Source organism: Capricornis sumatraensis, chromosome 22 (assembly GCF_032405125.1).
Source record: "Capricornis sumatraensis isolate serow.1 chromosome 22, serow.2, whole genome shotgun sequence".
Taxonomy (NCBI): domain Eukaryota; kingdom Metazoa; phylum Chordata; class Mammalia; order Artiodactyla; family Bovidae; genus Capricornis; species Capricornis sumatraensis.
The window spans coordinates 53,202,937-53,274,429 of NC_091090.1; the positions used below are offsets into that span (position 1 = coordinate 53,202,937).

Consider the following 71,493-nt stretch of genomic DNA (forward strand, 5'->3'; position numbering starts at 1 on the left):
GGAGCTAATCCCAAGGGTGTCCATGATCGTAAGCGAGGGGACAGGTCCCCCGCGCCACCAGCAGTCCTCGGGGAGGCTGCCATCAAGCTCAGCTCTGTGCCTCTTGCCTGCTCCCCACCCCAGAAGGAGGCTCTGGAAGCAGGCACAAGGCAGAGACTGGGGCGGGGGCGGGCGGGGGGAACGTGGCGTGTTGGAGGAAAAGGTGCAGAAACCCTCTTCTCCTCTGTGTCCCTCCAGTCTTCCCAGGGCCTCCAGATCCCGCAGGGCTCCCGGCAGAGCTGAGACCTGGTCCCGGCCCTCGGTGCCCCATGGGGACTGTGGCTGAGATCAGAGCTGGCACCAGCCCAGCCCCACGCCACGGGATCGAGAAAGACGGCGGCTGGCAGGCTGGGCCTCTGCGGGCGCTCTGGGCCCGAGGCCTCAGGCTCCTGGGGGGAAGCACCGTTCAGTCGTGGCTGTTGCTGCTGTTTAACCAGTCGAGGCTTCCACCCACATTAAAACTCAAAGCATGACTTCACCTGCTCTCCAGTGAGGCACAGAGGAGCAGGAGACGAAGCCACACGACAGGTGCTGGCTGGGACGGACCCTGGGGTGAGATGGAAGCTCTTCAGCAAAGGAGTAACATGGCCTGGCTTACGTCTTCAAAGTGTCTCTCTGGAGCTTAGCTGAGAAGAGACCTTTTCCTTTTTTAAAGGTTTTTTTTATTGGAGCATATTTGCTTTACAGTGTCTTGTGGTTGACCTCATCCCGGAGCCCAGTGAGGCCCTGGGCAGTGAGTAGTGTTTCTATTAGCCATAGGGCATGGAGCGAGACGCCCTTATTTATTTATTCAATGTTTTTATTTTCTACTGGGGTATAGCTGATGAACAGTGTTGTGATAGTTTCAGGTGGACAGCTAAGGGACTCAGCCATATGAATCAGCCATGGGTGTACATGTGTTCCCCATCCTGAACCCCCCTCCCACCTCCCTCCCCACCCCATCCTTCTGGGTCATCCCATTGCACCAGCCCTGAGCACCCTGTCTCATGTATAAATGTTTAATTGTAAAAAACACGTAACAAAATTTACCATTTTGACCATTTTAAGTGCATAGCTAAGGAATGTGTGTATACACATATCCATGTTGTGTACAGACAATTTTAGATAAATATTTGATTGAGGTATACCTGCTACAGAAAAGTGCACAGAATTTTCACAAAATGGACATCCCCGTGTAATCTAGTCCAGATCAGAAAACAATGCTGTCGGTGCCTGAGGAGGCTTCCAAACGTCCCTCTGAATCGTGTCTCTTTTGTCCCACATCCAGAGGGTAGCCAGCCCCTATCTGCCTTCTACCACCACAGCGTAAGTGTGCCTGTTCTTGAACTTGGCATAAACGGGATGACATGGGACGCACCCCTATGTGTCTGACTGCTTCAGTTCACAGTCATGTGTGAGAGACTCCTCCGTGCTCTGGTAATTGTTCCTTTCCGTAGTTGTACAGTATTCCATTGTATGGCTGTAGCACAAGCTTGCTATTCTGTTGTTGACGAACACTTGATCGGCTTTCAGCTTTGAACTATAATGAAGATATTCTTTACTAGCTCAATGAATGTTTCTATGAGGACTTTTGCTCTTGCCTTTTGACGCACACTTGTGAAGCGAATCCAGGAGCAGACTCACTGAATGGTGGGGTCGGCGTATGTTCCGTTCTAGTCAACTTGTTGCTGTTTAGTCGCTAAGCCATGTCTGATTCTTCGTGACCCCATGGATTGTAGCCCACCAGGCTCTTCTGTCTGTGGGATTTCCCAGGCAAGAACACTGGAGTGTGTAGCCAGTTCTTTCTCTAGGGGATCTTTCCCACCCAGGGATTGAACCCACAACTTGATACTATCCTAGGATTTTCCTAAGCGATTGGACCAGTTTACATTCTCAGTAACAGTGTAGTAGAGGTCTAATTAGTTTATGTCTTTGCCAACTGTTGGAATAGCTCGTCTTCTTAACATCAATTCTGGTGCACGTGTAATGGAATCTCACTGGAGTTTTAATTTGCATTTCCTTGGTGAACAGTAAGGCTGAACACAGTTTCAGATGCTTATTGGCCCATTTGGGTGTCTTCTTTCATGAGGCACCTATTCAAGACCTTAGAGCTTCCCTGGTGGCTCAGTGGTTAAAGCATCTGCCTGCGATGCAGGAGACGTGGGTTCGATTCCTGGGTCGGGAAGATCCCCTGGAGAAGGAAATGGCAACCCACTCCAGTATTCTTGCCTGGAGACCCCCATGGACGGAGGAGCCTGGCGGGCTAGGTCAAGACTTGGACCTTTTTATTAAAAAATTGGCTTATGTTTTCTTACTGATTTGTAGGAAATCTTTCTATTTTCTGGGCACAGGTTTTTCGTTGAATATATGTATTGCAAATATCTTCTCTCACTCAGCGGGTTGCTTTTTCACTCTCTCCCCTACTAGTGACTTTTGTTGATCAGAAATTCGTAATTGTAACACAGTCCAGATTAACGGTCTTTCCTTTAAAACCAGTGCTTTTCGTGTGTTCTGTTTGAGAAAGACTTGTCCGTCTCAAAAGCCATGGAGACATTTCCCTGTGTTATTTTCTAGAGCTTTATTGTTTTACCTGTCATATTTGCAGATCCAATTCACCCTGGAACTGATTCGGTATATGGCACGAGGTGAGTCATTCTTTCTATTAACTCAGCCTCGTTTCTTTCAAAAAGCCGTTCATAGCGATGTTTCCAGCTAAATGAGTCAGACATGCCAGAGAAACCTGGCTTCCACAGAACAACCTCCCTATTTGCCATTTTGTCCTCAATTAGAGAAAAGACTCCTTTTACCCCAATCCATAAAAAGAAGACATCAAGCTATACTAAGCCTCATTTTCTGACAACTGTGTGGGTGTTAGGAGGTTCCGGAAGTCCCTAGAAGTCTGGCCTTACAAAGAGGACGCATGTCTCTTCTGTGTGCCTCTTGGGGTCTCTTTTTCTAAAAGTGAACATAAATATTTCCCTTCTGCTCGAGGCACGGTGCCTGGATCTAGGAATTCCCGCCTTGTCACACTGAAAGTAAGAATCTGCGAGTCACCCACCTGTCATTCATCTTCTGTAACCACGGTTACCCGCCTCCGGATGATAAATAGTCTCCGGTCAGATGACAGTCGGGCTGCACAGCCTCTGACTGAGGGGTGTTTCTCCCGAGGTTAGGTCGCTGACTCGCTAGGTGGTAAAGCTGTCTCCTGAACCCCTCGCCCCACGGCGCTCTACCTCCGTGCCTGCGACGGCATGTGAAGCCCTCAGATGCAGCGCAGCTCTCGGCACGTCTCAGCCTCCCCTTCCGGCATCAGTCCTGTCCCAGGTGCATCTGGCGGCCCCCCCTTCACTCCGTCCACCTCCTCTGCAGCCTGATGGATTGTATTGTCGGTGGAAAGCCATCTCCTTTGATGCCACATTTCCTCTTTCTCTTTCCACTTTTTATGCCTGTTGCAAATAGTCTTCAATAGCTTTCTTGGGCTGCCATTTTGCTTTGAAAGAGATATTGCTCTTTTTAAAGAGCAGTTTTATCTTTTAGCAGAAATCCATCTTTTAGAGTTTTCAGGCCTCCATTAGCAGTTTGTTTGATTTCATGACACCCTCTCCCCCAGCCAGGCAAAATTGTACAAGGCAGGCTTCTACAAAGTAACTCTAATTTGATTTTGGGAAAAGGTCAAGGAATCTGCAACGTCACAGCCTAACGCAATGGAAATGTCACTCGAATGGGAGCGAGTGGAGGGGCTCCAGGCCCAGTTTTGCTGTCAGTTCCTTATATGACCTGATGTTTCTCTTCATAATCTCAGTTTCCTTGCTACTTAAATGGAGGACCTGCCTCTCTAGGCCAGTGTCAAACGTCATCATGTAGATTTCTCTGCAAACGGACACACCCGAGGTTGGAGGGTCAGGAGTATGAACCCGTCGCACGGATTTCCTTCACCTCTATTAAGGTTCTCTGTTTCAAAGCCTGTGTATGTGGAGATGCTCCTACATCTGCGTGCACGTGCTTGCACGTGCCTGGTTATGTCTGACTCTGCGACCCCACGGCCTGCAGCCCACCAGGCTCCTCTGTCCCTGGGACTCTCCAGGCAAGAAGACTGGAGAGGGTAGCCATTCCCTTCGCCAGGGGATCTTCCTGACCCGGGGATCGAGTCTGCGTCTCCTGCATTGCAGGCAGATTCTTTACCGTCTGAGCCACCAGGGAAGCCCTGTAACAGAAGTCAGTCTTACTGGGTTTCATCTCACACACACACACACACACACACACACACACACAGAGCAAAACAACGGAAACCTGAGTAATGGCTTCCTTAGACTTCAGTGTTCATGACAGTAAAAGTGAAGTACAAAAAAGACTGGATAGTTTTCAGCATTAATTTCAAATTTGATCTATTAATTTTTTTGTAAAGAATCATTTAAATGTTGATATTTCTGTTTTAAACTATTTCACTTGAGTCTTTTGAAAATACATCATGAAATCAGATGTACAGTAGCTGCTATTATTTTCCTCTTTTGATATGTAGCTTAAAAATATATTTTTTAAAAGCCCTGGTGATGGAGGTTTCTGGGGAGTGTTCACTGTATCAGCACACACTTATTGGGCATTTTCTGTGTATAAGGTCCTGTGGAGATGTCAAAGACGTAAATAAGATGTGGATGTTATCTTTAGGAAGTCTGCAACCAGCCTGGACAAATGAGACTCAAGTGAAAATGTAAATCACAGTAAAAATGTAAATAAAGATCAAAAGTCATGATTCCCAGGCTTTTTTTTTTTTTTTTTAGAATCCGATAAAGTGATTCTAAAGTTCATTGGGAAGAAAAAATAAGCAAGAACTGCCAAGAAAGAGTTGAAAAGAATTATAAGCAGTGACTGGGGAGGAGGAAGTGTTTGCACTGCCAGCTGCCCAAAAGGACTATAAAACCACTGCCATTACGAAAGTCTGCAATCATTTAGGATCAAATAAGATAACAGAAACAGACTCAAGGATGTGCACGTGTGCGCCAGCATTCAATTTATGATAAAAATGGCATTTTAAATCACAGGAAAAGATGGTATTTCGTAATTGGTAAACCCTCTGGGGGCTTCCCCGGTGGCGCCAGTGGTGAGGGTCCACTTGCCAATGCAGATGGAAGAGGCCGGGGTTCGATCCCCGGGTCAGGAAGATCCCCTGGAGGAGGGCGTGGTAGCCCACTCCAATATTCTTGCCTGGAGAATCCCATGGAGCCTGGAGGGCTGCTGTCCACGGGGTCACAAAGAGCTGGAGGTGACTGAGTGACTGCGTACTCACATCTGTGAATCAGCTGGAGGCTCTTCTCAGTCAGACCAGCTTGTCAGCCCTGCTGGGCTCCGCCATGTATCTGCAGTCAGGCTGGCCACAGATGACCAGGGATGAGTTCACCCAGCGTTCTGGCGGCTGACAGGCTGTCGGCAGGGGTGGCGGGGTGACTGGGCCACGTGTGGAGGCCTGCAGCACGCCAGCTTGGCTTCGTCCCATGGGGGCCACTGTAGGGTTCCCAAGAGCAGCCAGAGAGCCCCCCAGCGTGTGAGCACGCCGTCAGTCTCTGCTCGGACTCACCTGACTCATCAGGTCTCATGGCCAGCACAGATTTTAAGGTTGGAGACTCAGGGGCAAATGCTAGGTGGGCAGTTTTACTCTCTCACGATGCATTGGTTGATAATGAGCCTTAGAAACCATCTAAATGGGGCTAAGACTCCGTGCTCCCTGCAGGGGGCTCTGGTTCCCTCCCTGATCAGGAACAAAGAGTTCCCACGCTGCAGCTGAAGCTCTCACAGGCTGCAACTAAGACCCAGTGCAGTCAAATTCATTATATATATATATATTTTTAAAAAAGACATCTAGATGTCCCAAAACAGGGAAATGGCAAAATAAAATGCATTTCAGCCATGCAATGGACAAGGCATGATATTACAGGGGAAAAACTGATATATAAAGATGCCTTGTGAAAACACAAAACCTCTTTCATGAAAAAAGAAAAAGCTTGAAAAAAAGACACAAAAACAAAGTCTAAAATGTTTTCACACCTATCTCTGAACAGCAGGGTTATGAGAGAAATATTTCCTTCAATTATAGGTTGGACTGGTCTCCAACTCTTGAGACCATAGTTAAGCTATCAAAACTCTTCAAGCCGCAGTTTCTTCATCTATAAAATGGGAGTTAAACATTAACATCTACCTGGATAAGTTGTTATGAGGATTATATGAGATGTTTCATGTGAAGGGTTTCACACATAGCCAGGCAAATAATAATTGGTCAATACATGGTAGATAAGAATTCATTTTTTTTCAATTAGAGAACAGAATAATACTGTTTTTAAACCATAGTTTAAAAGATACAGGCTTAGAATAGCATTTGTATTTACTTAGTAGCCATTGATTGAAAAAGTACATGACAAAAAGTGTCAATACCTTTTAGCAATGTTTTCTATTAGATTAGTGTTTTATTAATACCAACGTGAAAAAATGGCAGTCCATAGAACATGTGATAAATATTTACTGAATCCACAGATGACGTGTGCTGTGCAAAGGGATTTGAAGCCTTGCCAGTGATTTTTGTCTCGTGGTTTGGGAGCCAATTATTTGAGACAACAAAGGAAAAGATGTAACAAGCAGAGGCTGATCAACTGCTGATGAAATCCTCTCGGCAGTAAATGGATAATGTGTGTGTGCTCAGTCGTGTCCGACTCTTTGCGACCCCCGTGGACTGGAGCCCGCCAGGCTCCTCTGTTCCTGGGATTCTCCAGGCAAGAATCCTGGAGTGGGCGGCCGTTTCCTCCTCCAGGGCATCTTTCTGACCCAGCAGTTAAATCCTTGTCTCTTGCGTCTCCTGCATAGGCAGGCGGATTCCTTACCGGTACTGCCACCTGGGAAGCCCCAAGTGGATATCGCTGTTTGCCCAAGATTTCTTAGACTTGTTAAGAAATTTCTTATACTCGTTGATTTCCTAAACATTAAGACTTGTTCTCTATTATAAATGGCACCAGAGACCTGTATGGCCCCAGCTATGACCAGCCACGGTCTGTCTTCCTTGCCTTCTGTTCTTGGCTCAGACTCACTGCCCTCAGGGTTCCGTGGAAGCACGGATCTCTTAAAGCTGATGCTTCCTGGGTGCTGCTTGCTACTTTTTAAAATCTCACACGTGACTTTCAGAGTTTGACTAGTTTGGAGTCCACAGCAAACCTCCCAGCTTAAAAATATATATATATATATCTCCCAGCTTATTTGGTCCCCAGAATTCTTCAAAAAAAAAAAAAATCGTTCATTTGTTTGGCTGCACTGGGTCTTAGCTGTGGCACGTGCTTCGTTGCAGCACACGGGAGGTTTCGGTTGTGGCATGCGGGATCCAGTTGCTGAGCAGGGATCGAACCTGGGTCCCCTGGATCATAGGGAAGTGCCCCCAGCATTCTTTCAAATGCTCTTAATTCCCTAAGGCTCATTAAAGCAGAAGAAAACACGGAAGATGCGTGCCCCTTTCAACAATCCACTGGAAGCCTGTCGGTCGGACAGCAGCGTTACCGCACGAGGTTCTGAGAAGGAGCGGCTGCTTTCGGCGGCTCAGCTGTGCAAAGGGCCCCTGCCCCCTGACATTCAGGGCACCCCTCTTACAGTCAGTCCCCGAGTTGTCTTCTGGATGCACTGAAACAGTACTGCCCTGCCTTTTCTTTGGAGGAATCTGATAAAATTCTACGAGTTTCCATCTCTGCCATACCATTCTGGGCAGAAGAGGCCCCGGTTTTGTTCCCTCTTACAGAAGGTTGCCCATTGTCTTAATTCAGACACTTCTGCCGGGACCTCCTGGTGAGGCCCGGACAACGTCAACATGCTCGGCGCGATGGCCATCGAGTCAGCTGGGCAGGGACTTCAGAGAGCAGCATATCCTAATGGGTGGGTTTTACTCTCCTCTTGATTTTAGCCCCAGCCAGACCTTGAGAAAGTAGCTCAGGAAAGATCCCAGAAGACCCTCAGGTCCTCTTCTTGGACAACCAGGAGCCTGGTCCCAGGCCAGGACAGTCTGGGGAGTAGGACCTGAGTGTTACCTGCCGGATCTTCACCTGAGGCTCCCGACTTCACTCCTGCTGACCCGTGACCCGGGCCTCTTGTCTCCTTGCTGGCTTCACTCCGACCCCTGGGAAGCACAGGCTGCTTTATTTTTGTGCAGGGGTCCCAGCCTTTCCTCTTACCCACCCCTCCTCCCAGAAGCTCTAGGAATACAGGACGAAGCATTTCGAGATACACTCCCTGTTTCTACAGTGAAATGAATTTCCCTGTGCAGCCAGCCTGCCTCGGGCTTTGGCAGCCTCTGGGTACAAATGAGGTCAGGTCCCTGGATCCCCACAGCCCGATTCTGCAGAGCCCAGAATGTCTTCCCCAATCCCCATGCCACCAAACCCCCTGAGCCATGTCCGAGACTCCCAGAGCACCCTGGATTCTGAGTGGCCCGAGTGCAGTGGGCGCTATTTGGGCCCCTGTAACTTGAACAACCACGGCCACCCTGATGGTCCTTGGGGCCGTGATGCCCACGGGGTCAGTGGGACTCGCCAAGCACAGCAGCTGCTAGGATGGGGCTGGAATCAGCTCTGTCTCCTCGCCGCTGCTGCTAGCGCTCACAGAGCTTGGGAAGCCCACTGGTTACCGCGTGGTACCCTCGGCCGTACTGGAGCTGGAGGGCCAGGCTCCGGCTGTCCCCAAGGGCACAGCTGCCTGTTTAGCCATCTGCTCCTACTAGAGTCAACCTTCGGGGTCAATCTTCCTTAATTGACCCTGGCTCTGGAGAGCTGTGGGAAAGAATGGTGTTGCCTGTAGAAACTGCCTGAGTCCTTGATGCTCCAGCTCTGAGGGTTCAAACAATAAAGCCATCTTCTTCCAGGTACAGAAGGGCGTCAGGAAGACTGGGTCAGGTGGACTTCAGTTTAAGTCCAAGACGCTGTGCCTTGAATCAGTTCTTTTCTCTGATTTCTATGTTTCAGAGCCGATAGGCTCTAGGAGGCCCTGGACTCTCGGGGCATCACATACAACGTGTGCAGTACACACTGAAAAAAGATTAGAAAGTAAATGGCTCCCCCTAGAGTTGTTCAGTGCACGACCCACACAACTGTTCACAGCGACCCTCAGTGCTCTCTCTCAGCCTCTGCTGCCCTCACTGTAATAGGGGTGCTTTGCAATCCTTCGCCCACAGAAGGGTCAAAGATCCACAAGCCCCTCGCCTTCCGTATTAATCAGTCTTTATAAACATTTGCAACAGCAGAGAGATGCTGGCAGAACGTCACTCATAGCCCAACCTGTCCTCCTTGAAAGACAAGCTCTCCCATCTCTTTAGCCTCTCAGATCACTGTGAGGCGTAGAGACCAGTAAATCTTGACAGCGGGTGAGTGTTCCTCCTACCAGGAATCCCTGCCAAGCCGCCTGGAACAGGAAATAGAGTCATTGCTGGGGTCAGAGCCCCTGTGTTTTCTTGACGTCAGCATCTCTGCTGCTGCTCCCTGGATAGAGACCATCTGCTGAAACGCCCGCCTCCGTCTGCGTCTCCTTTTGTCACCGCTGTGAGGGCTGCGGGGGGTCTCGGAACAGGCTCTGCGCCTCTGTCCTTCCCCACGGCTCCCGGGGCTCCGTGCCTCTGCGGACACTGCTCAGACTGCGCACCCACCGCTCGGGTGCCTGCGGCTGGGTCATTGGACCTTTATTTGTCAGAACAGAGTCCCAGCTGGCTACTTCAGACAATGAGATAATCAATAGTGTTAGTGATTCAGCGTCCACAGATTTTCTCCACACGGTTCACGGTACCCGTGGAGAAATAGGACTTGAAAGAGTTTACCAGGCGGCTCAGGCGAGCGAGCTGAAAATACCAGCGAACAATGGCATCTATATATAGGGCTGCCCCGGACCCATATACGGCCGCAAGCTGTGACACCGGGCCTCTCTCCTCACCCAGTTCTGTAAATGTCAGAGCTGCTTGTGAAGGACTAACCGGGCCCCTCATTATGGTCTTGTTTGATTTGGGGCAAGCCACGATGAGACCATCACTCAGCCCAGAGCCGGGCAGGGTCATGGGTCGGAGTCCAGGCTCAGCTCTCCCTAAGACCCACTGTGCCAGCCTGCAGGTCACTGAAGCCCTGGGGCCTCTGTTCTCTCATATGTGGTTTAAAAGGACGACATTAGCAGAGATGAGAGAAAGTGGTTTTAAAGGCAGGCAGAACTGGGTTTTAACCCCAGCTCCTACCACTTCCCAGCTGGTCGTGTTGTTGAACGCTGAGCCGGCTTCCTCTTCACTAAAATGAACAAGTGCCTACTCACCAGGCTGGCCTGGGAAAGGATGAAACAGGAAAAATGTGTGCCGGACGCATAGTAGGTCTTCGGTGAGTGCTGAGTTGTCCTTTGCTCCCTGAAGCCTTGCCCAGCTGTGTTAAAAGCTGGACTTGGCGTCAGAAAGCCTGGATCTAAGTCTCCGCGGTTTCAGTGTGCGCAGGTCACAAGGCGGTGTCTCTGAGCCTGTCCCCAATCTTGCAACGGTCTTCTCACTCCTGGGAGCGAATGGAGCAACACAGGTGAAAGTGCCTGAAGACATAAAAGATGGTGCCAGTCAGAAGGCGGGGCCCCCGGCCCGCCCCCAGCTGCCACCCTCTCTGGACCCTCCGCCACATCATTAAAAACTCCCACGGAGTGGACGCGGAGAGGGTGTGGCTTCTCGAAGGGTCCACATATGTTTCCACTGCTCAGCCTGCCTTCTCACGGAATGTTTTCGAAGCACCAGCCCAGTGACCACCCAGCCCAGGAGCCTCCGAGACCAGTGGTCAGGTGAATATACCTTCCCAGAGGTCCCTGACCTCAGGGTCTTCAGTAAGGGCAGGGAGGTAGAAGCCGACACGATCCCAAAATAACAGGTGAGCCTCCCGCTGGAGTCCCAGGCAGCTGGGCACTCAGGGGTCTGTGTGGCGGGGCTCCTGGAAGAGGGCTGACTCTCACAAGAGTGGGGGAGGGCAGGCATCACTTCCTGGGAGTCCTTCCTGGATCATGTGTGGCCGTGCTCCACGAGGGGACACACAGGCCTTATGTTCATGCCCACTCCCCAACATGGAGACCCCCATCACTTCCCTCTAGCATTTCCTACAACAGCCAACAACCCCTGAGTTCACAGCTCAGCAGCTAGGAACCTGACCCCTGGCCCCTCGGGCACCTGGACACACATTCTTAAAAACACTTCATTTCAGGGTAATAGAATCAAGCGTAACTGTCCCCTTGTGACACACCAGACAGAGAGCCAGGAAGGCATTTAATTGGATTGAGGAGACTTTAAAAATGGGTTTTCATGGCTGGGATCCGTATGGAGAATTAGGCGATCATTGCAGCAACGGCATTTTACCGTTGTAAGAACCTGATGCGAAGAGCTGGCTCATTTGAAAAGACCCTGATGCTGGGAGGGATTGGGGGCAGGAGGAGAAGGGGATGACAAAGGATGAGGTGGTTGGATGGCATCATCAATTGAATGGACATGGGTTTGGGTGGACTCTGGGAGCTGGTGATGGACAGGGAGGCCTGGCGTGCTGCGGTTCATGGGGTCGCAAAGAGCCGGACACAACTGAGCAACTGAACTGAACTTAACTGAAGAACCTTTGGTAAAAGCGCCTCTGAATTTTTGTAGAAGCCAAAAAAAAAAGCATGTATAAAAAGAAAATGTTTTCTAGATGTTTATGAAATCCTGTATGAATTATTCTATCTAGCGTTCATGGAATGGTTTCCCGTCTCCAGGGAAGAATTGCTCACTGATTTAGTCAGCGGAGCTCAGATGCTGGCCTTCCTGAGAGTCAGAGAGTGTGTCTGCACAGGGGGACTGGGCGGAGTAACCCCTCCGCAGTGACTTGTGTCAAAGCATGAGGACACTCTTCAGCGTCCCCTCCTGGGGGCCCCACCTCCCACCGGATTTTCACCTTCCTCACCCACCGCCTCCCCAGCAATGCCCTGGCGTCAGATTCCATTCTCACAGCTGGGCTTAGAGGACATCTGTGCCCCTCCACCGCCCCCAACCCTTCCCCGACCACAGCTGGGATCTCAGGCCTGGGATCTGCTTGGAGCCGAGGTGTCAGCTGAGCCTGATGTCAGCACATGGTCAGGGCGTCCAGACAGGCCCTGCGGAGCCCTGGGTCCCAGGAAGGAGCCTCAGGGCCCCTGGAAGGGGTGGGAGAGACTCAGAGGGCCTGACTTTGGGCCCCCAGTTCGCCTGCGTGTGGACCACCTCCCTGGGCCTCCCTCCCCTCCCCCCCCCCCAGCTGAGGTGGTCAGTGGGGAGAGCGGGCAGGAGCCTGGGGTGAGATGGGGGCGGTGCTGGGCTGGAGCCGCCGAGTGCCTCTCTTGTCAGTTCTGCCTCCGATGTGCCAGGGGCCTGGGGGATGGGGGCTTAGTGTGTAATGGGGACGGAGCTTCAATCCAGGGAGGTGAAAACCTAGGAGATGATGATGGTAATGGTTGTGCCCCAGTGTGAATGGACTTAGTGGACTGAACAGGTAAATATGGTTTAGACAGTAGGTTTTATATTACGTGATTTTACCAAAATTAAACAAAAAATTCATAAAAAGCAAAGAAAATCATCCAGTGTCCTCACTTAGAGCCCGAATTAGGGGATGGGGAGAGAGATCACACCAGGAAAATAGACAGATGTCACACATGTTAAGCACACTGGCCGGCACGCTCCGGCAGTGGGGCATTTGTTCTGCTGACTCCCTTCTTGTGGGTAGCTGCGGGCTGACCTTGACCAAAGGTCGTTCTTCTTCTCGGAGTAGGCTTCTCCACACACTTGTCTTCCAGGCACTGCTCTGCCTCTGGTTTCCCAGCTTGCCCCCAGCTTTGTAAGCAGCCCCCATGTTGATAACCCTCAGACGACCTTCATTCGAGTGGCCACTTGTCTCCTGCAAACCATGGTGGGCACAGTGGTAAACAGATGAGTCATAGGCACTGGCCAGGTCACACCTGGGAGTGATGTGTGCTGGTGACACGTCCTAGAACCGGAGCCCACACCTCAGGAGAGCCAGGAGAAGCCCCCAACCATGGGTGACCGCCACGCCCTCTGTCTTAAAAACAGCTTTTCCCCAAAAGTTTTGTCCACTGAGGCCTGCCTTTCCCAACAACTCCTCTAGTCCTAGGATGGGAAAAAAAATCCCTTTTCACAAAGCTGACTTTGGAAACCCCTAGGCCCCACTGCAGACCCCCCAGGGGAGAATCTACAGTGTGGGGCCCATGGCCTCGCAGTCTGGAATCTGGTTCTGGGGGCAAGTCCCAGCCCAGGGGCTCTCAGCCTTTGCCGCGTGTGGCAGTCCCCTGGGAGCTCCAGACAGTCTGATACCATGCCCGCAGGCCAGAGAGAGCAGGCTCTGATGGAGAGAAAAGCCCCTCTGATCCAGTGTCCTCAGGAGAGATGGGAAGGCACATCTCACTCTCCGGTTGCTGGGAGGACCACGAGGCTGGCAAGCAGCCATTGGCCTGAGCCTCCACCTTCACCACCCTCCCCTCATCCTGCCCCCAGCACCCCCAGCAGTGTCCTGGGCAGAAAGTGCAGAGCCGGTCACTGGAAGATCAAGACCACTGGGTTCCAAAGAGTAGTCCTTGGATCCCAGCATCACTCCAGAACCTGCCAGAAACCCAGACCCTCCGACCTCATCCTAGACCCTCTGACGCTGAGAGTGTGGGAACGGGGTCCAGCAGTTGACCTTTCAACAAAGCTCCCTGATGATTCTGACTCACGCCAAGTCCAAGGCACTCTTCTCTTTATCTGTGGTAACTTCTAGAATTGCCAGCTGTGTCTTCTCTCTGCTCAGCCTGGGTTAGACCCTTCAGCCGACTAGACTCTTCCACCCCATAGACACCCCTGCCCTTAAATTCTCACCACTCAGTTCAATACCAGCCCTGTTGCCAGCACCGCCCACCAGCTCGCCAGGGGTTGTTTGGCTGTCTGAGCACAGGCTGGTTTCTGGGGTTCACTGCCCATGGAACTAGGGAGTGGGGCCAACACAAAGATGGAGTCAGCAGCAGCTCCAGAGCCATCACCTGGGGGAAGAAGTTACTTTCCTGTTTTGCTTTCGAAATGGCGACTGGCTTTGGGCTTCCCTGGTGGCTCAGATGATAAGAAATCTGCCTCCAGTGCGGGAGACACGGGTTCAATCCATGATCGGAAAGATCCCCTGGACAAGGAAATGGCAACCCACTCCAGTATTCTTGCCTGGAGAATCCCATGAACAGAGGAGCCTGGTGGGCTATAGTCCATGAGGTTGCAAAGAGTTGGACATGACTAAGTGGCTAACACTTTCACTGTGTTTACTAATAAATGACTCTGCTAAATACTTTGGCCACCTCATGCGAAGAGTTGGCTCATTGGAAAAGAGTCTGATGCTGGGAGGGATTGAGGGCGGGAGGAGAAGGGGATGACAGAGGATGAGATGGCTGGATGGCATCACCGACTCCATGGATGTTAGTTTGAGTGAACTCCAGGAGTTGGTGATGGGCAGGGAGGCCTGGCGTGCTGCAGCTCATGGGGTTGCAAAGAGTTGGACATGACTGAGCGACTGAACTGAACTGAACTGAATTCTTCATGAGATAAGGACCCTTGTGATAAATATGTCTGCCCTGGGACATAGCAGTTTGGAAGGAGCTCTCCTTTAAGGCCCATGGGTATGTGTGTGTGTGGTTGCCTGGATGTGTGCCTGTGAGTCTGGGGTTAGGGTATGTAGGTGGTAGGATTTGAGGAGAGAGAAAGGCAAGACTGTCTCTTTGTAATGAAAAAGTTCCACTAGAGGGTCTGGTTTGGGAGTTTGGGGACAGGAAGGGCTGGAGCAGGGATGTATGCTGCAGAGTCTTCCCAGCCTGGGAGTCTGCATTTCATCCGTGTGCTCATCTCTCAGGCACGGACGGAAGGGCCTCTGCCCGCCACTGCCCAGTGCCCTGAAGACCAGTCCAACCAGGGGGAGGCCTCCTTCACTCAGTTCAGGGGGAGAAGCCCAGCATCCCAAAGCCCAGCTGGAGATCTACCCTCCTGTTGGGTTAGACACGGGTATCAGGTGAGTGTGGCTGCTGGCTGGAGAGACAGTGATTAGAGTTCCATCACGAAGCCAGTGTCCTTGCCTGGCAGGCTCGTGACCTTACAGAGAACCTCCTGCTTCCCCCTAAACTGCAGTCATTGTGATTTCTTTGGAGTGGGGGGTCCCACACGTGTATGAAAAGGGTTCTAGGGTGTAGAGGTCATTCTTTACTGCAGTGGATGCAAGGATGCAAATGAGCTCAGATTTGCTCACAAAACATGAGCTCACTAGCTGGGCTGCTCTTCATCCCAAAGTGTCATCAAACTCAGCAACAGGGAGGACTCTGGGGGCGCAGGGAGGACTTCCGGGGGGCAGGGAGGTCTCCGGGGGCCAGAGGGGTGCAGTGTCAAATGGCGTGGGGGCTTCTCTCTGCTGGGCAGCCTGGTCCATCGCAGCTGCTGCCAGTGGCTCGGCCGTGAGCTGTCTCCGGTGGGCACATGTTAACCCACGTGTAACAGGCGATGGTGTCCAGGTGGAACTGCACGTGGCCCGGCAGCAGAAGATGCGATGGAGACTCATCACCTGACAGAGAGCGTTCCAGCGCTTTCTCTGTAGATGCAAATCCTGCAGCAGTCTTCACAGGCGGGAAATAGCGGAACCTGTTGCAGATTTATCGCTCAGGACTTGACACGGCAATTCACCCTTCAGATCTTTGTCTGAGAAGATTCTTCATGTGGCATCGTTTTCTCTGAATGTCTTTACATCTTAAATATGTAAACACTCACACAGACTTTGGTGCCATTCGTTGTTTTGTTAGGATGATGAGGGTGATTATGGAATAAATTAAGGACCATAATCATAAATGTAAGATGTGCCTTGATGTTTATGAATCACAGTGGTGAAACTGCTTTATATCCCTGTGTTAGATTCTTGTCAAATTCCATTTAAATGTGGTTTAAAAAGTAATGTTCTGGCGCAAACCAAGATTTTTGTAACAGAAGTTAACCAAGAGCCTTAGACGTTGTTGCTATGGGGACCATCAGAGGTGTAGTCCGGCCCTTACCAGGGACCTCCTGAGCCAAGAGTACCTTGTTTGGCCACAGTCTATAGACGCCCTTTAAGATTTCATCCCCAAAGGCAACATACACAGAACATCACAAAGAGTTGGGGAGATACTGTCCTGTTATGCTAATATTTGCCTCCTAAAAACCGTGGGGTTCCGGGACTCACCAAACTCTTAGACTTCATCTGTTAGCAAGTCACTCAGCACTTGCTAGGCCCCTTATGTCTGACCACCGGGCACCCTGGCTTCATCCTCAGAAACCTGCCCCTGATTCTTCTCAGGGAACCCCACCTGATAATAAAAAGGGCTTCCCTGGTGGCTCAGTGGTAAAGAATCCACCTGCCAGTGCAGGAGACACAAGTTCGATCCCTGATCCGGGAGGGTCCCACCCACGGTGGAGTAACAAAGCCCGTGTGCCCCAACTGCTGAGCCTGACGGCGCCCAAAGGCCCAGGAACAGCAGCTCCTGAGCCCACACGCCGTGGAGCCTGTGCTCAGCGCGAGGGAAGCCAAGCAGTGAGAGGCCCGCACACCACGCCAGAGAAGAGCCTGCGCGGCACGGAGACCCAGCACAGAGAAAAAGGGATTTTAAAATCGTCTGCAAAAAGGCAAGAAAGGCAGCTGAAGATAGTGGAAAGTCCCTTTGCCCGTCCAAGTCTGGGTTGTTCCTTCACGAGGTGGACGCAGTAACTCTGAGGGCCGTGGTGACGATCATTGTGTTAGTTGGTTGATTATTCACCCATCCATTCATCCAGTCACCGTTGGTGGAGACAACACCTGTGTTTGGCACACGGACGCACAGACGTGTCCAGCCTCAGCAGAGACAGACACAGACACCTGTAAAATACATGTTTACTGATGGATGATCAGACATGCAAAATGTGGTTCATCCATACGGTGGAATATGATTCAGCCTTTGCCAGGGAATGCTGACCTATGCTGCAACGTGGATGGACCCTAAGAAGGACCTTGCTGCTGCTGCTGCTGCTGCTGCTGCTGCTGCTGAGTCGCTTCAGTCGTGTCCGACTCTGTGCGACCCCATGGACTGCAGCCCACCAGGCTCCGCCGTCCCTGGGATTCTCCAGGCAGGAACACTGGAGTGGGTACAAGGACCTTATGCTCACTGAAATAAGAGCTACTGCTGGTGCCACTTAGTGAGGTCCCTAAAGCGGTCGAATTCACAGGGACAGAAAGTAGAATGGGGTGGCCAGGAGCTGGGAGGAGGGAGCAAGGGGAGTCTGTGGTTAACGGTGTTATGGGCAGAATTGTGTCCCCTCCAAATTCTTACATGGAAACCCCCAGTAAGACAGAAATTGGAGATGAGGCCTTTAGGGAAGTTACTAAGGTGAAATGAGGTCACCAGAGTGGGGCCCTAATCACACAGGATTGGTGTCCTTTTAAGAAGAGGAGGAGACACCAAAGGTTGTCCCCCATCCACACGTGAAAAGGCCACACAAGGATGCAGAGAGAAGGCGGCCGTCTACTGAGCCAGGAAAGGGTCCCCATCAGACAGCAACCCTGAGACCACTGTGATCCTGGATCTCCAGCCTCCAGAAGTGTGCGAGAATAAGTATTGTCATCTAAGCTGCCAGGTCTGGAAGGAGGATGTACTCAGGTAGATGGGTCAAGTTTCGGTCTGAGACGATGAGCGCTTTCTGGAAAAGGATGGTGGTGGGGGTTGCGGAGCACTGAGTCAACACCACTGAACTGTGCCCCCAAAAACGGTTAAAATGGCGGCGTCTACATTGTGTGTGTTAGAAACCGCACACACAGCAGTACCTGTCGGGGGGTGTTCTGAGCTCTGAAGGGGCTGGCACGGCTCGGGAGGGGCACAGCCATGGCCGGGGTGGGCAGGAAGGAGCTAGATGAAAAAGAGGGACATGGCGGGCCAAGGCAGCAAAGGTCAAACCATGAGGGGCAGAGGAAGGGCGGCGTGGGCCATGAACGGCCAGCAACTTGCCGTTGCAGGACAGGGCGGTCGTCGGTGGGGCAGGGAGGCCGTGCAGCCAGCTGCAACAGAGCTGGAGGCGTGACCGCGAGAGCCTTGGGTGTGGAGCCCCAGGGGCCTGGCCTCCTCCCTGCAAACCCAGGAGTCGTGCAAGGACTGCAGGCAGGAGGTCACAGGGTCGGAGGTGTGGCTGAGTGACTGGATGGCTAGGAGGCCCCTGGCAGGTTGTAAACTACCACGGAAGTGTCAAGCTCTATCACGGTCATTATTCTTATGGTGACAGCTGCAGGTGACACCCAGCACCTGAGAAAACAACAGCACACAGCGGGGCGGGAAGGGTTCTGGGGGCGCCTGGGGCCACAGGAGCCAGGGCAGGAGCTCACGGCCAGGTGAGGAACCAAGGGTGTGACGGCAAGCAGCCACTGCGAGACTGGGAGAGAGCCAGGTGGCCACAGCCACAGATCCCGCCCTTGAGAGAGCGAGCCCTGCGGAGAGCTGGCTGGGAGGTCGGGCGTCTTGGCGGGACTGTCTCAGCAACGCTGCTCGAGCGTCGACACAGGAAAGACAGGGAAGATGGGGCTCCGTGGGGGGGCGGGGCAGAAAGAATCAAGGGACCCGAGGAACGGCCGAAGAAGGGCCCCTTTGCACACAGAAATCGGCCATTCCACTTTATATTTTCTTTTGATGGGACCATTTGCAGTGTCTTTATTGAACTGTCCACAGTATTGCTTCTGTTCCCTTTTTTTTTTTTGCTGCAAGACCCGTGGGCCTTATTCCCCAGCCTGGGAGCGAACCTGCAGCCCCCCCACGCCCACCACCACTGGATTGGAGGGCAGAGTCCTAACCACTGGACCACCAGGAAAGTCCCTGAGACTGGCCATTTAAAAAACTTCAATGTATTATTCCTTGACACTCATCCAGAAATAGTGAGTTTGAAGGGCTTGGCACAAAACCAACTCCATCCTCTGGCAGCGAAGCCTCAGCTTGTACCACAACCTGGGGAATTAGGAAGAAAGCCTGGCTCTGGGTGAGGGATTTGTGCCTGAAATTTTGTATGTAATTCGGTTTTTATAAACTTTCCCCATTGACTTATGCTAGAATCTAGGGACTGCCACCCGTTAGCTTGTGATGGATTTTTCACTTTGAAGGGAGCTGTTCGAACATTCTCTACAGCCCCCACAACACACACACACACCACACACACACACACCCCACACATACACACCACACACACACACACACACACCACACACACACACCACACACACACACACACACACACCACACACATACACACCACACACACACACACAAACATACACACGGAACCCCGGGAGGCTGGCAGCTTTTAAAGGAAGCCCAGGGCAGACCCTCCCAGGCGGTGAGCAGTCATTTCCCAGCACTACTGTTTTGAAAGTTCAGACTTTCCTACATGGTCACACCTGGAATAAGCTCAGCTCAGAAATAAAATAATAATAACACCACGAAAGCATTTCGCACCTTCACCCAAAACTCCAAAGCCCAGAACTCAACAAATATTTATTTGGCACCTATTAGCATACCACTAGGTGGGGAAATATTCTGTGTATTTTCACTGTGCCTGTGTCAAAAACGTGTTTGTGGTGACTTTGCAAAGAAGCGGGACAGAAGATGAGGCTTCCTGTTGGGAACAGCACCTTTCGCCCTTTGAATCCCTCCTGCCCAGCACAACGTGGGGACATAAGCCCCTCCGTCCAACGTTCTTTCAAAGAACGAAAGAAAACCATGTCATCAGTTCAGCTGCAAAGTCAGGACAGAGGCGTAATGCAGTGGTTTTATCTAGGTATATAGATGCGATGGACGCCGAAGAAGTGATGGCCTGTGAGCAGGGGAGCGGGGTGGTCCGCGTGGGGGGTGCCTGCCCCTCCCCAAGCACGCCCATGTCCTCGTCTTGCTCCAGGAAACCTGAGACCCCTGTCACAGGAGAAGAAAGAGGAGGGCGAAGAGGTCTGTGTGTTGCTCGAGACCCGCACAACCAGTCTCGGAAGGAAGGCTAAAGAAGGAGGAGGGGAGGCCTTGGGATTCACGTTCTATTTGTTGATCTCAGAGTCTCTCCCCTCCGTTCGCCACGTGCATCAACAGTTTGTAGGTTGGACAGAGACCAACATGGGGCTGGACTTCGGGAAGAGGAGGGAAGGAGAGCAGGAGCAGGCTGTCTGGAGAACAAACCCAGTCGTTACAGCAGCCTCCAGGGGCCTCCGTCCCAGGCCAGCGCATCCCCACACATGATGCTTCTGTGTCCAGGCCCCACAGTGCATCCAGGCGCTCAGTCTCTCAGCCGTGTCTGACTCCTTTGTGACCCCACGGCCTGCAGCCTGCCAGGCTCCTCTGTCCATGGATTCTCCAGGCAAGAATACTGGACTGGGTTGCCGTTTCCTCTCCAGGGGATCTTCCTGCTCCAGGAAACTAACCACTGTCTCCTGAGTCTCCTGCAATGACAGGCAGAATCTTTACCCCTGAGCCACCAGGGAAGCCCTGCCCCCACACTGGAGGCTCTTAAATGCCCAGCCAAGGGCTGACACTTCATCCTGCAGCCACAAAACCCACTTAGATTCAAGTCTGATCAACTGCAAAATCCTCAAAGGGAAGGCTGTGCTATTTAATAAGAGTAACTGGGAAGGACAGGTTTCCTTTAATGGGGGGACGATCCCTCCCATTCCCGCCCCACCTCCAGCCTTTCTGGCCCTTTGCACACATCCCTGGGGTGACAGGTGGCCCTGGTGACTCCGGCTCGGGCCTGTGCAGGATGCCTCAGGCCCCCCATCCCAGTTCACCTCCCAGTGACAACGGCAGTGCCCTTCCGTGCATCACCTTGCATCCAGGACGACCTGGCAGGGGCAGAGTGACCTGAACTTTGATGCAAAATGACCCAAATTCCCTCCAACAGGCTTTGGGCTCTGCCTGGGGATCACCAGGTGGAGCCCAGAGGGTGGGCTGTGCTGTCCCAGGAAGAAGCGTCCTCCCTCCCCACACCAGGGCTGGGACCAGGGAGGAGCCCCTGATGGGCGCCAGTATCAATAAAAGGACTGGCTTTCCTGTAACAGCATCACTGAGTTGATGGTTCAGCCATATGGATGCCAAACAGACTTGAAGTGGTCTCAGATGGGGGAGGCGGGAACCCAGGACCCTAGATTTCTCCCAAACAGCTGGCAAGTCCCAGAGAATGCCCTTGTGCTCCACTGCTAAAGCCAGAGAGGGAGGCCAGGTGTAAGTTTTGAGAACAGACGCTTCCCAGGGGATAAAAGATCCACACGGATGTGCTGACTTTTCCTGTGACCACCTCACAGCTTTGCCTGTGAACTTCCGCTCTCTGATCCAGGGCATCTGAGTCACGACATGTGACTCTGCTGACCGCAGGGACCTCCCCCATGCCCTCCCTGCCCCCTAAGCAGCCCTCACCTGAGAGCTCACGCCTGCTCAGGTGCTTCCCCTCCCAGCCTCCCTGCTCTCTCTCACTCCTGGGTCCTCTGGTGAGCCCCTCTAAACCCAACAAGGGAACCACTCCCCCCGCCCGTGCAGCGGGGCTCCCCTGCGCCCTCAAGCCCTGGGCCAGCCCGTATGCTTCTCTGTGCTCGCCCGCACACGGTCCAGTTGGAAGAACACCTCGGTGTGCTGAAGGCTTGCTGTTTCCGGTCACTGCTCTCCTGTCCCTGGCCAGATCCTGCGCTTGTCCTGGAAGCACGGTCACAAATCGGCTCCACACAGAAGTGCCCAGAAGTCAGTAAGGGTGGCAGTCAGCGTGCAGACCTGCACGGACGTGCGGGGCCCGGCAGGCAGGCCTGTGCAGAGCTGAGCTCCGGGGCCGGAGTCTCCCAGTGATTGGAGCGGGAACCAAGCCCCAAGAAGGGCGAGGGCTGGGCAGCAGAGCCCAGGGACACATTCTGGAGCTTGCCAGCTGTTTGGGAGGAGTCTGGGGTCCTGGGTTCCCATCCTCATCCCACGAGGTAGAGTCAGAGCAAAGGAATTATTTTTGTTTCTAGTGAAACTTTTCTTATTCCCTAGATGTGAGGTCTGGGGGCCTCAGAAAACACAGAGTCTAAATAAGAGGCTCTTGCTTCCCTCATAGCTCAGTCGGTAAAGAATTCGCCTGCAATGCAGGAGACCTGGGTTTGATTCTTGGGTTGGGAAGATCCCCTGGAGAAGGGAAAGGCTACCCACTCCAGTATCCTGGCCTGGAGCCCATGGGGTCACAAAGAGTTGGACATGACTGAGCGACTTTCACTTTCACTTTCATAAACTTGAAAAAAGAAAAATAAAACTTTATTCTTAGCAAAAGCAAGTCCCAGTCCATGTAGCATGTTTCTTAAAAAGAACAAACTAGTGATTTCATTCCTGAGTCAAAGGTTTGGAGGGAGGTCCGTCATTTCTAGAAACTGGCATCTTTGAGTTAATATGGGGGAGGGGTGCAGAAAGCGAGTAGTTGGTAGTTCTGTAGTTAATAAAGCAGCAATGTTTTTATAATCGAAATACAAAATATGACAAACCCCAGGGGTTCCCCAGTACCACCGGGCTAGTCTAGGCTCCTCAGGACAGGGTCCTGGTGCCTGAAGGCCTAGGGCTGAGTAGCATCCATGGCCTTGTCCCCTGGCCTCTGCTCCAGCATGTTCCAGGCAAGGCATGAATCCCTGCCTCCCTGCCCTTGGAGGACGTGCCTACCCTTGACGGGCTGTTTGTGTGCCCCTCCCCCAATGCGTAGGCTGCAACCCTAGCCCCCGGTGTGATGCTCTCAGGACATGGGGCCTTTAGGGAGGAACCAAGGCTCAGTTCAGTTCAGTTCAGTTGCTCAGTCGTGTCCGACTCTTTGCGACCCCATGAATCGCAGCACTCCAGGCCTCCCTGTCCATCACCATCTCCCGGAGTTCACTCAGACTCACGTCCATCGAGTCCGTGATGCCATCCAACCATCTCATCCTCTGTCGTCCCCTTCTCCTCCTGCCCCCAATCCCCCCCAGCATCAGAGTCTTTTCCAATGAGTCAACTCTTCGCATGAGGTGGCCAAAGTACTGTAGCTTCAGCTTTAGCGTCATTCTTTCCAAAGAAATCCCAGGGTTGATCTCCTTCAGAATGGACTGGTTGGATCTCCTTGCAGTCCAAGGGACCCTCAAGAGTCTTCTCCAACACCACAGTTTAAAAGCATCAATTCTTCAGCACTCAGCGTTCTTCACAGTCCAACTCTCACATCCATACATGACCACAGGGAAAACCATAGCCTTGACTAGACGGACCTTAGTCGGCAAAGTAATGTCTCTGCTTTTAAATATGCTGTCTAGGTTGGTCATAACTTTCCTTCCAAGGAGTAAGCGTCTTTTAATTTCGTGGCTGCAGTCACCATCTGCAGTGATTTAGATGCAGTCATGAGGGTGGGGCCCTCGTGGTGGGATTAGTGGCCTCAGAAGAGGAAGAAGACAGACCTTGCCATCCCTGCGCCTGCACACGTGCACCCAGGAAGGCTGTGTGAACATCTGGCTAGAAGGTGGCTGTCTGCAAATCAGGGAGTGAGGCCCCACCAAGAAGTGAATCAGCTGGCACCTTGCTCTGGGACTTCCCAGCCTCCAGAAATGACCGTCTATTGTTACACCACCCAGTTGGCATTTTATCATAGCAGCCAGGGTGGGCTAGGACAGCTGGCAGACGCCCATTCAGCCTGTAAGAGCCGGCTTAACCACTGCTGCTCCCTGAAGCCTTCCTCCATCTCGGGACCCAGTGACTCACCGCTCTTCCTGTGCGGTCAGGGCACCCTGATCCCAGCTCTTCTGCAGCTCACATCTGATTGGATCAGACCCTCTGGTTCCTGTCTGTCCTGCCCACCAGGCTAGGTGCTCACGGCCGGGGTCAGGTCCTACTCACCTTGCAACACAGGTGTGACACCTGGCAGGGAGAGAGGGGCAAGAAGAGCCTCAGGCCCGAGTCCTGAGGGTCCCAGCTGGGCCAGTGGGGAGGGGCTGAGCCAGGGCTGCCCAGCAAGGCTAGGAGCCCCTGGGCACCCAGAGCCACAGGCTTGGCACGTGGGCCATGGTGGACCCAGCGGTGCAGCACCTGGAGGCTGTCGGTCAGCCCTGCTCCCCCAGAGGTTCTCCCAGAGGGAGACTTGAACAGGGCGCCTCCCTGGCTCCATGCCCTTGCAGACAGGATTTTGTTGAAAGGCTTACTGAGCTGTGTCAGACTCCCAGCAGCGAACACGACTTGACTCCCCTCCCAGGGGGAAGCAGGGCCCCCATGCAAGCCTTGGCCCCCCACTTAGAAAGAAGCCTGCCTGAACCCTAGCAATGAAAAACAGCGAGGAGTCAATAGAACTGCGGTCCTAGGTGGTAGGCTGGATTCACAGTCAGATATGCACAAGAGTAAATTTTAGGACTCAGGTAGTCAAGAGGTTTCTCCATCAGTTCAAGGTTTCTCTGCCAATTTGGGGTCATCTTCATGAGTTCAGGGTGCTCCTGCCCCTGCCCCTCCCCAGGGTCCTACGCGCGTTCCACACCCCCTACTGTTGTGGTGCTGGGGGAGGAGAGGCCTGCCCTGGCGTCCATGGGGTGGTCACAGACCAGTGGGCCTGGGGTCACCAGCCTCCGTCTTGGCTGTTCTCCTGCTGCCCAAGGTCTGGGGCTCAGACCACCCACCGCACAGCCACGGCCGGAGCTGCCAGGCGGGACCCAAGGCCGTCTCCGCTGTCTCCCTCTCCCCACCCCCTGCGGGTAGCCCTGGGCAGCACGATGGTGAGGCAGCCGCTCTCTCCAGCTGCGGCTTTTCCAGAAGAGAGGGGCAGCTGGTCGTATGCTGGTGATACGTCTAGCAGCTGGGGGAGAGCTCCTTCATTCCTGAAGGAGGATCGGGGCGGGGGGCGCTCCCGCATGAGAACACTGCTGTGTTTAGTCGCTCAGTCGCATCTGACTCTCTGCAACCCCACGGACTGTGGCGGCCAGGCTCCTCCGTCCATGGGGAGAGTCCAAGCAAGAACTCTGGAGTGGGTTGCCACGCCCTCCTCCAGGGGATCTTCCGGCCTGAGAATACTTGTGTGCAAACACCGTGGGTCATGGACCTCTGCCGCTCGCGCCCTGTAACAGCCACAGGACAGGGAACTCACGCTGGTGTGGTTTGACCTGCAGCCGCCTCCATCCCTATCCTGACAGGGGTGTTCACATGACCTTTCGCTCACGTGAGCACCGCTCACCCCGAGAGGATGTGGCCCAATGGCCCCGCTTCGGCTTCCTGTCCCCTTCCCCCACCTGTGCCCACCTGTGCCCACCTGTGCCCTCCTGGCCAGGAGCAGCAGGAGGAAGCGCTGCCGGCCGGGAGCCCCGGGACATCCAGAGTCACCTCACCAGCTGTGCTCCCCGCAGAGGTCCCTCCTGAAGGTGGACACGAGCAGGCACCTCCGCAGCTGCCAGTGGGCCCCGGTGTTCAGGGCCCGTGTGCACACGGATTCTGCGGTCACGCTCAGGCCAGTCAGCCCTGGCATCTCTCCAGGCGTGGGTGGTGGGAGTCAGGGTCAGAGGAGGTGAGCCCCAGGCTGAAGCATCTGTGCTCTTAACTTGGTACGTAGGGACGGCTCCTCCATCCGCCCACCAAGCTCTCGTGTGACCTGGTCCCCCGTCTGCTGAGACACTACGCAGCCCTCCGGGCCAAAGCCTCCTCCGCCTCAACACCTGCCTCTGTCGCCTCTTTCCTGGGAGCCCCGCGCCCTCCGAGCCCGTCCCGCGGCGCCTGCCGCGTGAGCTGGATCTTTGCCACGTGCCAGCTCCGCTCCCTCCTCCAGGCAGGCCCCGGGGCCAGGGTCAGGCCTCGCAGCCTGCAGAGCTGTGTCTATAGGCGTCTTCTGCCACTGCTGTCGGCGGTCACCCCATCAAAGCGCCAATGTGGAGTCTGTCTAGTGCAGTCAAATCAGCGTCCCCACGTCAATCTTCCCCAGAGGGGAGACCATCAGTTCAGCCCCAGCCAAGCCCCCCAGGCTCAGCATCCTCTCCTCTGTGCACTGACCTGCCCCCGATTCATGCGGGGGCAGCCCCCGTGAGCACCTAGGTCTCAGGAAGGACAGACCTTCGGAGGCTCTTTCCACCCAGCACAACACTGAGACCAGTCAAATAACTTTCAAAGTAATTCTTTGAAAAACCGAGCAACACGTAAACAGTCGATAATTAACATCTTTTCGGGAGTAGATAACTCAGGGAATGCCGAGGCCCAAGGCTGTGGGCGAACGGGGCTGAGACTCTGAAGACGACGTCTGCGGCTCCGCGGTGTTGCCCTGTGCCAGCCTTGGCCCCGAGATGAACCCAGGCGCTGGGTGTGGAAGGAAAGTCCTCTTCACTCCGTTTTCTCTGCTGTTCGCTGCCAGGGCCGAGACTCCGGCTCCCTCTGCTCTGGGTCGGCCACCACTGCGGACACTGCTAACTGGGCAGAAAGAGCTAGCGAGTCGGTCTCCCTTTAAAAGGAGAGAAAGAGAGGAATGGAAAGGAGCCAGAGCCGTGCTGGGAAGAAGTGGGCTATGTCCACGGAGGCAGGGACGGCTCCAGAAGGAGCCTCTGAAGTGGGAATTTCATGACTGCCATCCTCACAATGGGTCTCTCAGGGGGCTCAGCGGTAAAGACTCCACCTGCAGTGTACAGACCTGGGTTCTGTCCCTGGGTTGGGAAGATCTCCTGGAGGAGGAAATGGCAACCTACTCCAGTATTCTTGCCTAGAATCCCATGGACAGAGGAGCCTGGCGGGCTACAGTCCATGGGGTCGCAAAGAGCTGGACACGCCTGAGAGACTAACACCCACTTTTTTTTACAATACTTACTGGGACTGAAAAGCCACCATCAGGGTATTACAGAGCAGACAACTCTACCTGAGGGAAAATTAAAGCTTCATAAACAGGAAAAGTATTTTTAAATGAGTTTTTTTTCAGACCACACAGCAATGTCTTCTATTATGTATGGTATTTAAAATGATTTGTGCAGTCTCTCCATACACGGGCCCAACAAGGTATTATTTAGCAGATTGGAAGCTTCAAACCTGATCACTGCATAGAAAAGGGAAAAGCATTCCTACAACACGCTTAACCAGGAGGCCAGGTCTTCTGCTGACCTCCAAGAATGTGGGGAGGAACACAGCAGACAGGCTGTCCGCCATCTGAGCCTACATTCACCACCCTTCTTCAGGCCCAGATCAGCAGCACATTTCCAGGCAACGATAATCAAATGTCCAAGAAGACGTTTCTCTTCATCTTCTGTTACAGAAATCTGGAATTTGTGTTTTGTGAGTATAACCAGAAAACGTGTGGCTGCTTGAGGAGAAGTGTCACGGAAAACAAGACGCTGGGCCTCCTCACACACGACTCGCCTGGGGTTTCCTCGCGGATGATCTTCCCAGAGGGCATGTTGCCACCAGGCCAGGCAGGCTGAGCCTTGGTGAGCTCACCTGCCGTCTCAGCCTCCCTCCTGTCTGCCAGCCAGGGGAAAGTTCGGGGAGGAGGGAGGAGTAAATGAGATACTTTTAATAGAAATTAAGAGCTGCTGACTTGGCATCCATCTAACTTATTTGCATCCCTGGTGGCTCAGCCATGAAGAATCCGCCTGCCAGTGTAGGAGACTCGGGTTCAGTCTCTGGGTTGGGAAGATGGCCTGGAGAAGGAAATGGCAACCCACTCTGGTATTCTTGCCTGGGAAATCTCATGGACAGAGGAACCTGGCGGGCTATAATCCATGGGGTCACAGAGTCGGACACGATTTCGAGACTCAACAATAACAACGACTAACTTATTTGCTCCTGTGACACACTTGATGTTTTCAAAGGCTGCTCACGTGGATGCACTATGCTGCCCGTGGCTTCCCTGGCATCACCTCTGGACTACATGCCAAGGGGCAAGGGCCCTCCGGTACCCTTGGTGACAGAGCCTAGATGGGGGATACACCCCTGGGACAGCTTGAGTTTCCCCTGCCCATCTCCAATGGACTGGACAGAGAGCTGCCTCTGAGCAGCCACCTACAAATGCCCCTGGTGACCTGGTGGTCCATTCCACCTGTCATCCACCTGCTGGGAGACCAAGGTCTGCTCTTGTGGTTGTTGGCAAAGCAGGAACCCCAGCAGGCAGGCTCCCCCAGCCTCCCAGCCCCACAACCACATGCCCTCTCTGCTCCTGAGGACCGCTCAGCCTCACCAGACTCACTCCCCCAGGGGTCAGCATAGCTGTGGCACAGGAATCCAAGGAGGCCCCCGAAGTCTAGGGAGGGAGGCAGGGCTGGCCCCCAAAGGACCCCGCGGTTCAGGGGCTATCACCACGCGCAGCCCCCTTGCCTGCGGGTGGCCCCTGCTGCCAGCACTGTCTCAGGGAGCCCGTGGCAGAGCCAGGCTAGTCCCTGATCCCACAGGAAAACCTAGGCAAGAGGGAGACAGAGACACAGAGAGCCAGCGAGAGGGAAGGGCAGGGGCAGAGGGAGAAAGAGAGACCGAAGAAGAATCACGAGAGCAGGAAAGGGGAGATTGAAGAGGTTGCTTTCCCACGTTTTCTCTCTGGTGGCTTGAAAGTTCCTTTAAAATGATTCATCCACCTCTCCCGCCAGAGAGCAGCTGCCAGGACGGGGCAGCCACCACCTCTAGATGTCAGGAGGGAAAGCAGGCCCTGGGCTCGGCCGGCCCTGCAGGCTCTGGTCGCGGATGGGAGGACCTGATGTGAGGACTCAATGAATGGGGCTCATGGTCCGCTGAGTAACCACTTCAGCCGGCAGGTGACCAGCAGGACCTCAGTCCCAGCACACAGTCAGGAAGGTGAGAGGGAGGCAGTCTCCCCGCAGAGGCGGACCCAGATCCAGAGTCCCCGTTGGGACTCACACAGCCCCTCCCTGGGGTCCCGGGATCAAGAGCCCATGGCTGGCTTGTGGGATGGTGACCGAGGCCTTGGAAAGGAAGTGGTTCCCCCACTAAGAGCCAAGAGTGGAGGGAAAGGTCCTCGAACTGGACCGAGTCTCGAACTAGACAGACCCAGGCTTGACCGTTCACATGTCCTCTTCACAAGTGACCTCATGTGACAAGTCCCTGGCCTCTGTGACCTCTGGGTGGAGAATGGGTGGGGTGTTTAGGGTTCTGCTGGTTCTCTCTCTATGGATGAATTTAAATCCTAAGAGTGAGAATTAAGACTTTAGCAGGGGAAAGCAGGGTCCATTTTATCTTTTATCTTTTTTTATCTGAGTCACTCGGCTTTCTAACAGGGGAACTTCATGGGTGGGATGGCTTGGCTTTTTCATTAGTTAGCTGTGAAGCTGGGAGGTTGTTTATTCAAGATAGGTGACTTTGAAGTGGCAGCCTCAACAGTCAAAAGCTTAACCAGGCACTTACATTATAACCAGAAAAGCCAAGTGTCAGGCTCTCTACACTGCAAGGGCCATCTGGAAAGCAGCTGCTCCCACTTGGCCCTCAGATGACAAGTTACCTTATAAGAACTGGGAGGCTCTCAAGGAGAAGACTCCTGAGAGTCCCTTGGACTGCAAAAAGATCAAACCGATCAATTCTAAAGGAAATCAGTCCTGCATATTCATTGGAGGGACTGATGCCAAAGCTGAAGCTCCTGATATGAAGAACTGACTCATTGGAAAAGACCCTGACACTGCGAAAGACTGAGGGCAGGAGGAGAAGGGCACGACAGAGGATGAGATGGTTGGATGGCATCACCGACTCGATGGACAAGAGTTTGAGTAAGCTCCGGGAGTTGGTGATGGACAGGGAAGCCTGGCGTGCTGCAGTCCATGGGGTCGCAAAGAGTCAGACACGACTGAGCGACTGAACACAAAGCCAGAATCAGACCCCCGACCCCCACCCCCACCCCACCCCAGCTCATCTGCCCTGAATTCCTGACCCACAAGAACTCTGTGAGATAATCAATAGTTATTGTTATTGGAAGCCGCTGCACTTTGGCCCAAAGAAAGCAGAGGCTGGAGGCTGAGGTTGGGGTCCCAGGAGCCTGGTGCCCCCACTCCAGGGCTCTTGGCCGCCAGAGCTTCGAGACTGGAGCCCTGTAAGCTTCAAAAGCAGGTAAGAGGGATACATATTTTGTAAGGTGGGATGTTGGACAAATTGGCATTTATGGAAATGACCCTTAGATGAAATGACTTTCAGTGAATGATTTTCTGTGAACAGCCTAGAGCTGGGGTCCCTGGTGCGACGACACTTCGGGATCTTAGAACCAGGGCTTCAGAAAGCCTTTCCACCGACACGTGTGAAGGTGGGGTTGGTATGGGTAAGCAGGAAGGTGGTAAGTAGCTGAGCTGCAAGTTTGGGAGACAAACCACCTCCCTCTCTGTCTCTGCCCCTCCCCGTCCCTCCTCTTCCTCCTCCTCCTCTCCGCGTGTGTCCCACCGTGTATCTGGGTGATTGTGAAACAAATGTAATCAATTCCCTACCCAGAGGTGACAGCACTCCTGCTTTCGGGTAAAATCTGTGATTAGTTTGGGAATAAATTCACCTCTACAGGAGGTTGGTAAGAGTGGAATTTGCAGGCAGAAGGAAAAGAGAAATAGAACTCATAAATAACATCTCCACAAATACTTAAAAGATGACAGTATCAGTCTCCCAAAGACCTGGGCACCTTCTCCCCACTGTAAATACCTACGATGGCCAGCTGCAAGAGGTCTCTGAGAAGCAGAGTTTGAAAACTCCTGTTTCACCCACTGAAGGAGGGGTGGGCCTCCGCCTTCGATCCTGCGGTTGCCATGTGAGGCTGCTCAGGGGAGGTGGGGACAGCATCCCATCTCCAGAGACGCCACGGTGAGTGTGAGAGGCTGGTGGCCAGGAGTAGGCTGCCCCGTGGGCCTGGGGGTCTGGGGAGGTCGGGCAGCGAGCTGAGAGCGTGTCAGAGGAGGAGGAATGTCTGAGAGCACAGGGGCCAGCTCTGCCGAGTCCTCTGAAAGCGCTGGCTGGGCCGGGCCCTGAAGGCGGCCTGGCAGCTCTCACAGACTTCGCTTTGCACACGCTCTCTGTTTCCGCCAACCCGAGTGCTCAGGGGCCCAGGGGTCCTGTCCTCCCCAGGAGCTGGCACAAGGGTGGGACTCACCGGGGTAGTGCTGAGCGGGGCAGAGGCATTTGTCACCCAGGCCAGGCCAGGGTGACAGCCAGGGACCACGGTGCTGGGGGGTGGCTCCAAGGGATGACCCCTGTGGACGCCAGGCTCGGGCCAGGCTTCAGATCCACAGCAGTCACTGTGCCGAGTCAGATGGGGGCCTCCCAGGGGTCCCTGGGGCCTGGCGCAGGGAAGTCCTGCATCCTGAAATCCCCGGGACCCCTGCCTCCAACACGCTTCCAGTAAGATGCACCCAGGACTTTCCTCCCTGGCACCCAGATAAAGGAGGCGTCTGCGCTGCAGAAGGCACGCCTGGGGTCCATGAGCCAGCCAGTCAAGATGCCACTGAGGGCTGCCCGGCAGCTGGCGGCGCCCCCGTCCCGGACTGAGGACCGGCCGTGGGGAGAGGACACACACGTCCACTTGACCCCCTCCCGTCCGTCACTCACTCCCCCTCCCTTACCCCCTCCTTGCTTCCTGCCTCCCGGCCTTCTCTCTCCTCTCAGGAGCAAGCTGCATGTCTAGCCATTTCCCTCATATTCTATACATATCACAAGGTATAATAATTTTCATTAAATACACAGATCCGCAGAGTTTGATGAGTTCTTTATGTATGTATCAATATTAGCATGGTCATCCCAGTCAAGACAGCTTCATCTCCCCAGAAAGTTCCTCCTGCCCCTTCTAGTCAATCCCTCCCTTCTGGAGGCACCAGTGTTGAGATGTCTACTCTCCACTTTCGTCTCCTCTTCTGCAGCTGGATGGCAACCCACTCCAGTACTCTTGCCTGGAAACTGCCGTCGACGGAGGAGCCTGGCAGGCTACAGTCCGTGCGGTCGCAAAGAGTCAGACACAACTCAGTGACCACCATCACTCTGCAAGCGGAACCACACAGCGTCTGGCCCGTTCCATCCGGACGCCTTCATGCAGCGCCGTGTTTGTAGAGGCATCGCTGCAGTTGACTCCCTCATGTTGCGTATCCCATCACACAAGTGCGTGGACTTATCTGTCCATTGGCAAACATTTGTATTCAATCCACATCACTCCGCTGACTATTATTAATGAAGCTGCTATGAAAGTTTGTGCACAACTCTTTATATGGACGTAGGTTCTCAGGTCTTTGGGGTAAAAAACCCAGCACTGGGAGTGCTGGCTCACTGGAGAGATCACGTTGAACTTGGTGAGAAACTGGGAAGCCGGGGCCATTGGATGCCTGGTGAGGCCGACGGGTGTGCACTTCAGCGGGTGCCGCAGTCTTACTTGGCACCCCCCGGTGGCTTATGAGGGTGGGCGTTTTTTCTCATGCTTTTACGTAATTTGCAAGTCTTCTTCTATAGAGTCCAGACCCATTGCCCACTGGGTTTAAGAACTGGGCTCTCTCTATTTTTTGAATATTTTTAGAAGTTCTATCATACTTTAGATATCCAGGGGATCTTCCCAACCCAGGGATTGAACCCAGGGCTCCCAGATCGCAGGCGAATTCCTTACCAGCTGAGCCACAAGGGAAGCCCAAGAATACTGGAGTGGGTAGCCTATGCCTTCTCCAGGGGATCTTCCTGACCCAGAAATCAAACTGGGGTTTCCTGCATTGCGGTCAGATTCTTTACCAGCTGAGCTACCAGGGAAGCCCTATTTTTTTTTTTTTTTTAGAAGTTCTATACATATTTCAGATCTCTGTACTATAAATATTTTCTCCTACTCTGCAGCTTGCCTTTTCATTTTCCTAATGGTGTGTTTTGATAAGCAGACATTTCTACCTTTAATGAAGTCAATTATGTAAGAATTTTTGTTTTGTTTTATGGTTGATTTTGTTGTTGTTGTTCAACCTAAGAAATCGTTGCCTATATTCACCAAAGTTCAGGAAGGTATTCTCCTCTGTTTTGTTCTAGAGGACTTCCATTTTAAGCTTTTGTGTTTAAATCTGTGACCCGTCTTTAGTTTTCACATTTCGTATGAGGTAAGGGTTGAGGTTCCTTTTTCTTCCATACAGTTGTTCCAGCAGCATGGGTTGAAAAGGCTTTCCCTCTCTGGACTTTCCAATACTTGTGCTTGGAATTTACATTAATAGAATCGTGCCACGCTTTCCATTGTTTCTCAGTTTTTCTGAACACAGTGTTGGTGAGATCCGCCCATGTTTCTCTAGTCCGTCATTTAGCTATCATCCTTGTATTCATTTAACCGTTCGATGAATGGTGAAGAAAACAGGAAATGTCTCTAGTCTCATGAAGTTTATAGTCTATTGAGGGTATTGCCAAAGTAAGTAAATATATATAGTCAATGATAAAGATGGAAGGAAAAGAAGAGTGAGATGAACAGAAAGAGGTTTTTTTTTATTTCAATACTGAGTTGTATTCGCTGTGTATATATTTGGAATATTAACCCCTTATTGGTCATATCATTAGCAAATATTTCCGCCCATTTAGTAGACTGTGTTTTCATTTAGTGGATGATTTTCTTTGTTGTGCAAAAGCTTTTACGTTTAAATAGGTCCCATTTGCTTATTTTTGCTTTTGTTTCTTTTGCCTGAGAAGACAAATCCCTCCCCTCCCCCCGCAAAAATGATCCTATAATTTATGTCAAAGAGTATTCTACCTCTGTTTTCTTCTAAGGTAATCTTTTTTAAAAATATAGATTATTTCTGGTTGTTTTAGACTTTGTTTTGGATAATCCTAGTGTCTGAGTCTTTGGAGTATAAATCAGTCTGGGGAGAGTTCCCTGGTAGCCCAGTGGTTAGGTCTCCGTGCTTCCACAGCTGAGGCCCTGGGTTCAATTCCTGGTCAGGAGACTAATATCCCACATACTGCCAGGCACAGTTAAAAAAAAAAAAAAAGTATAATCAACACACATTGATTACTGTTTTCTAAATACTTGCTAGTTTTTTTTTTTTTTTTTTTTTTTTTTTGCCTTTCTTCCATCTAATTTAGTATCAGAGTTCATGGCACATCCTAGTTCCTTCTGGTACAGAAGCACCTCAATTCTTGAAAACTTTTGCTTCCTTCAAGACTCCTTATCTGCGGCAATAATTACCGATAAATCTCTCAGCGTGAGGAACAGTGGGGCTGCACGGCTTTGAGATGAACAGAGAGTGGCTGGCTCCTCTCCATTCATCTTGAGAATCTTCATTGCTACATAAACAGTGAGACACATTATCATGATTCATGTTCAAGTTGCTTCTCAGCTCAATACTGATTCCAGAGAAACTCTCCCAAAGAAATGGTTTTATTAGGGCCGAAAGGGGATAGCAAGAAAATGGCCAGAGCCCGTGACAGTCTGGATGTGTATGTGAAAGCGAGCGAGAGACAGGAAGAGAGATAGTGACGGAGCTCTGTCTGGATCTGAATGCTCTTCTGCAAACGGATCGCTGACACATTTAATTATGCTGGTCAGAGTTCACGTTAGCCTGAGTTAGCAGGCACCAGACCCCAGGAGTAAATTCCAGATCTGTGTTTCGGGTACTTCCCATTTTAACATCCTAAAACATACAAGAATTAAATCAACACGTCCCTAGAGGGCTATTGAAAGGCTGGAGTTAGGGAGACACTCTAAATATACCTGAGCACGGATGGGATCATATTCCCAAACAAGTCTGGACGTCTCTCCTCTCTGCCGAGTGGGAAGAAAATCCTCAGTGTAAGAAAATAACTCTCAAGCTGGCACCTGGGCAGGTCTATGACTACCAAGATGTCTCTAGGGAACCACTTTCCCTCCTGGGAGAGAAGTAGTGTCTAAACACAGGAGATGCGATCAGAGCCGATGAGACGTGCTTGTCTGCTCCCCGCCCGGAGGAAACCAGAAACTCCCGAGGTTCCTTTCCCTCCAAGACTGCCTCGGTTCTCACTGTGTGGGGTTTATTTTTAAACACTGGTGTAAAATGTCCTACAGCCCAGCTGCTCAACATCATGACCGACGCAAGGTCGATTTTATACAGCTGATCTCCCTTGAAGAGGGCTCCCCCGGTGGCTCAGTGGTAAAGAACCCACCTGGCAACGCAAGAGACCCAGGTTCTAGCTCTGATCCAGGAAGATCGCCTGGAGAAGGATATGACAACCCACTCCAGTATTCTCGTCTGGAGAACCTCATGGACAGAGGAGCCTGGTTGGCTATAGTCCATAGGGTTGAAAAGAGTCAGGCACAACTTGCCAACTAAATAACAACTTCCTTGAAGAACCAACGTTAAGCGACCCAAAAGACCAACTTTCCCCACTAATAAAGGTATTTGTTCTTGGAAGCTGCCGTAGTCTGTGAAGCTTCTAGTCCCCTGTTTTACTAATGCAAACTTTGAACTTTGAAAATACTGGTGGATTTAATTTTTATACTTTCGGGACTCAGATTACAAGGTACAAGTATGGGTCAATTATGTCCATTAACAATGAACTGAGCCTAGATAAGTCAAATCCACTGAGAAGCCCCAAATCACACTGAGCCCAGGTTTGGCCAAACACACTTCTCTTCAATGCGGTTTGAAATCTTGAAAATGGCCAGAGTTCACATCTCACCTGTGAAATGGTCAAAAGAAAGAATTGCAAATTAGGACAGTGAGGAAGAAGGGATCCAGCCCAGATCAGGGAGCCAGACTCCTGTGGGTTCAAATCCCAGTCTTGCCGCCAGCTTAGCCGAGCACACAGCTCAATCTTCTTTTCCTCTTTCAAAGAGGTGGGAACTTCGCAAGACTGTTGCAAAACTGGACAAATCCCACATGGAGAGCTTCTTAGAAAGGGCTGCCTTGTGTCTGCCCTTAGCATCATTGCTAATGCAGAAGCTCTTTTTTATTCATTGGCCCTCAACAAATTCCTATGAAGCAAGGCTCAATTTACAGATGAGGATACGGAGGCTTAGAAGGGGTAAATATCGTACTCAGGGTGACATAATTAGGAGGGAAGGACCAGGCCTCTTTGCGGCAAGTACCATCGCAGCAGAGGTTCTTTGTTGATTTCAGTTGCTAGGTCGTGTCCAACTCTCTACTGGAAGGGGTTGCCGGGGTTCTGCTTGCCTTCTCTGAGTGGGGCGTTTATTTCTAGAGCTTTGGATGATCCCCTTTCTCTCCTTCCTTTCTCCGCTTCTCCTTTCTTTCTCCGCTTCTCCTTTCTTCCCGCAGAATATTCTTAGCATCTCCTGTGGCTAGAACGCCCTCTTGATCCTCAGGAAACAGTTGCATATCTTTAACACGTGGCTGGAAGCTCTCAACTGGCTTTTCCTCAGGGCTCATTCAGTGCCCACCCCCTTCCCCGCGAGGTTCCATCCCTGAACCGGCTGAAGCTCGGAAGTCACGAGTCCACTCATTGACCACAAATGGCCCCAAAATGAAGTTTTCCCAACTCCTGCATCTAAAAGTGGGCCTCCTGTCTTCCAGGCAACACCGTCCCCCGCCCCCGCAGTTGGTTCACCCCCTAAGGAGTGCGTCGTTTCAGGGAGACATGAAACCCTGCAGCGTTGCCGGGGGCTCAAAGGCGCTGTGTGTTCCAGAATTCCCTCTGGCGGGCCTGGTGTCTGTGTCATTTTAGTCTTCTCGAGAAAAAGAATGCATTAAACGTGAGCCTGAAGGTGATTTTTGAAGATGTGTGTAACTGCTGCCTTGTCTATAGAAAAAAAAGGAAAAAAAGAGTGGGTAAACAGCAAGGTACTGCTGTATAGCCCTGAGAACTATATTCAGTATCCTGTGATAAACCATGAGGGGAAAAAATATGTATCTGCATGACTGAGTCGCTCTGCCATATAGCAGACACCATCACGACACTGCAAACCAACTATACTTCCATTTTATTTATTTTTATTTATTTACTTACTTTAATTGGAGGCTAATTACTTTACAGTATTGTACCGGTTTTGCCATACATTGACATGAATCAGCCATGGGTGTACGCGTGTCCCCCATCCTGAACCCCCCCCCCAACCTCCCTCCCTATCCCAGTGCACCAGCCCTGAGTACCCAATTTTAAAAAGAGAGAGAAAGAAAGAAGTAGAACATGGAGAGCAGCCCCTGAGCAGAATATGACTGGGGTGGATTCGTGTTCCCATCTGACCAGCAGGGCTCCCCCAGCACCCAGGCTGCCCAGAATCCCACGTGCAAGCCCTAGATGTCAGTGTGCCTGAATGAGATCCCACTCACTCGGCTTGCTCTCACGTCGCCCGTGAACAGGCATGTGTGTGAGCACAAGGGCGTGGGAGCTTCCTCCCGGTGTGGGGGGCTGCAGAAACTGGACTTAGAATGTAAGTTCTCACAGGCTCCCACTGGCAGCAGGGCTGCCTGGACAGTCGCCGTGCTGGACGTGAAGACCACGTTCCCAGCTGATGGGGTGACTGTGCTGCTCTGGTGAGAATCCTGCCTTTCCGAGACCTTGAATAACAGCCGCACATGCTGGCTGACTCAGGCCCGCCATGCCTGCCTCTCCGCCTCCAGCAGGGCTGAGGCGGCCCTGTGGTAAAGAGTCTGCCTGCGGTGCAGGAGACGCGGGTCAATCCCTGGGTCGGGAAGATCCCCTGGAGGAGGGCATGGCTACCCACTCCAGTATTCTTGCTTGGAGAATCCCATGGACAGGTTATAGTCCAGGGGGTCACACAGAGTCGGCATGACTTAGCAACTAAACAGCAACAATACAACAACATGGATCTATACATGTGTTAATACAGAATTGTATACACCCCCCCAAAAAAAGGTTAATTTTATTGTATCATAATCAGAGGAAATCTAATCTTACAAATCCAGAAGCTTTGTGCACCTAGATTGTTCTGAAACTACTTTAATTTCTACCTCTACTTAAAGATGCTGAAAGCACATCACAGGCAAGATCTATTCAAGAAAGATAACAAGCAACTCCAATCAGCAGACCATACAGAAAGAAAAGAGCTTGGCCTTACACCAAAAGATTACTGAATGAATGCTTATATATTTTAAATTCAATTGGAGCATTATCATGTTACAATTTCCTACAAATTTTTCTTAACCGTCTCACTCAGTCTATGATCTAATTGGATAAGAATTTTATAGAAGAACCTTCATAGCATATACTTACTTTTAAAGTCTCTAACTCATAGTCTCTTCGTGTGAAATACTTTATTTTGGAATAAATTTTCTTAATTGTATTTTGTTACACCTCACCTTTCATCTGAAGACCAGGAAATTTGGATTTTGGGTGTACACCACATGCCCTCAATATGAACCGATTCAGTGGGTAAGACATAATATTGCTCAAGAGTATGTGGTCATGGGAGACAGGCGTGGACGGAGGAAACACGATGTTTGTTCCAGTTTACTGGCTTTGCTATCGGGCAACAGGTCGAGACAACAATAAAAAGATTACTTCCTGATGCCCGTTCCCATTAGTCAATCTCTTAGTAGGATAGCTCTCCACCCTCTTCCCATTAAATTATTGCCTAGTCTTCACGTGCTGATTTAATTTTTTATATATTTGTTTCTTTTTAATTGAAGGATAATTGCTTTACAGAATTTTGTTGTTTTCTGTCAAACCTCAACATGAATCAGCCAGAGTTGTACATATGTCCCCTCCCTCTTGAACCCCCCTCCCATCTCCCTCCCCACCGCCCCCCCCACTTCTAGGTTGATACAGAGCCCCTGTTTGGGTGCCCTGAGACATACCGCAAAGTCCCGTTGGCTATCTATTTTACATACGGTAAAGTAAGTTTCCGTGTTACTCTCTCCATACATCTCACCCTCTGCTCCCCTCACCCCATGTCCATAAGTCTGTTTTCCATTGCTGCCCTGCAAATAAGTTCTTCTTTCTAGATTCGATATATGGTACCGTCTTTCTAGATTCTCTATATATGCGTTAGCATACAATAGTTTTCTCTTTCTGAGTTATTTCACTCTGTAAAATAGGCTCTAGGTTCATCCACCTCATTAGAACTGACTCAAGTTCATGCATTTAAATTATTAACACAAACGTAGTTTTTTTGTTTTTTGTTTTTGTTTTTGTTTTTTTTCAGAAACCCTGGGCTGAACTAAAAGGAAGGAAAATCTTTAAATGCCGCAAAGGTGGAGAGGATAAAATCACTTTTAGTCTTGTTCAAAGTCTTGTTCACTCCACGCAGCCATCCAAGGGTACCAGGGCATCTTTGCTGTGGCCATTACAACCGAGAGGCTCAGAGAAGGGTGGTGTCTCCCTACAGGAATGTCTTCCCAGCACTTCTCAGGGAACGCTTACATTTTAATGAGTCCCGAGCAAACTTAACCAAGAAGGTGGGAAACCTGGAACAAGTATTATAACTCTCCTGCAGCGACTAACGCTTGCCGATCTCTGTAGAGATGGAAAAAAAAAAGAAAAAAAAACTCTACGTAGGAGTGTCGCTCGTTCCAGGCACACATTGCCGTCAGGCAAGAGCCGCCGTGGGGAGCGGAAGGTGAAGGCCGACGCTTCCAGGAACCGGCGGTCATCACAGCCCGTGTCAGCAGCCGACTGTGGGTGTGCGCGTGCTTAGGGCTTGTCTGCGCCAAGGGCCAGTCACTCCTGCAAATAAAATAAATATTGATAGGTTTGTATGCATTGTCTTCTTTACAAATCCCCAAAAATAGTGAGCTTTAGAAGCAAAATGAGTTCTCTAACTGGCAATTTCAAAAGTGATTCTGTATAGTGTTATTAACTTTGCTAGAGATCCAAGTATTATAGTATTGAAACACTCCCCCCCCGCCCCCATATCTGATGGTGTTCTCCCGTGTGTGAATATTCTCTAAGGCTGCTCTAATAAAGTAGTCATGGCTACATCTCAGCTAGCCTCCCCTTCCCTACTGCCGATGATTTTGGTTTTCCTCATCTTTCGATCTAAGGCTTGATGCCAAGAGCAAGCTGAAAGCTGCTGAGGGCACCTCCTGTTCTGATAAAAACCCCAGAACCGAGGCACGGGGCTCCATGGTGACAGCAGACGCACTCATGCGCCAGGTCAATTTCCTATCTGCTCTCAGGGTGTTCTGAACCCACGGTTCCTATTTGCTTCTACACGGGGCAGTGGCCTTAATCCAAGGAGCCCCCAGATAAGGCAGAGTCACCCGAGGGAGACAGAGAACCAGTGAGGAAAGGATGGGGAAGAAAGCGAAGATGAAAAAGAGAATGATGACCACGTGCAGACCCTCCCAGAGCATCTTCTGGAGAGTAACTGATGAACAGCCGGCTCCTCATCTGCTCGCTCCGTTTGTTTAGCCCGTCACCCAAAGACGCTCTTCTCAAAGCTACTCCTCTTGTTATCGTTTAGTCACTCCGTCACGTCCGACTCTTTGCGACCCCGTGGACTGTAGCCCGCCAGGCTCCTCTGTCCATGGGATTCTCCAGGCAAGAATACTGGAGTGGGTTGCCATTCCCTCCTCCAGGGGATCTTCCCCTACTCAGGGATCAAACCCGCATCTCCTGCATTGCAAGCAGATTCTTTACTGCTGAGCCACCAGGGAAGACGGTTAACTCTCTTAATGTTTTCTAATTTAATTATGAGGAAAAGATCATGAATACTCCAGTAATTTTAAAGTATTTCATATGTCTAAAAATCAATGGAGGGAGGAAGGTCCAAAAGGGAGGGGAAACGTGTATACCTAAGGCTGATTCATGTTGAGGTTTGACAGAAAACAACAACATTCTGTAAGCAATTATCCTACAGTTAAAAATAAAAAGGAAATAGAAAAAACAATGGAACACCAGGCCCAACGGAGAGAATCCACTGTAGAATCAGAGCTGGAGCCTATCAGTGTTGCCTGAGGCCAAAAGGCTTCTAGAGAGAAGCGTTTTCCCACCTATGGTCCACAGACCATCCGCACCATCACCATGGGAACCTTTGAAACCAGAACTTCTGGGCATTGCCGGGAGGTCCTTGTCCTCATGTGTTAGCCAGGTGAGTCTTCCAAACTCTGCTGTTTGAGAGCCGAGCCACTGATCTGGCCTGGGCCCCATGCTGTGTATCAGATGAGGAAGATTAAACGTGTCTTGGGGATCATCCAGCCGGTGGGCAGCAGAGAGGACTCAGAATCTCCAACCCGGGCCTTCGTCTGTGGTCAGCATCAGACCCAGAGCTTCCCACGGGGCCCGCTGCGAGTAAAGGTGCATTCCCACAGCCCTGTGCACGGCTGCCTCCTCTCTCCGTTCCCGCACCCCCGGGACTGTTCCCATCCGGCCAGCATTCACACACAGGAACCAGGCTCCCAGCAGGTCCCCAGCTAGAAGCGATGGGGGCTTTGAAAATCTTCTCCCTGTGTGGCCCTTCATGACTAGGACACCCGTGTGGGGTGGGGAGATGCGGTGGCCATGGGGAGACCTGCTTGGAGGCCTGAGGTCAGCCCACAGGCCTGAGGTCAGGACACAGCGCCTTTGGGGAAGCAGAGACCCTACGTGTTCAAAATAGCATGTGCTTCATCGTTTAGTTAGGATTTTTTTTTTTTTTTTGCAAATTTATTGCCAATGTCCACAGCCTGCCTGGAACATCACTTGTGCTGGAGAAGTTCAGGCTGTCCTGAGTTCAGGTGCATCATCCTCCGGGGTCAACAGAAGCCACCCAGGATGGGAAGGCTCCTTGCTCAGTACAGGCAGCAAAAGCCCCACTGGCCTTCAGAGAGCAAGGCACCTTCTTCCCAGAACCGAGAGTTACGTCTACTGAGCAAGAAGTCCTAGGTAGAAAGCATCGTGATTTCAATGTGAGGGGATCAGGGGGAAGGAAAGAGTTATCACTCAGAATAACTTTCCATCTTAACCAGGACTCTGAATGTAAGGGATGGGGGACTTGAGAGGCATCACTTCTGGGAGCTGAGCCATCTCTAGCTCCAGAAAAGTCGGGGGCACTGCCCACGACTACGCTGTTGCCTCCTGCCCTTTGACCAGTGCGGACAGGCCAGTCCACCAGCGCCTTTGGGAGGGGAGGCTGCGAGGCTGCCCATTTGTTTAGTTGTGATAAAATGACAAGAGAGGGGAAGGTCCCCATGGAAACCACCGAGCCTGCGCACGGTAGGAACACACGCGTGGCTCAGGGCGGACTCCAGGCCAAGCGTTGTTCACTTTCCTCCTCGGAATGACTGATTCTTGCTGATGCCCCATCAGCTGGGTGACGGGACCTGGAGGCTGGCCATGGGGGCACTCGAGCTGAGTTGTGGGATTGGAGGGTGTTGTTATTCCTGGGAATTTCTATTGTATTTTAGGATCAGGGGCCTGGAGATTTCTAGGCCAGCACAGTTTCAAATACTGAGGGAGATGCCTCACATGTCAAAGGTTTCAGTCCAAAATACTTCCAGACTTCTGTGTAAGCTGCCAAACAATTGCGGGAGGAACCATCCCTGAAGAGGACGGGTTTATCTGACAAGCATCCCTGGTGGCTCAGATGGTAAAGACTCTGCCTGCAATGCTGGAGACCTGGGCTCAGTCCCTGGGTTGGGAAGATCCCCTGGAGAAGGAAATGGCAACCCACTCCAGTATTCTTGCCTGGAGAATCCCATGGACAGAGGAGCCTGGCGGGCTACAGTCCATGAAGATGCAAGGAGTTGGACATGACTGAGTGACAAATATCTATCCTTATTTTTACACAAAAGTTGAAAGTAGATTGAAAACATATTTGGAATAAACCTTATTTCGGGAAATTCCCTCCTTATGATAATCCTATATGGCAAACCAAACGCTGCCTAAAAGAAATGCATGCTCCCCAGGGGCACTCAGTGAAACTGTCTCACAGAAGCAGCTTTAGCAGTTGCAGAATGGCCCTTCAATGATGCATTATTTAAACTAAATGGATTTTGAAGGCCCTATTAAACTCTTGACAATTTTTTAATTGAGGGTAGTGATGGTTAAATGGAGATTTGGCGTGATCTATGATTATGATACAGGGAAAATATGACGGGACACATGGAGACGCCCTCCTGCTTCTGGAGCTCTCACAACCTGATCTCAAATAGGACCATGAAGAGGAGGTTAGTTATTTTCCCCATGGAAAATGAAATGACTGGTACAATCCAAACAGTGACACCTAAAACAAGACATTCCACTTTCTGTTTAATTTTTCACCGTCAAGTTCAAAGAAATTATCATCTGAGAAGAGATTGGAAGACATACAGTGGTGATGAGAGAGTAAGGTCTCAAATATACCGCTTTCGCCATTTTTGATATGTCTCTGTTTCATGTTTTCCCATCTTGTTAGTAAAAGAGAGGAGAGTAATTTAGTCCTTTATTGACAGCTCGGGATTCTTATCCAGGTTGCTGTTGTTGTTTCAGTCACTAACGCCAGGCTCCTCTGTCCATGGGATTTCTCAGGCAAGAATACCGGAATGGGTTGCCATTTCCTTCTCCAGGGGAACTTCCTGACCCAGGGATGGAACCCACATCCTCTGTACTGGCAGGCGGACTCTTTAGTGATAAGCTACCAGGGAAGCCAAAAGATGTAATTTCCGCGGAGTTTCAAGCGCGCAAACGGAGATCAAGGAGGTCGCTAGAACTGCTCCTTCTCCTGGATGTAAATTAAAACGCCCAGTCTGACGAAACCCGGGATTGAACCAGGGACCTTTAGACCTTCAGTCTAACGCTCTCCCAGCTGAGCTGTTTCGGCTCCTCTCATCCAGGTGTGCGAACGGGGCTGTGATGCAGTGAGGATCTGGGGGCATGTCGTCTGTCTGCGCATCACCCTCTCTTCATCCACGCTTATTCCTTAGTGCAGGGGCTGACTCTGGGTCCTGATTTCTCAGGCTAAGCACATTACACGTGTCCCATAATCAGTGTCCAAGTAATATTTGTGAATGAATGTATGAGTGAGTGAGAGACGGGGTCCCCAGGAGGGGCTGCCCCGCCCCGGCCAGGACCTGGCCTGCCTCCCTGCTTTGCTCTCACCACCATCTTCTGCTTCCTGGCTGAGTTCCGGAAGGTACTGCAGTGGCATTGTTGTGGTCCAGAAGGACACCTTCTTCCATTTCTATCATAGCCTCCTTTTCTCCCTGGAGGTCATGAGCATGCTAGCAGAAGCTGGTCATGGTGAATGAGACACAGCTTCTCCCTCTCCTGTTACCCACCCCCTGCTGGACCCCACATGAGGACCGAGACTTCCATCAGACTGACCCCCCCGGGGGCTCCTGACTCTGGAAGCCCCCCAGGTACCTCTAGCTCGTGCTTTAGGACTCTTGCAGCGTCAGAGCCGCCTTATCAGAGGCGCCTTGCTTGGGGCCCCACAGGCACAGTTCCAGGTCCTGGTCTATATCTGCATTTCCAGCGAGTGTCCAGGCGAGGTTATGCGGATGCTGCTGGTTGGGGCCCCATGCAAGAACCTCCACTCTGATTGGCCCAGGGCCAGCGCTGAATCCTAGCTGCCTCCACCACGCCCACTTCCCTGAGCTAGAACACGTGGCCACCTTACCCTGCTCCAGGCAGAGCCGCCTTCTCCGTAAGTGGTCCCTGACACCAGCCGAGTGGCTCTGGAAGCCGAGGCGGCCCCCTTCAGGCCCCACGGGACCCATGACCCAGAGCGTGCCCCCTTGCTTTGCACCTCTCACAGCCCACGGCTGGCCCAGCTTGCGCTGAGCGTGTGGACCTGGAGACTGACCGTGACTTCCTAAGGAGCCTCGTGGCCGCGAGTCATCACTGCCAGCTCCTGGTGCTGCGCCCGGCAGCCTGGTTTCTGGGGAAATCCCTCCCACCGAGGAAGGAGCCTGTCTCGGGTGGACTTCACACTTCCCTGCGGCCTGCCTTGCTGAGGTCAGAGGATAGGGCTGGAGCCTCGGGTCCACAGAGAAGCTGTCTGTGAATACAGACAGGAGATGAGGCACTGAGGGCGCTCATAAACTCCGTCTCTGCTGAGCCTCCAAGACCAGCCGCCACTGCCGGGAGCCAGCGTGAGGAACTGCACCCATGGCAAAGGTCATGAGGAAGGAGGCCTGGCATATGCAAAGGTGTGATCAAGCCTCAGGAAACCCCCTGTTCCCGAGCATCTGCCCCCAAACCAGAGTCTATCTCCTATACTGTTTCGTGCTCTCGCCTACACCTCTGACTTTACGGGGGGCTGTTCCCCGCCGGTTCTCTCGGAGAAGGAGTAAACGTGCAGCTCCAAGTCAATAACAATTCCTGGGCGTGACGAGAGTGTTCCAGCTTCCGGACTCCTCTGAAGGTTATCTAGCCCGCCTGTATAGGTTTGTCCTGTATAGGCCACATGTGATTGTTTACAGCCTCCCAACCTGAGAGGCATGAGATGTTTTAGACTTACTAAAGGCAAATTCTTTTGGGACGTTAGAAATTATTAGTATAGTGGGTTGGTTAGGAATTATATTGGTGAAGGGTTTTTCATTTGTTGTGCCAATAATTGCTGCTAATTCCCTGCCCTGGGTGTGACAAGGGTGTCTCAGGTCAAACCTCTCTGCTGGCAAACTAGCTTGTGTGACAGGATTATCCATACTCCTGCCACTACGCATATAATTGTTTACTACCTCTCAACCATAAATAGCACAGGGAGTTTTGGAGTATTTTGAGAGTCTTAATTAGCATAGGGCTTTTCTCATTGTTGAGTCAATGATTGCCGCCAGGCCTCCATATCCTTAGGCACCTGGGAATATATTAATCAATGTATTCGGAATATAGAAAAGGAAATATAGTAGTTTTTGATGTTAGCAATACTAGACTTTTTGAGTGAATGAATTTTCTCTTTTGTAATAGATCACTGTACTTTGTTATAAATCACTGTGTCCTTGCTGTGTAAAAATGTAACTTTATCACTATCTTAAGACTAAATAGATCTTAAGGGGAACATTGGTGAAGGGTTTTCATTTGTTGGGCGGATGTTTGCTGCTAAATCTCCATATTCCCTCCTCTTATAATGAATATAACTAGCATATAGGAGAAATAAGTATTAACCTTTAAGCATATAGGAGACATAAGTATTAACCTTTAAGATTAATCATATTAACCTTGGGTTAAATAAATTCCTTTCTTGATTGTAACTCACTACACCCTCACCCTATAGGAATGCAACTTTATTTGGAGGGTGGTGCCTGGTTTAAGAAAAAACACCCTTGGAAAAAATAAGTTTTTGGTTATCAGAAAGAAAGGGTCATAAAATGTCAGCAGGCCTCATGGCCAGAAGATGATGTAAAACCCCTAAGACCTTTTTTTATGTAAAGCACCTGATTTTGATAAAGGTCAGGACTGCTGACCCCTGTGTGACTCTGTATTCATCCCTATGTGTAACAAAAGGTGTATCAGCAAACCCAAAAATAAAGAAATGGGATCAGTTTCCGGAAAGACTGATTCCCCCATGTCATTCTTTCTTGCTCCCTGTTTTTCTGGCTGAATTCCCATCTGGAGCGTGGGTGTCTGCCATGTCTACTTACTTGTCCCGGCTTTCAAGCCCACGCGAGAAGGAGCCCAAGGAGGGGCACCTTCCGATATTCAAGTGGCGCCGGTGGTGGCCCAATGTAGATGGTGCAAATTCCTTGTCTTGGAATTTTATTGGCATCCCACATGAACCAATTATTCAGCCTCTTTTTGTCTCCTACTATTTTCTGGCCAAATTCCCATCTGGTGCATGGGTACCCACCAAGCCTGCTAATTTTGCCTGGGCTTCTAAGATCGGACCGGGGGGTGGGGTGGGGGGCCTCAGTGCTTCCTCTCCTTCGGGAGAACAGGAAGACGCCTGCGGCCTACGTAGGTGGTGATTGGTATTCCACGTAAACCAAGTTATTCAGCCTCTTTTTCTCTGCTAATTTTCTAATCCCTCTCTATCTGTAATTAAATAAGTTATTTCCAAGGACACCGACTCCGTCCCCACCTTCGAATCTCCCTGGATCCACCGGGGCTGGACCCCGGCACCCGACACCCCCACACCTCTGGGTCCTGCAGCCTCTGCTGCCTGCACTGAAGGGACCAAGGCAACAACAGCCTTGGGAGGAGGTGCTGGAGCCCGTGATCTGCTCGGCCCTCCCCCGTCAGCTCCACTGAAGGGGCAGGAAGGGGCAGAGTGAGCCCCTCACCTGGAGCCAGGGGTGCCCTGGGGTCAGGGGGCAGAGGGATGCTCTGTGCTCCTCACCCGGCAGGGCCCAGGGTGGAGGACACGTTCACCCGGGACAGGGAGCGGGGTGCTGGTGCTGCTTCCTGGAGATGAAATGTGGACCTTCTGGGGGCTTGGGCGACCCCAGAGGAGAGCTCCCAGGTGCAGAAGGAGAAGCAGGTCCCAGGATGTGGGATCTGCGGCAGGGGAGGCCCTGAGAACCTGACCAAGCCCACCTCGCTCCAAAAGGAAGCGTCTGAGTGTCTGCCCAGCCCGAGGACTTGGGTGCAGGGCAGGGTGCCAGCCGCTGAAGGCTTTGCCCCCTCACCACTGAGAAGGAGCCCTGAAGAGTCCCCCCAACCCTAGTGGGGGACAAGGTGAGTCAGGGAGAAGCCCCCAGATCCCCTCTCCCAGGAAGGCTGGAGAGCCAGAACATCACCGAGTGAACTCTGGAATTTTGTACTCTAGACGCATTGTAATCACGGGGCGGAGGCTGCCCTCATGGTCACTGCTGAGACTTCATCCAGGTCCCAGGAGAAAGCCAGCCCTGAGTGGGGCTTCTGGGACCCCATGGGGAGAGGCCAGTCCTTGAGGGGACAGTGGCCTGTGGGGTGGAGCTCCTTCCTGTACCAAATGTGTTTCCCTACCTGTAACGTCTCCAGCACCGCCCCGCATCCCATGTTGAGAAGTAGACTGTTCTGTTCGATAATGAAAGCCCACATTCTCGTGCATTTTATGCTGCTCCGGTAACTGTGCCAGTCATTCAACTGCACGCTTGCTAATTTAGTCCTCAAGCAACCCTGTGGGGTGCCATCATCTATTCTACAGCAAAGGAATCTGGGTGGGGACTGTTCACCAGTTGCACAGGTTATGGATGGCTTAGCAGCGGTTAGAACCCAGACAGCAGCAACGGTTCTCAGCCAGGGGTGGGTTTTTGCCTCCCTGGAGGTCAGATGCTGCAGTCCGTGGGGTCGCAAAGAGTCGGACACGACTTAGTGACTGAATGACACCTGCAGGCCAGTCGCCAGTGTCTAAAGACGCTCTAGGTTCACGTCCATGCCCGCGGTATGTGTGCTGCACGCCTGGGGGTCAAGGCCAGGCCGCCGACATTTACAGCACACAGGACAGCCAAGAGCCACCCCCGCCCCAGCCCAAACACCCACAGAGCTGGAGCTGAGAAAACTGCCTGCTAGCAGCTGTCTGCCAAATGGAAATGGTTGAATTTTTCTGATCGCATAACATTATTAAATAAATCGGTCTATTCTGGAAAATCAATATTAGAATATGCAAATTACCTGCAACAACAGCATTGCCAGAGACAAGGCTGGTTAATATGTCTGTTTATGAATGTTCAGGTTGGTTCCTCTATGGACACACATATGCACACCCATGCACACACACACATTGGTTTTTCATGGAGTCTTTCTTTCTTCAGCTTCTTCTTTTTTTTGAAAATGGAATTGTGTTGTGGTTGCTGATCCTTAAGAATTTTACTTAACCATCCACTGCACTAAAAAATACACGTTATGGACTTCTTTCCACGTCAGTAGAGACATATCAGGGCAGCTTCCCAGCTGGCTCACATGGTAAAGAATCTGCCTGCAATGCAGGAGACCTGGGTTTGATCCCTGGGTCGGGAAGATCCCCTGGAGGAGGCCATGGCAACCCACTCCAGTATTCTTGCCTGGAGAATCCCATGGACAGAGGAGCCTGGTGGGCTACAGTCCATGGGGTCACAAAGAGCTGGACACAACTGAGCAACTGAGGGTGCACGCACGCAAACACAGATCGAAGGTGACGTTCTCGAGGAGGTCATTCTGCCCCACAGTGGGAGTGTGTTGGAAATTTTTGTGGGGGCTTTTTGTTTGGGGAGGGGGCTCTGGGCCTTTAGTGGGTGGTAGTCCAGGGATGCTGAACATCCTATATTGTGCAAGGCAATGCCCCACACGCAGATGAATCCCTCATAATTTTGAAATATCCCACCAGTAACTCATGTGGTTAAAAAGCTTATTTAGAATCATCTAAGACCCAAAATTCATTTTAATTTGAATACAATCAATTTTTTCTTGGTTTCAACACGACTCCGTTTTACAGGAATATGGTGGGGTGGTGACCGTGTTTGTGCCTCACCGTGTTCACTGTGGGAAACCTCATCATAAGAAGCATTGCAGCTGGGAGAGCTGGACTCCTGGCGCCCGCAGTGGAGGCTCTGCTCCAGTGCCTGGGTCACTGGAGGGCATCCCTCAGGGGCCGACCTTGACATTCCTTCCACACGTCTCCCGGGGCACCCACGCCTGTGCGTTTACATATTGAAACATTTCATTACTGATCCTTCTCCTTTTATTTCTCTTTTATGTTACAGTCAAGCTAATATATTGATTCTTTACACTTGTGTGTGTGAGTCATTGTGTCATACTGATTTTTTAAAAAGTCATGTGTGTAGGTTATATTATCTATGAATTTCATTTCAGGATAGTAAGGGGAGTGTTATAAACATTTATTATAGAAAAGAGGCATTTGGGTCTGACGTTTATTATAGAAAGGAGGCCTTTAGATCTGACCGAGCTGAAAATCCCTGATTTATCTCATTACACTTAATGTAGCCTCATGCTGGGCACACTTGTATCACGGTTTATTTAACTCATCTACCACTGATGGATATGGAAGTTCTTGGTTCATGTAAGCAACACTCTGATAAACAGACATATTTATAAAAAATATGTCTGGGCACTCACTGAATTATTTCCTTAGGGGGAAAAAATCTTAGCAGTGGAATCGCTGAACCAGAGGTGAGCACATTTTCCATTTCAACGTAGTTTGTCCAAATTATCCCACTAAGAGAGCCGGAGACGCACATGTGTGGGCCTCCGGGAGGAGCGGGGCTCGCGAGGCAGCAGACGCTGTGCGGAGCGCCGGGCACCGGCTGGATTCCGCTCGGGCAGCAGCCTGACACTCAGGCAGCATCCTGGCAGCTGCGTGTCTGCACCCAGCAGCAGTGCCAGGGCCTCCACTAGGACTGGGCCACCGTGCAGAGTGGGTGTCCCTCCCACCCAGCCGCCGCTCTGCAGTTACCAAGCGTCCTCTCATGAGCCCCTTTGGGTGGTCTCTGCAGTTAGCAAGAATCCTCTCGTGAGCCCCTCTGGGTGGTCTGCATGGATGCTCCTGTTGCGACAATCATTCCAGGCTGACCGGAAACCTAACTCAATTTCAAGTGACTGGTTCATTTTTCGTGGCGTTTTTTTCACTTGGACCTTGTTAGGCATCGGATTGAATTCTCTAAAAACTCACATGTTGAAGCCCTGACCCCCAGGACCTCAGAATGTGACCTTATTTGGAAATAGGGCCACTGCAGATATCATTAGTTCAGACGGCTCTTACTGGAACAGCGCTGCCTCCTCTGACATGACCAGTACCCAATAAAAGGGGGAGATGCCAGGGGCTTCCCTGGTGGTCCAGTGGCTAAGACGCTGAGCTCCCAATGCAGGGGGTCTGGGTTTGACCCCTGGGCAGGGAACTAGATCCCACATGCTGCACCTAAGACCTGGCACAGCCAAATAAATAAAAGCACTTTTTTAAAAGGGAGAGATTTGCTTGCGCGAACACACACACAGAGACACACGGAGAGCGTCGCATGAAGATGGAGGCAGGGACTGAGGCGATGCTTCCACTGCCCAGGGGACACCAAGGATGCCCAGCAAACACCCAGGTGCTGGGTGAGGGCCTGGAGCAGCTTCCTCTCCCCGCTCAGAAGGAAGCAACCCCGCCACAATCTCAATCTTGGACTCCCAGCCTACAGAGCTGTGAGACGGTCAGGTTCTGTCGCTGAAGCCCCCAGACCAGGGCACTTCGTTTCCGTAGCTTGAGAAAACGAATGCAGACGTCTGAGCTTCAGGGACTGGGTCTGTCTCCCAAGGCCACTGCTCAGCTGAACCCGCCACGCGACAAAGCCTGAGGCCATCTCAGGAGTCATCTGGTCCACCCCTCCCGGCTCTGACACACCAACAATGCAAACCCAAACAAGCTACAGGACTCGTCCAAAATCCGAGAGCGGGTTGGCAGCACCTCCTGCCTCCTGCCTCGGTTTTGGACTCCCGCCGCCAGAGCTGTGAGCCAGTGCGTTTCTGTCGGTCATGCCCTCTGTCTAAGCGCTTTATCTCATTCCTGCTAGACCCAAGCCCCAGCTCACTTCCTGTCCGGGCCTCGGGAGGCCTGGTCACGGGCTGACTCACGGGGGTGGTGGCAGTTCCGCATGTGTCTGGCCCCACCCGGAGCACCGTGTCTGGTGCAAAGGAGATGCTGGGGGAAGCGTCCCTGAATGGGATGAAGTATGAACGTTCACTCTGGGCTTCTCTGGGGGCCGTGAGTCAGGTCTGGGAGGTGCTTCAACAGCACCCCTTAGAGGACAAGGCCTGGCCACAAGAAGCGTGCTGGTCACAGGTGGCATCAGCCTGGAAGGTAAGCACTGGGAACAGCCAAGCGACTCTGGGCCCGGTCTCTGAAAGATGCTTCTGACTCCACAGCAGCTGCTCAGGCATCCTGCTGCGATGCCCTTCCCCTCCGCACTGTGAACCGCGTGCAGAGCCTGACGCTCAGAGCCTCACTTCCCCAAAGGAGAGGGGGGTGGTGGCTGGCTGAAAACCTCACCTGTGTGCAGCTTGTTAACCCTGGGGCCGCCCAGTGAGAAGGACCACGCTTCTCATCATGGACGGTCAGGGCATCAGGTCAGGAGAGACGAGAGAGGGAGGAAGACAGACAGTCGTGCGTGGTGCAATGCCGAGGTGTCTGCTCTCACATGTCTCCCCTTTTTTGTCTCTTCAGCATCCTGTTCTTGTTGTTCAGTCTCAGTTGTGTCCGACTGTTTGCAACCCACGGACTACAGCACGCCAGGCCTCCCTGTTCTTCACCATCTCGCAGAATTTGCTCAAACTCATGCCCGTTGAGTCGGTGTTGCCATCCAACCATCTCATCCTCTTTCGTCCCCTTCTCCTCCCACCTTCAACCTTTCCCAGCATCAGGATATTTTCCAATGAGTCAGCTCTTCACATCAGCCCCCAAAGTACTGGCGCTTCAGCTTCAGCATCATTCCTTCCAATGAATATTCAGGGTTAATTTCCTTTAGGATGGACTGATTTGATCTCCTTGCAATCCAAGGGACTCTCAAGAGTCTTCTCCAGCACCACAGTTCAAAAGCATCAATTCTTTGGTGCTAAGCCTTCTTTATGGTCCAACTCTCACATCCATACATGACTACTGGAAAAACCATTGCTTTGACTGTACACACCTTTTTCCACAAAGTGATGTCTCTGCTTTTCTATACGATGTCTAGGTTTATCATAGCTTTTCTTCCAAGGAGTAAGTGTCTTTTAATTGCCTGGCTGCAGTCACCAGTGATTTTGGAGCCCAAGAAAATAAAGTCTGTCACTGTTTCCACTTTTGCCCCACCTATTTCCCATGAAGTGATGGGACCAGATGCCATGATCTTAGTGTTTTGAACGTTGAGTTTTAGGCTAGGTTTTTCACTCTCTTCTTTTATTCTCATCAAGAAGCTCTTTAGTTCCTCTTCACTTTCTGCCATTAGAGTGGTATCATCTGCATATCTGAAGTTGTTGATATTTCTAGAAAGGTGCTGACTTTAAAAACTTTCTATGAATTAAACAAACCAAGTTCCTAGAATTGAAAAAAAAAAAATCACATGGCCACCAGCTTGCAAGCTCTAGCCCGCAAGATAAGTTGAAAGCCCATCAGCATGGCATCCGCCACCCTTCATGGGTTTGTCTCTACTTTGCCTACAAAGGTCCATCTAGCCAAAACAATGGTTTTTCCAGTAGTCATATGTGGATGTGAGAGCTGGACAATATGAAAGGCTGAGTGCCAAAGAATTGATGCCTTCAAACGGTGGTGTTGGAGAAGACTCTTTAGAGTCCCTTGGACTGCAAGGAGGTCAAACCACTCAATCGTAAAGGAAATCAGCCCTGAATATTCATCGTAAGGACTGAAGGTGAAGTATCACTTCCAATACTTTGGCCACCTGATGCCAAGAGTCGATTCACTGGAAAAGACCCTGATGCAGGGAAAGATTGAAGGCAGGAAGAGGAGGGGACAACAGTGGATGATATAATTGGATGGCATCACCGGCTCGGTGGACAGGAGTTTGAGCAAACTCCGGGAGATGGTGAAGGACAGGGAAGCCTGGCGTGCTACGGTCCATGGATCGCAAAGAGTCAGAAACGACTGAGCGGCTGAACAAAAATTCTTCTGCCCCGTCAGTCTTTCCTCCCCAAACCCCTACGCCCTCCAGTGGCTGCTCACGTTAATACAGAGGATCCAAAGGGGAGGAGACGGGCGTCCCTTGAAGCGGAGCCCAGAGCGCAAGCTCACCGCTTCTGGTGAGCGTCTTTCAAGCGGCTTTTAAGGCGGTGAAGGGCCCCAAGCCCCCCTCGGGCTCCCTCTTGGCTCACGGCCCCTCCAGCCCTCTCCGCAGGTTTAGACACCCTGTTTGCTCTCACGGGATGCTCTGCTGCGTGCTTATCCCCGCGGCAAACTTAGACTCGGCTCAGACCTCCCTGAGGACCCTGCGGCAAGAACCCCGCCCTCGCCCTCCCGTGCCCGGCTCGCGTCTCCCTGTCGCCCGGTTCGCCCGCTGCTGTGTTCGGTGCTTCCGGCGCCCGACGCCCCCACGTGAGCTCGGGGCAGAGGGCGGTCACGTGTGACCTGGCTCGGGGCCTGGCTCGCGCGGCCCTGCTTCTGCTTCTGCTTTCCGACCTCTCCGGCCATCCGCAGACACCCGGACCGCCGGTAGCCGCGTGTGGAGACGGAAGCGAAAGGAGAGCTGAGGCTCCGGGCTCGCAAGGTCCTCGGGGCCGCACCTCTTCCTCCGCACCTCCTAACCCGGACCCTGCGCCCAGCCCCGCAGGCTGCAGCGGGGGCGCTTTGTCCCGATGCCCGGGCGCACCGTGTGCCCAAAGGGCAGCGGGATGCGGAGGCTCCGGTCCCGCCTGGGGAGCAGCCGGCAGCGGAGGGGCGGGCCTGCGGGCTGGGATAGGAGGCGGGGGTGCGGCGTGCGGGGGCGCCTCCAAACCGCCGTGGGATTTCTGCGAAGGAAGGGTCCTGGGAAAGGCCTTGCTCTGGGTGGATGAAACTGGCTGCTATTTTTGGCCGAAGTCAAGGGGAGCGACTGCACTGAAATGCCCGGCCTTGTGGGCAGCAGGCGAGTGGGCAGGGCCACCCTCTGTCCACCTCCTGCCCAGGCAGAGAGCGGGAGGAGGCGCTAATCCCTGGCACCAGCTGCCTAAACCCACAGACCATGGCTCATCCCCAGGGGCCGGAGATGAGCGGAGGAAGTAACTCTCCGAGTCTGACCTTCATCCTGGCCTGGAGGGACCCTGTCACTCCTCAGGAAGAACGTGGGGCGGCGGCGGTGGAGGGGTAGCCAAGGGGCCTGTCCTGGAATCACTGGCCTGGTGACGCTTCCACTGGGGCCTCGAGACGTCTTTGGAATACGTGCCTTTAACCAGAAAAGGGGTCTTAACACTTCAATATTCTAAAACCCAGGGGCAAGTGTCTTCTTTGTACCAGGGCTTTGGGGGAGGAGGGGGCATTGTTCTCTGTTTATTTTGCTTTATTTTAATATATTTTTATTTGCCTTACTTCTGTTAATCCTCATGACGTCTTTGGGAGTGGGCGACTTTTTCAACTTCAGGAACTCCTGCAGGTGCCCACCTGTTGTTGGTGAGATGCCCACCAAAACACACAACTCACACACACACTCACACACACATCCTCACACACACACTCATGCACACACTCACACACATCCTCACACACATGCATGCATGCACACACACCTCACACACACACACCCTCACATTCATGCATGCACGCACGCACATCCTCACACACACACTCTCACACTCACACTCACACACACCACATGCTCCTTTTCCCCAGGTGGGCAGGCATTCATTCAAGCTGCTGTCTGGCAACCCTGGAGGAAGGAGGAGGGATGGGGCCGAGGTCATGGAAAGCAGAGGAGAATGGTGGGGGGCCGGGTGGGAGGCCGGGGTGGGGGGCTGCTGCCTTGTCCCCTGGAGTGCTTCAGTCCCACTAGAGTGTGAGGAGGGGTCCAAGGGCCCGAGGCCTACTGGATTTTTCAAGAATTCTGAGAGAGTTGCTGCATTCGGGTGGGTAAGACTATTTTCTTCATCTGTGTAGAGACAGCTCTGCTCTGGTGCCCCACAGGGCTAGGAGATTCAAACGAATCCGAAAAAGCGCCCCTGCATGGTCTGGTAATCCGAGGATGGGCGTCTCCTGGAGACGGGGTGCTGGACGGGTGAAGAAGAGGCAATGGGCTGACAGGCTGGTTCCGGGTGGGTGAGCTGCCCTCCCGGGACTCACAGAAGCACGTGGGGGACAGTGTGAGGGGCTAGACCTGGCGGGCTCAGGCAACTGAGGTTGTCATCAAAGGAAGTGTGATTTATATTGAAGACACAGGCCTGGGAGGTCAGCTGGGCACCTGGATCACACCACTATTATAAAGAGAAAGAAACAGATTCAAAGAAATGCAATACGTTTTTATGAATTTCACATAAAAGTAGATGAATGGAGAGCAGCCAGGATATGAAAACAGCTCTTGCTTAAACTTTGGGAGAGCACAGGAGTGCAAGAAGCAGAGCCTCTCGTTTTCATCTCAGATCCGCCTGTTGTGCGGCAAGTTGGGCAGGGCTCTGAACGCGTGTCTTTCGCCCTGGCTTTCCCATCACTAAAACAGAACCGTTCTGGTTGAATAAGTAAGCGTAAGTTAAGTTTGACTGGTAAAAGAAGATAATTCATTTACAAGGATAAAGCATTCCGTCGTTAAAGTCCCTGGAGGAAATAGGAGCTATTGCAGAAAACCTGAAGAATTGTGGGTTGAGTGAGCCGAGTAACTGCTGAAGTTTGCGGTTTGTTTTGGTTTTTAAGAGCGGCACTGTGGAAGACTAAATAACGCTAAGATGGCAGTACTCCTCAAGTCGGTCTACACACTCAGCACAATCCTTTTGAAAATCCCAGCTGCCTTTTCTTTGGCATAAATTGACAAATAGATTCATACAGAAATACAAGGGACTCAAAATAGCCAACACCATCTTGAAAAAGATCAAAGTTGGAAGACAGAGTCCCTATTTCATGACTCAGGACAAATCTACACAGATCGAGATCGTGTGTACTGGCATAAGGATAGACATATGTTGAGAGTCCAGGAATAAATTCATATATTTATAGGTAACTGATTCTCACCAAGGGTGCCAACACAGTCCACTGTTTTGTGGAAAAAATAGTCTTTTCAACAAGTGGTGCTGGGATAACTGGATGTCCACATGCAGAAGGACGAAGCTGGACCTGAACCTCATACCACACACAGGTTGCCTTGGATCAGAGACGCAAGTCCTAGAAGAAGACAGGAGTAAGTCTTTACGACCTTGGGTTAAACATACACCAAAAGCACAAACAACACACGAAAAATAGATAAATCAAACTTCATTAAAATGAAAAACGTTCGTATTTCAAAAGACACCACCAAGAAAGTGAGAAGACACCCTGCAAGGTGAGAAAGATATTTGCAGATCTAAATGATAAGAGTCTAGTGTCCAGAATATATGAAGAACTCTCACAAATCAATCATTTAAAAAAAAACAAAGTTTTAATTGGGCAGAGGATTTGAATATGGGTTTCTTTAAAGGTACACAGATGCCAATAAGCACATGAAGAGATGTTCTACGTCACTAATCGTTAGGAAAATGCAAATCAGAATCCCCATGAGATACCACTTCACAGCGACTAGGATGACCATAATCAAAAAGATGGACACGTGACAAGCGTCAGTGGGGACATGGGGCATTGGGACCTTTCGTGCCTGCTTAGCTGCTCAGTCTGACTCTTTGCGACCCTGTGAACTGTAGCCCACCAGGCTCCCCTGGCCTTGGGATTCTCCAGGCAATCCCAATGCTGGATGTGGGTTGCCATTTTCTCCTCCAGGGAATCTTCCTGACCCAGGGACTGAACCCATGTTTCCTGTGTCTCCTGCATTGGCAGGTGGATTCTTTACCACTGAGCCACCTGGAAAGCCCTATACATCACCAGTGGGAATGAAAAGTGTGTTTCCCTTTGGAATCCTGTTTGGCAGTTCTTCAAGAAGTTAGGCTTGGAGTTAATTCCACTTCTAAGTATATACCTGAGAACTGAAAATATTTGCACACAATAACTTGTATGCAAACATCCACAGCAGCATTATTCATAAAAGCCAACAAGTGGAAATAACCCAAATGTCCATCAGCTGATGAATGGATAAGCAAATGTGGTCTAGCCAGACAATGGAATATTGTTTAGCCATTAAAAAATGAGGTTGTGATACATGCTGCAACATGCACGCACCTGGAAAAGATTATGCTAATAGAAGCCAGACACCACAGGACACACGTGCAGACTCCACTTATGTGAAGTCTGGAGTCAGTAAATCTATGGAGACAGAAAAGCTCATGAGCTGTTGCCAGGGGCTGGAGGAAGGGACAATGGAGGCATGACTGCTAAAGGGTGTGGGGTTTTCAGGCGATGATGAAAATGCTCTCGAGTTAGATAGTTGTGATGGTTGCACAACTTTGTGATTATATTAAAGCAGTTGAATTATACGCTTTAAAGGAGTGAATTTATTGTATGTTAATATAGCTCAATTTTTTTTAATGTTCAGTTGTGGGTAAAAAAAATAAGAAAGAATAACACTCAAGAAGTATGGTCTGGCAGTGCAGCCATCAGCTCATGAGACATGAGCCCTGACTCTCCCAAGAAAAGGGGCTGACCAGACCCTCACAGAGAGAGAACCGGAATTAGGATCACCCCCCCCCCCCCACCCCTCACACTCAAGCAGAGACTGCCTCTCCCTACAGTTGGTGCAGAAAAGAATCCCCATCAGTCTCCTCCAGAAATCTCAGCCACCCTCCCCAGGGCCTCTTGTAGTCCACATCACGTTGTGGACAGCCACAGCGTGTTGTGTTACCTTCCAGACACCAGATACCAGCTTGTGTCTAATTCTTGCAATGGTTTCCATGTATTCCCCAAGTCTGAAATCTGAACGGCCTTAAAGAATTCAGACTGCAAAGGAAGCAAGCCAGAACTTACAGGTACGGTCTTTGCAGCATATTTTGTAACCCGGAAAAACTGGAAACAGCTAACTACCCAACAGTAAGGAATGGGGTAGAAAAATCATGGTGCACCCTTCCCATGGAGCATTATGAAACTCCTGAAAATAGTATCTAATAAATAATTTGTAGTGACATGGGGAAATGCCTATGATAATGGCAAGCAAAAAATGCAAGAGATGTGATTGTATGGGTATCATTTTCTCAACCGTGATAAAAATACACTTAAGAAATGCACCATACTATTAAGAATGATCTTTAGTGGGTGGATCGCTTCCATCTACATTTTCTTTTCAGGTTGCGCACAGTAAGTATGTGATGTTTTTGTTATTTAATAACTCATTTGGGATGAAATCCAGTGGCAAAGGAGAAGAACAGAGTTTTGACACAGCCTCGGATGACCCATAGGGGTTGAGCAGGAAGACGCAGTTGGCCTCACAGATTCTCTGCAGCGTCCACTTGGGCAGAAGCCAAAAGGGGAGGTGTGGCGTCACCTTGAACGTCAGCCGTGCCCTCCGCAGGGCTTGAGGTGGTGGCTTGTGGTTCCACGACCCCTTCTGCTCGGGGAGCCTGGCCCCAGGGCGGACCTGAGACAAAACCTGTGCGTCTAGTACCACTAGCTCTCTGACCAGGCTGATTAGCAGCACTGACGATTAGGGCTTTTAGCGTTTCTCTGGTGGCTTCCTGTACGTTCTTTCTTTCGATTCTCTAACAACTGAATAAGGCCCATGATGACCTCCTGGTACTGACAAAGAAAACAAACCTGTATTTGTAAACGAAACGCGAGACGCAGCAGCAGGTAACCCCTGGTTTCTCGGGGGCTCAGCACAGCAGAAGCTGATGCCCTGTTCGCTTAGCAGTCACATCCACAGACCACTTCCGGCGGGGCGGCCTGTCACGTAGCATTTCAGGACCTGGGTCCTGGCCTCTGTGGCTCTGCCCTCTTCTGCGTGCTCAGAGCTTTCTCCCCACCAGCGGGTGTTGGTTGGAGGTCAGGCAGCTGACCAGAGGCAGAGCCTGTGGTCCCGCCCTCCCCCAGCGCCTCCAAGCCCTCCCCTCTGGGATGTTCTCTGGTCTCCCGCTCCCAGCATCCCTCCAGGGCACTGATGCAGGAATGGTCACCAGGAAGGGCGAGGAAGTCTGCGCAAGCGTTTATGGGAAGAGTGTGAGCCCTTCCGGTTCCATCATCCACCCCTCTGGCTTGCTTTCTCTCCAGCTTTGCTCTTCCGGGATTACCTCCTTAAACATCGAAAGGGAAGCAGACGCCCATTTGCAGGCAGTTCATTCCTGGGCTTAGGGGCCACACTGTCATTTATAGGTTTGTTTATGCAAGAGCAGGACTTCAGAGGCTCTTTCAGGCCACTTAGGGCCTCTCCCCACCACAGGGATGGGCTGCCCGCCACATGGAGGGCAGTCCTCAGCTCCGCCCCCTGCTCTGAAGGTTAACCTCCCCAGGAGGGTCTTCATTAAAAAAGCCTGAGTAACAGCATGAACTTGGTTGACTACTTATCATCATTAAACAAAGGGTCTATAATTCAAACATGCTTTAAGGAAGTGCAGGTACCTGGACATACTTATTAATTCACAAACATTTATTAAAAGAAATGAGAAGGGATCTAACTAACATCATCTCGACACTTCAAAGAGTTTCTTATCTGACCATCACATGAACTCTGCTGAGACAGAGTTCCTATCCTGTGTTATATAGCTGGAAGCTGGTACCTTGACTGGTGAGTGAGGGGACAGGCTTCGTCACCTCTGCAACCTTGCGTTCCTGGCTTGTGATCTCCTTGAACCCATTTCCTTGTCTATAAAGTGAAGGAGTAAAACTTAGTCAGTTAATAATGCCTACTTTTCAGAGTTAGGGAGAATGGAATGGGATAAATAAATTCCCTGGTGGTTCAGCGGTAAAGAATCTGCATGCCAGGCGGAAGACCCAGGTTCTATCCTTGGGTGAGGAAGATCCCCTGGAGAAAGGAATGGCAGCCCACTCCAGTATTCTTGCCTGGAGAATTCCATGGACAGAGGAGCCTGGTGGGCTATAGTCCACGGGGTCACAAAGACTCAAACATGACTGAACGACTTAACAGCAAACAGGAAATCCATAGCATCTGGTCGACACACGTGTGACGACTGCTTCACTCACAGATAAGGAAACGTGGGCACAGACAGTGTTTTCTCAAAGCCAGGCAGCCAGGAGTAATAAGGCTGGTGAGCCTCTGGGTTGAACGCCCGAATCTTCCTCTTCTGCCTTTGTTTGCCAGGAAATGTGATGGATAACGCACAGCCCATCGTTCACAGTTAAGAGTTCTTTCTATTTAATTCATAAAATGTCTCAATCACTGTCTAGTCAAACTGCGCTACTTTTAAAGTCATTCTTTATTCCAGCTTCTTGAATTAAAAGCATCTCTCATTTCTCTTCACTGTTTCTCACCCAGGATGAACACTCAGCTGGGCATTCTGGAATTTCCAAGGCCATCTCCTTAAAATGCAGTAAGAATTTATCAGCGTCTCCAGCCCCCTCACGAACAGGCCTGGAGGAGAGCAGAGTGAAGATGGACGGACCTGCGTCCTGGAGTCCTGAGACCCAAGGGCCGGCCCACCGGCTGCTGTATCCTTGCAGTTGATTCTCTCTGAGTCTTGGGGTCCTCAACCATAAACTGGAGATACCGCTTACCTCACAAGCCCACAGGATCAGATGGAGTAAGTGTTAGTCACTCAGTCTTTACAACCCCATGGACTATAGCCCGCCAGGCTCCTCTGTCCACGGGATTTCCCAGGCAAGAATACTGGAGTGGGTAGCCATTCCCTTCTCCAGGATCAAACCCCTCAGGCCCTGCATTGGCAGACGGATTCTTTACCGCTGTGCCACCACGGAGGCCCCCAGACGGAGTAAAGCTCATGGCAAATTGTAAATTTCTGTGGGATTGTTTTTTGCTGCTGAAACCACCCATCCATCACCAGGCAGTTCTTCAAATAAGAGCCAGATCTCTTTCCCCTGGCAAGAATCGTGACTAATATATTCCAGGATGCTTTGCGTGATCCCGGCCTTAAAATAAAACTGCACCCAAGTAGGAATGCAGACTCGGTCCTGCATTCTCCAGCTCTCACTGAGTCTCTCCTCTCTGACGGGCTTCGAGCACAGTGCTCCGAGACGACAGGATGAATGCTGTTAGTCCACCCTCGGCTCCTTCCCAGTCCACTGCAAGAAGCCAGACGTTCGTGTAAAGTGGCTTATGCTTTAAGAGGGGAACGATAACCCAAAAGTGTTAGAAAAGCGGAAAGAAGCAGGGGTTACTTTGAGTTAAGTTAAATCAGGAAAAGCATTTTGGAGGAGAAAATGCTTGAGTCTTAAAAGTTGGCTCATCTTTGGCAGGTGAAGGGAACCACGTGAGCGTGGCTTGGAGGCAGGAAATGGCAGGGTTTGCAGGGACCTGGGAGGAACATTTTGACTTGACTGAATCAAAGGTCCATCAAGAGCAGAGGTGAGGGAGCTGGAAAGTCAGATAGATGATGTTTTCTAGGAAAGGACCCCACCAGGGTTTACAGAGGACCTGGAGTGGGTGGCAACCAGAGGCAGGCAGAGCTTCACAGAGGCCGAGGCAACGGCCCAGATGTGAGGATGGTGGCGCCAGGGACCTAGAGACCCCACAGGCGTGTTTAATAGAATCCACACGACTCATCTGAGTAATATAGAAGGTCTGGGACTCTGCAGACTGGTAAGCGAGTCAGGGTTTGTCTCCATGTTGCAAAACCCCCACATACTCGGCCATTTGACACATCCGCGTTAGACGTGTGCTGGGGGCTGAGGACACAGACTGGGGCGGGCTGGGGGGTGGGCAGGGAGGCGGACCCTAAACAGGCACCGCTGTCCAGAAACGAGGGACCAAGAAACAGGGTGACAGGACAGTGTCCTGAGGCAGGACACTGCCGCTCAGGTAGGGAGGTGGCACTGGGCTGAACTTTAAGAGCCAGGGCAGACAGAGCTGGTGAAAGAGCCATCTACACAGCTTGGAATCCAAATAGCCGTTTAGCGTGTTCCCTTTGGGCATCAAGACACCAAGGTCCCAGATTTCCATTGTAGTCCAGGGGTCAAGAATCCGCCTGCCATCACCTGGGACACAGATTCAATCCCTGGTCCAGGAAGATTCCACGTGCTGAGGGGCAACTCAGCCCATGTGCTGCAACTACCAAGCCCATGAGCCACCGCTACGGCGCCCTGAGCCACCGCTACCGTGCCCTGAGCCACAGCTACCGAGCCCTGAGCCACAGCTACCGCGCCCTGAGCCACCGCTACCGCGCCCTGAGCCACCGCTACCGCGCCCTGAGCCACAGCTACCGCACCCTGAGCCACAGCTACTGCACCCTGAGCCACAGCTACCGCGCCCAGGCACCTCAGAGCCCCGAGCTCTGCAACTGGAGAGCAGCCCTACTTGCTGCAACTAGAGGAAGGCCGCGTGCAGCAACAAAGGCCCAGAGTCTCAAAATAAACAAACGTGTAAAAAGACCCCACAGTCCCTCTGTGGCCCCTAAACAGGGGACGGGCTCTTGTTTTCCATCCTGTAGATGCTTCAGTTGTCTCTTGTGTTTAGTAGACTCTCAATGGCACCCCACTCCAGGACTCTCGCCTGGAAAACCCCATGGACGGCAGAGGCTGGTAGGCTGCAGTCCATGGGGTCGCTAAGAGTCAGACACGACTGAGCGACTTCACTTTCCCTTTTCACTTTCATGCATTGGAGATGGAAATGGCAACCCACTCCAATATTCTTGCCTGGAGAATCCCAGGGATCGGGGAGCCTGCTGGGCTGCCATCTATGGGGTCGCACAGAGTCGGACACGATTAAAGCGACTTAGCAGCAGCAGCAGCAACCTCTAATAACTTCTTTTCTCTCCCACGGTGGTTACAGGCCAGTTTCCCATCTCTTCTTCCAAATAGCTAAACTTTGGATGTCTGGCTGGGTTTTTATTAAGTTTATCTGAGAGACCAGCTTCATAGGTAAGAATGGGCACTACACAGAAGTGCCCTAAAAGCTCCTAGACATTGGATGGTCGGGACTGGTCCATGGATATATGATAGGGTCATAGGCCACTAGGTGATTTTCACAAAAAGATGAACTTTTCAATCCAAAAGGTGAGTCCACCCATCCGGTCTGACAAATGCTGTTTCTGGCTTGATTCCTCGTCTGAGACCATTTGCCAAAACCCCTTTCATGAATCAGTGGTTAATCTGAGGAGTTCCCAATCAAGTCAGTAGTGCATTGGCTCCAGTCATAAGATATCAATTTGATTTGGTTATAAAATGTAATATTCTCTAATTCACAGAGGATCTAATCCACGTGCCATCTGGCTTTGGAAGAAAGACCTCTGGGAAAATGCAGGGTCTTGCAGGATGAACGTTTCTCATCTTCTTCCTGATGTCACTCCAGACCTTTCCATTCACACTGAAAGATAATCATCTGTTGAGAGTAATGCCCCTCATTTCAACAACACTAAGCTTGTTCCACCTGGTTTACTTGGACTTGGATTCTCTCGTCCTCTTGCCCTGACTAATCGTCTCAGACCGCATCAGGTGGTCCCTGCTCCGTGGTCAAGGGCTGTGAGTGAAAACACCCTGCTTACTGTGACTTGATTGATATTCTGAAACCCCCGGTTTAGCTCTCGTGACCTGGAGGTGGGTGGTGGTGGTGGTGGTTTAGTTGCTAAGTCATGTCCAGCTCTTGTGACCCCCATAGACTGTAGCCCGCCAGGCTCCTCTGTCCACAGGATTTCCCAGGCATGGATACTGGAGTGGATTGCCATTTCCTATGCCAAGGGATTTTCTGGATTGAACCCGTGTCTCCTACACTGCAGGTGGTCTCCGGCACTGCAGGTAGATTCTTTACTGTCTGAGACCCCAGGAAGGCCCCTAACTCCTTCTCTTTCATTGTGTCATTTTGTTCTCACACACGAGACCATTTAAAGCCCACAGAGGTGATTTGTCCAAGACCCAGGATCCCTGTCTACTGAGTGCATCCTGCTCAAATATTGGGCAGCCCAGCACCCACCACTGTGTATGGTAATGACCCTTGAACATCCACGTGGCCTCTCTGCCTGGCTGTCCAGCCTCTTCCCCTCTCCTGTCTCAGCCATCATGTCCAGTGGAGTGAGGGTGTCTTGAGTTCTCTGAGCCTGTCGTGACCCAGAGGGCCTTACCTGGCCTCCTTCGATCTGCCCCTCGACTCATGGGTGGGGTTCAGGGAGACTGACTACCCCGGGAGGACATGTGTGGAATTTGTATTATGTGCTTATGTGAGTCTGTCTGGGTAAGAATCCAAAGTTTTCATCAGCTTCTCAAAGGAGTCAGTGGTACCTCCCCTCCAAAAAAAGTGTTAAAATTCATTTCACACACTGGTTTCCTTCCCCAGAGTGTCCTGGCACTCCTCCTGACCTGTGATGTAACGTTGCTTTGTCATTTCTCTTCAGAACTTAAAACCAAATACTGACATCAGGACTCAGATTTCCCTTCCCACAGTGGTTTATGGTTCTCTTCTTTCTGAGTTTTCACTCAAAGGGGAGAAGCCAGAGTATTCCTAGGGTGGCGTTTACATATACAACTAATATGTGAAAACCCATTCCAGCTGACCACACGTTGTCTGTAAACCTTAATCATTTCCCTTGGAGTAGGGTTAAAGCCCCACCTTGGCACAAGGGGCTTTGCAGGTGGTACCAGTGGTAAAGAATCAGCCTGCCCATGCAGGAACCACAGGAGACCCTGGTTTGATCCCTGAGTTGGGAAGATCCCCTGGAGGAGGGCATGGCAACCCACTCCAGTATTCTTGCCTGGAAAATCCCATGGACAGAGGAGCCTGGTGGGCTGCAGTCCACGGGGTCTCAAAGAGTCAGACACAACTTAGTGACTAAACAACAAAATGATAACACAGACACATGTTGGGGTGTCGCCAGTGGAGGGGACCTCCCGGGTAGAAGCCTGCGAGGCTGTTAGGCAGCCTACAATATACAGGGTGGCCCCCACAGTAGAGAATCATCTGGACCATAACATCGACGTTGCCGGGGCTGAGGATCTCTGCTCCAGAGCCAGCTGTTCCCATTCTTCATGCCAGCTCAGCTTTCACCTCCACCAAGTGCCCACAGTTCCTTCTCCCCTCCTGTTGCTCCCAGACACCCAAAGTCCCGGTTCCCCCGAGCGTGGATCTCCAGTGGCACTCTTAGCTCTTCGCAGGCTGTAAAAGTCGACAAGGATACATTTATACCTGATCCATCCGCGCTCTCGCAGAGGCCAGCCTGGAGCTGAGTGCCCTGGGCAAGGGCGCTCAGATACGGGTCACCTGCATGCACGGGGAGTGCCTACACCTGCCTCTTCTCCCAGATGTCAGTTCCGAGGAATCCGGAAGACAGGAAGTGCTCACTTCAGAGGGGGACCCGCCAGCCGTGTCTGGAAGAGACTCAGGCAGCACCAAGCCTCTACCAGCCGCAGGAGAGGAGCCAGCAGAAAAAGAGATGAAGCAACATGGCAAGAAATAAGATTCTGTGTGCAAACAGAGGCTCCCTGCAAAAACACTGCAATCAGGAAGGACGTATGGCTGGCTGGGTGCTTGACCAGATTTAGAGGTGAGTCAGGGCCACTGGTACCTCATTAGTAACCTCTGCTACCCCGAGTCCCAGCCCTGGCAGAGCAGAAACTGGGAGTTTAGGGGCAGCCACACCTGGGGGCGGGGCTGGCTCCCAGCAGAAGGGCCCGGGCCACCCCTGGGCTGGGGCAAAGACGTGCCAACTGGTAACTCAGCTTTTTCTCTGAAAGTCCCTGAGCTGTGCGTGAGGCTGAGTGTCCCGCAGGCCTGGGAAACTCAGCGTCTAAAGAAATAGGCTCAGTTATGTCCAGCTCCTGCCCCTCCTCCCGAGCTCTCAGAGCAGGCGCTCTGCTGGACCCCAGCTTTACCTGCCTGGAGGCTGAGATGGCAACACGGTCTGTGGAGTCCCGGCTCTGAACCCCCGAGAGCAGGCAAGGGGAGCTGCCGGGCCTCTTGTGAAAGGACTGATTGGAGACAGGTGGGGACGAAAAAGAAGCTGCTCAAAGCTGCAGTCAGAGCCCAAACCCGCAGAGCATTTGGCGAGTCCTCCGGGGAGCATCTGCCACTTTGCCAGCCTGACGGGCCTCACAATTAATAAAGCAGCGTCCCCCCAGCCAGGCCAGGCCCCCCTCCCCTGCGCCACCCAAGCCTCTGCTCCCACGTGCCGTCATTCACGCCCGGTCCTGGGCCGATGCAGGGAGAGAGGGAGATGAAAGGAGCCTGCTGTCTGCCTCACCTGGATGCTGGCGGCTGCAGCAGAGACAGGGGAGGGCAGAGTCCAGACGGGGAGGGCTGCTGAGGGCCCCCGCTCCCATCTAGGCTCCAAACCGGCCTCCCAAACTGGAACTCTGAACCAGCCACAAACACAAGCGACATGTGTGCTTTGCAAGTTTCTAGTAGCCACGTTAAAAACACATACCAAGAAATTAGCTCTAATACTACATTTAATCCGATATATCCCCAACATTATCATGTTTGGGATCCCTAACATGCAATCAATATAAACAGTGAGATGGATAATTCACATTCCTTTTATCAGATCAAATCTTTGAAATTCAGTGTGCTTTTTGACACTTACAGAATCTCTCCGTCCAGCCCAGTCACTCATTCCCGTGCTCGCCGGGGTGTGGCTCTAGACTGATTCAGCACTTTCGGAAAAAGCCCCAGTAGACGCCCCAGGCACGAGGGTGTCGTGTGTGTGTACTCAGCTGCCCGATCACGTCCGACTCTTTGCAAACCCCTGAACTGTAGCACCCCCCGCCAGGCTCCTCTGTCCATGGGATTCTCCAGGCAAGAATACTGGAGTGGGTTGCCATGCCCTTCTCCAGGGGATCTTCCTGACCCAGGAATCGAACCCTCATCTCCTGCATTGGTAGGTGGATTCTTTGCCATTGTGCCATCTGGAAAGCCCAAGGTATCATATATATGATGGCGCTAAAATAGCCCCTGAAACAAGGAGAAGGGAATTGTCTAATTTACTAGAATTTCCCCACAAGGGGCGCAGATACCAACTGCGGTTGGGAGACTCGCTTTCGGAAGCTCACTGGGGCAAGAATGCGGGTAGGAGTTGGAGGTGGGACACTGGCACAGAGAATGTTGGGGTGATTATAGGTGGAGGCCTGAGCTCCAGCCTTTCAGGTGCTCCTGTGACACCTGAAGCCGAAAGGAACCACGAGAGGGGACTCAGGGAGACGGGCCAGCAGTGACTCCTTCATTATTGGAAAGATTCTAACAGCACCAGTGGCCAGTGAGAGGACACTGAAGAAACTGGGCCACTCGCGAGAAAGGACATCTTGTCATGACTGAAATACTGTTTATTTTACATTCAGTTCAGTTCAGTCGCTCAGTCGTGTCCGACTCTTTGCGACCCCATGAATTGCAGCACGCCAGGCCTCCCTGTCCATCACCAACTCCCGGAGTTCGCTCAGACTCACGTCCATCGAGTCAGTGATGCCATCCAGCCATCTCATCCTCTGTCGTCCCCTTCTGCTCCTGCCCCCAGTCCCTAATAAAGAACTGTGAGGTGGGAGAGAGGACTGAGTGGAATCGCTTAGAAGAGCTGATCTATATTTAACAAGTGCAAAGGGAAAATGTGACCAAATTGCCATAGTTTTTACTAGGTAGCAGCATTATGGGCAATGGCACCCCACTCCAGTGCTCTTGCCTGGAAAATCCCATGGGCGGAGGAGCCTGATGGGCTGCAGTCCATGGGGTCGCTAAGAGTCGGACACGACTGAGTGACTTCACTTTCCCTTTTCACTTTCATGCATTGGAGAAGGAAATGACAACCCCCTCCAGTGTTCTTGCCTGGGGAATCCCAGGGACAGGGGAGCCTGCTGGGCTGCCGTCTGTGGGGTCGCACAGAGTCGGACACGACTGAAGTGACTTAGCAGCAGCAGCAGCAACATTATGGGTAATTTTTCTGGACTTTCCAATGCTTTTCTGATAAACATGTGTTACTCTGGATCTAGAAAAAAGAGCTAGAATGAAAAACAAAATCCAGTGACTCACTTGCCAGAATTCCCCTTCTTGTGTAAACTACTCAGTCACGCGTGGGTGTGGGCAGTGTGTGTGTCTGTGCAGGTATGCAAGTGTGTGTGGGTATGTGTGTCCATGGGTGTATATGTGTCTTTCTGAGCCTGGTCTGAACCTGGACCCCACTACCACTCAGCAGATCTGGCAAGAGGCAGCTTCTTCCATTGGAACATAATAGTTTCCTTGGATTCTGTTAACTGGCTGAAATAACCTTTCTGCAGCCATTCTGGATTCATTTCTAATCCCCAGATCCCCAAGTGCTTGTTCAGAGACTTCGTCTTTGGTGAATGCTTCCAGCGAAGTATAGAATGGTTTCCCCCCGCACTTTATGTGTAAATAAGACAATAAATCACCTCAATACAGAGGCAAAGAACGCGAGGTGATTTGCAGCAGAACCTGAAGCTACATCGCTGCCCTGCATCTCATCACAGCAGGCTGAGTGCACAGCTGTTTAGAGGGTCATGTTCCAACTGCCTGATTCATGTTAGAGGCGAAGGGGATAAAGACAGCTGACAGTAAATTGAGAGCAGAGATCTTAAACTATTTAGGAAAAAAAAAATCCCAAGTGATGATTAAAAGAACCTTGAATCATTAAACATTTACAGTTGTAACCTATTCGGCTAAGAGACACATGCCCAGAAGACCAGTTTAGAAAACAAAAATCATGTTGTGGGAACTCTTTTTTTCTAGCAATATGGCAGTTGTGGCAGCCCACAAGAAAAGCACATCCTAATGCTTTTAAACGCTGGGTCAGCTCTCTGGGCAAATGCTCCCAGTGAAAAAGAGTTAAAAATCTGGCTTAAAAGAACAGCGGGAGATGAGTGAATAAAGAAGTGGTATTTTATTTCCACATATGTACACACACACGTGCGATGGAATATTATCCATCCATAAGAAAAGAAATCTTGCCATTTGCAGCAACATGGAAGGGCACTGCGGGCCTTCTGCTGCGTGAGACGAGCCAGACACGCGCTTGCCCATCTCAGCCCTGTGTGACCCCGTGGACCGCAGCACTCCAGGCCCCTCTGTCCATGGGATTCTCCAAGCAGGAATACTGGAGTGGGTTGACGTTTCCTTCTCGGGGGGATCTTTCTGACAGGAATGGAGCCCTGCTGTCTTGTGTCTCCTGCATTGGCAGGCGGATTCTTTACCACTGGCCTCACCTGGGAAGCCAAATAAGTCAGATGGAGGGAGACAAATGCTGGGTGCCCTCACATGTGAAATCCTGAAAAACACAGAGCGCCTGGACGTAGAGAACGGATCAGCGATTTCCAGAAGCAGAGGTAGGAGGGAGGGAGCGAAACGCATAAAGGGTCAGAAGGTACAAATCCCCAGTTAGAGAATAAAGGAATCATGGGCTGTAACTCACAGCACGGCGACTCTAGCACTAATATTGTACCACATTCTTGAAAGTTACTTGGAGAGTAAATTTTAAAACTCCCCTTGAGTGGGAAATGGCAACCCACTCCAGTACTCTTGCCTGGAAAAATCTGTAGACAGAGGAGCCTGGCGGGCTACAGTCTGTAGAGTCTCAAAGAGTCAGACCCGACTGAGCACAAGCAAGGGCCTCCCTCAATCCAGGGTGATCTCATCTCAAAATCCACAATCACACGGGCAAAGATTGTTTTTCCAAACAAGATCACCTTTGCTGGTTATGGGGGTCACCACTTCGGCATACCTTTGGGGACACTATTAAACCTGCTGCAATCTGGTAAAAATAAAGAAATAAATGCCCTCAACACAAGAAAAAAAAATGTTTTTTTAACTATGTGTGAGGATGGACGCTAACTAGACTTATTTTGGTAATCACTTCTCAATGAATATAAATATCCAATCATTATGTTGCGTACCTGAAACTAACATAATGTTACATATCAATTACACCTCTATAAAAAAATGAAAAAAAAAAACAAAGAAACTAGAAAAGAATAAGAAATTAAATACAAATAAAATAGAAGGGAGGAAATAATACAGGTAAGAGCAGGAAGCAATGAACTGCAAAATAAATGAGCAGGAGAGAAAACCCACAAAGTCAAAGATTGGTTCTTTGGAAAGACTCCTGGTGGCTCAGTGGTAAAGAATCTGCCTGCAATGCAGGAGATGCCTGTTCATTCCCTGGGTTGGGACAATCCCCTGGAGAAGGAAATGGCAACCCACTCCAGTATTCTAGCCTGGGAAGTCCCATGGACAGAGGAGCTTGATGGGCTATAGTCCATGAGGTCACAAAAGAGTTGGACATAACGTAGCAACTAAACAACAATGAGATTGAACCCCCCCCCCCAGTCGGACTTATCAAGACTAAGAGATAAAGAGGAAGGAAGAGAATATAGATGGACAATGTCAAGATTCAATATGTATTAAAAAGATAATAACAGGATATTATACGCAATTTTATGCCAATACATTTGCAACACAGATGAAATGGGAAAATCTCTTGAAAAGCACAACTTACTAAAATTGTCATCAAAAAATAGAAAAGGCCCTCTACATCTGTAAAAGTAACTGAATGCGTAATTAAAAACCTTTCCACAGAGAGAAGTCTAGTCCCAAGCAAGACTGCTTGTAAACTCCCCCGTACACCTCTTACACAAACTCTTTTAGAAAACAGCTAACACAGGAGTACGTTCCAACGTGTTTTACAAGCCTTGATACCATGATCTGGCAAAGATATAATAGGAAAGTAAAAGTATAGGCCAATTTCTGTCAGACTAAGATGTAAAAATTCAAAACTGAATAGTAACAAATCAAACCCAGCAAGTGTGGTTTATTCCAGGAAGGCAAGATTGATTTAACATTCAAAAATTGTCAGTGCAATTCACCACATTAACAGAATGAGGGACACACCTAATCATCTCAATAGATTCAGAAAACGTATCTGATAAAATTTCATACTCATTTATAATAAAATTTTGAAAGAACTTAGCAAACTAGACCTAGAGGAATATTTCCTTAACCTGGTAAAGAGAAAATTCAAAAGCCTGCCGCCATAATATGCACCAAATTGAAATACTGAGCACTTTCCCCGACCTTCAGACTGAACCAGATAAGAATGGCCACAATCGTTACTTCTTTCGACTGCTTTGGTTGTATTAGTCTCTGTAAAGTGGCCAGAAAAATAAAAGATATAAACTTTCTGTAAAAAAATTTTTTTAAGGTAAAATGATGGCTGTGTACATAAAATGCT

General features: G+C 51.2%; 1 non-coding gene and 1 pseudogene across 1 annotated transcript; both read right to left on the reverse strand.

The window, feature by feature from the left end:
* Nucleotides 1–27,112: 27,112 nt before the first annotated feature.
* On the reverse strand, nt 27,113–32,076 carry LOC138098011 (adenosine 5'-monophosphoramidase HINT1 pseudogene; annotated as a pseudogene).
* An 11,472-nt stretch (nt 32,077–43,548) lies between these two features.
* On the reverse strand, nt 43,549–43,621 carry TRNAF-GAA (transfer RNA phenylalanine (anticodon GAA)). Its single transcript has one exon. It is a non-coding gene; the product is annotated as a tRNA-Phe (tRNA).
* Nucleotides 43,622–71,493: the final 27,872 nt, after the last annotated feature.